This window comes from Ziziphus jujuba, chromosome 4 (assembly GCF_031755915.1).
Source record: "Ziziphus jujuba cultivar Dongzao chromosome 4, ASM3175591v1".
NCBI classification, from domain to species: Eukaryota; Viridiplantae; Streptophyta; class Magnoliopsida; order Rosales; family Rhamnaceae; genus Ziziphus; species Ziziphus jujuba.
In genome coordinates this window covers 8,557,285-8,618,232 of record NC_083382.1, presented here as the reverse complement: position 1 = coordinate 8,618,232, position 60,948 = coordinate 8,557,285, and the positions used below count along the sequence as shown (strand labels likewise).

At 33.6% G+C, this 60,948-nt stretch overlaps 3 protein-coding genes across 3 annotated transcripts; all 3 read left to right on the top strand.

The window, feature by feature from the left end:
* The first annotated feature begins 550 nt into the window (after positions 1-550).
* Positions 551-4,208, top strand: LOC107416655 (wall-associated receptor kinase-like 10). Its single transcript, XM_060816168.1, has 3 exons — positions 551-1,625; positions 1,895-2,026; positions 2,897-4,208. Exons 1-3 carry the CDS (start codon positions 734-736, stop codon positions 4,105-4,107), a joined length of 2,235 nt encoding a protein of 744 aa, XP_060672151.1. The 5' UTR covers positions 551-733; the 3' UTR covers positions 4,108-4,208.
* A 3,751-nt stretch (positions 4,209-7,959) lies between these two features.
* Positions 7,960-12,661, top strand: LOC107416656 (wall-associated receptor kinase-like 1). The gene is made up of 3 exons (XM_060816575.1): positions 7,960-8,936; positions 10,270-10,392; positions 11,340-12,661. The coding sequence occupies exons 1-3, from the start codon at positions 8,003-8,005 to the stop codon at positions 12,554-12,556; spliced, it is 2,274 nt and encodes a 757-aa protein (XP_060672558.1). The 5' UTR covers positions 7,960-8,002; the 3' UTR covers positions 12,557-12,661.
* An 8,275-nt stretch (positions 12,662-20,936) lies between these two features.
* Positions 20,937-24,158, top strand: LOC107416661 (wall-associated receptor kinase-like 3). Its single transcript, XM_016025185.3, has 3 exons — positions 20,937-21,879; positions 22,337-22,462; positions 22,766-24,158. Exons 1-3 carry the CDS (start codon positions 20,967-20,969, stop codon positions 23,980-23,982), a joined length of 2,256 nt encoding a protein of 751 aa, XP_015880671.4. The 5' UTR covers positions 20,937-20,966; the 3' UTR covers positions 23,983-24,158.
* The last annotated feature ends 36,790 nt before the right edge of the window (positions 24,159-60,948 follow it).

The following is a 60,948-nucleotide window of genomic DNA, read 5'->3' as shown; positions in this document are numbered from 1 at the left end:
TAGTTAATTACATTTTGGTATTCTCAACTTTTAGGATTTTAGAATTTAGGTCATTCATTTTTAAAAATAATGATTTAGTTTTCTAATTTTTGCATTAATTTATTGCAAATTGGTGCAGTTTCCAATTTGGCCGGCCAAACAAACTGTAATAGTTTCCTTCATGTAACTGCTTTGGTTTCTTCTTATTGATTAACACCATAATATTTTTCCTCACAAAACTCTGCTGCAAGTTTGGAGATGGAATTTTTACCAACTTATTTGGTTAAACTGGGGATTGAGCTAATCTACAGCAAATTGAAACTAAAGATGTAAATTATTACTTTTAAAAGTTAATGATTTAAATTACAAAATTTGTTATTCAAGAGTAACAAAGTGCAATTAATCTTCTTCTTTTTCCTTTTTTTTTTTTTTTTTTTTTTTTGGGTAAAGAAATTGATGGACACTATGAAAAAGTCAACAACCAGCCAAGGATTAGGTTTCTCTCACCTTTTTGCCTCTTTCTATGGGCATGAATATTCTTGCTCTTTTAAACTCGGACAAGTACATACATGGAAGCCAGCTATGTTATTATATATCTTTTTCATTTAAAGACAAAATTTCCTTGAATGCAGAGTAATAATTGAACACCGTGACAATGATGTTATTCATAGAAATTAAAGAAACAAGTTACTTTCGACGGAGGTAAAGGGTACGAAAAAGAGGAGGAGGAGGAAGAGGAGAAGAAGAAGAAGAAATGTTGCCGGTGTCATTGCTGCCATTGCCGGTGCTTCATATCATCATCACTATGTTATTGTTAACCACTACGGTTCTTGCAAGATCAGAGTCACAGAGTACGATTGGAAAGCCTGGTTGTAAAACTCATTGCGGAGAAGTGAGAATCCCGTACCCTTTTGGAATAGGACCGGGATGTTACTTCGACGAATGGTATCAAATTGACTGCCTAAATTTAACAAGGAACTTAGAAATACCACATCTGAGAAAGACAGATTTGAAGTTGGTAGAAAATATTTCTATAGAGGATCGCACTCTCAAGGTTATACAGCCTATTACGTTTATGAATTGCCCAACAAAGCAGAGTGAAACGGCAAACTTGACAGGAAGCCCTTTCGTATTTTCACAAAAAAGGAACAAATTTACAGCAGTGAATTGCGGTATGCTCTCGTTCATGAGGTCGGCTACTGAATCGCAGAAAACCGACCTTACTGCTTGCATGTCGATTTGTGATAAAAATACTTCAGATAGTAGCTGCAATGGTATGAATTGTTGCCAGATCACCATACCATCAAATCTCAAAATCTTTGTTATAGAATTTGGTACCTTTAACAGAAGAGCTAGCTGCGAGTACTATGCTTTTTTGGTAGACCAGCAATGGTTCGAGTCCCGTTCGAAGAGATATGATCATATCATCGCTCGTGACAAGACGGACTCTGTTCCTGTTGTGCTTGAATGGAACTTATTGTATAATCATTCGACAGTAAAAGAATTTCAAATGGGTATTTCCGATAAAGTTCATTCCTACTGCCAATTGGATAATACTACCCCTTCAATATTCAATCAGTCGATGATTCAGTGCTTCTGCAAAAAGGGTTTTGAAGGGAATCCTTATCTTCATGATGGATGCAAAGGTAAGTCGCTTGAATTAGGATCCTCTGCTTTCGGTTTTGTTTTGTTTTGTTTTTTTTTCTAATCATTATTTGTGCTTATTTTTCAATCCTAACTGTGATTATGAATCCAAGGGATTTAATCTAACCCATTTATCAACAATCAAATTTAAAAATAATAGTTTATCAAATTGCAATTTAGGTAGATAATGGCTTTAGTTTGGTCAAATTGCAATTTAGTGTTGGCTTCTATTTTGAACATAATTTCACATCCTCCAGTCCGGTAATGGCAGATATTAATGAATGTGAGAAATTTCCTCCCGTTTGCAAGGATGACATTTGTAACAACTATCTTGGGGGATATTCATGCAGCAAGAAAGCGTGGAAAAAGCCAACCACCAAGAGTGCGCTTCAGGCTGTTCAGGGTATGCATCTATCTTCCTCCTACATTTGGGAGAAAGACTATTCTTTTTGCCAATGTGCGATAAACAAAAAAAAAATTAATGAGTACTAAAGCAGCAAATTACGTAGAGGTAAAATATATTTTTCACAAGTCAACTAAGTCAAGAAAAATAATTCTTTTAGTAACTATGGTTAATTTCAGGTTCCAAAGCGATAAGTTTTCAAACATGCTAGCTCTAAGACTAAGTAGTGAATTTTTATTTTTTTTTCAAATTTTTGAGGATTTATTATTATTATTACTATATATATATATATATAAATATATTTTCAAAAATCTAGGGAGGTCAGTGATATTTTTCTAATTGCATATTCTAAATTTATTATGTGTATATGTATATATATATATATATATATATATATTTATCTTTTACTATAATTTTCTTTTACCACAATGATTTTACATAAAAGATCAAGTTATGTTTAATTTTTTAGTTTTTTTTTTTAAAAGAAATTTATGTTTTAACATAATAATAAACACTGTATGTAATAATAGTAATAATAATAATAAACGTAAATGACTTTTCAATATTTGTTAATAAATTTTTGTTTATCTTTTTACATTTATTGAATAGTTAGATTGGGCCCAAATATCAATTTCAGTTTCGGTTCAGGCAGGTTATGGGTTTAATGGCCCAAATTTATCAATGTATGAGATTGCATTTTATGTCCTCTTGTGGTGTTGATAAATTATTGGCCTTTTGTTTGTTACAGATTATTAATATTATTACTATGGTTGTTGGTAGAATTAAATAATAACATTGTTCTGTAGACAACAATTTGGTTAATCCACTAAGAACATCCAAAGATCCGTTAATGTTTGGTTTGACATGTAGGTACCAGTATCAGTTCAGGACTTCTACTATTATTCTTCTGTTTATGGTTTTTATACAAAATCATAAAGAAAAGAAGGAAAATCAAACGCAAGCAAAAGCTCTTCAGAAGAAACGGTGGTTTATTATTACAACAACAATTATGTTCAAGTGAAGTCAACGTTGAGACAATCAAGGTGTTCAATTCGAAAGAGCTAGAGAAAGCTACCGATCGTTTTCACAAAGATAGAATTCTTGGTCATGGAGGTCAAGGTACAGTTTACAAAGGAATGTTAACTGATGGAAGAGTTGTCGCCGTTAAAAAATCCAAAATAGTCGATGAAAGCAAACTAGCACAATTCATCAATGAGGTTATCATTCTTTCACAAGTTAACCACAGAAATGTTGTTAAATTGCTAGGGTGTTGTTTAGAGACCGAAGTTCCTCTTCTAGTTTACGAATTCATACCCAATGGTACACTTTCCAAATATATCCATGACCAAAACGAGGAGCTTCCTCTCACTTGGGAAATGCGGCTACGAATTGCCACAGAAATTGCAGGAGCTCTTTCTTACTTGCATTATGCTGCTTCCTTCCCCATTTACCACCGCGACATAAAGTCTTCCAACATCCTCTTAGATGAAAAATACAGAGCGAAAATTGCAGATTTTGGGACTTCAAGGTCAGTTTCCATTGACCAAACTCATCTCACAACATTAGTACATGGCACATTAGGTTACTTGGATCCGGAATACTTCCAATCTAGCCAGTTTACGGAGAAGAGTGATGTTTATAGCTTCGGAGTGGTTCTTGTTGAGCTATTGACCGGACAAAGAGCAATTTCTATAAGGAGGTCGGAAGAAGCAGGAAAAAGTCTGGCAACTTATTTCATTCTCTCGATGCAGCAAAACCGTCTCTTTGATGTTCTTGATCCTCATGTTTTGAAGGGTAAGAAAGCAGATATCATGGTATTTGCTAACCTTGCCATGAGATGTTTGAACCTGAATGGAAGGAAACGACCTACCATGAAAGAAGTCACAGCGGAGTTGGAGAGAATTCAAATGTCAGAGAAAAAAAATTTTAATGTTCCACAAGATTCTGAAGAGGTTGAAGACTTGAGAACACAAGATTTTGAGCCTTGGGAAGTTGTTTCCTTGTCAACTGGTCCAGCTTCGCATACTGGTCTGGCTTCATCCTCGCATGAACTGCCGCTGTTATCTTTCACATCATTATGAATTTTTTAACTGTGATAATAATATACTAAGTATATGTATTATTTTTTATTATGTACCTTTTTTTCTTTTATTACAATGGTTAATTTCAGGAGATTCACTTATATATCATAGATATGAGTTCACATCATGTCGACCTTTTTCCATTAATAAGATATGAGTTCACATCATGTCGACCTTTTTCCATTAATTACTAGTATACTAAAAAATAATGACACTTGTTGGCACACTTTTGTGGATTTCATTTCTAAAAATAATAAAAGGAGAATAAATTAATATTGCAGGCTTATCAAGTCAGGTAGAATAATTAGCAGGGTCATTAATGATAAAATACACAAATATATTAATCTTTTACCTCAAAAAATCAAAACTCTTAAACTTTAGATATTTGTAAAATTATTTTATATTTTATAAGTTATAAAAAAATTGATAATTTATCAAAGTTAAAATAATTAAACTAATAAAAGGAATAATTTATATTCTTTAATGGTTTATATTTGTAAAATACACCTTTATCTTACATATTTCTCAAAAAAGAAAATAAAAAAAAAACTATAGAAAAGTTGCAAATAATGACTTAAAACAGTTAGTTTTTGGACATCCAAATAGATTTTATATCAGGATCTCATGTATTAGCTATTGATTATTTTTAAAGGTTGAAATTTAAAGATATATCTAAAAGTTTATATAAATTAAGTAAAATTTTGAAATTCTAGAAAGACAAATAAAATAATATCATGACTCTTAGAAATTCCAAATTCAAAGGATTGTAAAGGAGATTTTGATGGAAAATCCATTATGGTGTCTTGATGATAGATTGATTAATGACTTAAATATTTATATTATGCTTACAAAATAAAATATCATTAATATATTTGGAAAGTAGAATATATATATATATAATGTACAATAATTTTTAGTAAAAAAAAAATTGAAAATTAAATAATTCCCATTTAAAAGAAATATATAAAATTTATGCTCAGTGTTCATAATCTTTTTAATTTTTTAAAAATTATTTGGGTAACATAATACTGGCCAAAATTTTATAAAATTTATTTATATCATCATTATAATTTTATATTATTTTAGTGAGTTATCTTATTATTTATCACTTTAATATAAAACGTTGACCAAAAAAAAAAAAAGTTTATGTAGTGTAACATAATGAATATATAAACACAACAGGGGCATTTTTGTCTTAAAAAACTATTGTACTCTTTTTTTTATTATAAAATTAACATTAAGGTTTTATTGTTTTAATTATATAATTTTACTAACCATATGTTAATAAAGTAAAAATCAATCAGACTTAATCAAATCTATAATTATGGAATTCGTCACCACTCAATTAACAATAAATAAAAAACAATTAATATAGAAAATTTTACTATACAGCCATGTCTATCAGTGAAAGAAATTCCACTGGTAAATGCAAAGAAGACTATTATTTAATTGACTAATTAATTGACTTCCTCTTAATAAAAAATTGTGAATTAATTGATAAGTTCTTATTTGAAATTTTATATCCTTTTTTGGTAGGTCTTGGAAAAAAGTAATATCACATCATTAATATTTTATATCCTTTTTTTAAACAATTTTCGACTTGACAAGTGACAACTCTATATGTTTTGCTTAGTTTTTAATGTAATATCACACCATTAATATTTTAAATTTTATCTTCAATCTTTTCCACTCTTGAAGTGACCTTTACAGAAAAAGAACAAAAAGTCTGAATAAAATAAACTATTTTAGTTGATTGAGGAGGATAAAGATTTTTCTGCTCACTTGGTCTCTTCCAATTTTTGGACATAAAGGGGAAAATAAAGTTTTTGCCAATAGAAAAAAAAAACAAAATAATTGAGCAAGTACTAAAAATAAAAAAGTGGGTTTATTATGTTGAATATTATTTATTATTATTTGTTTAGTTTATATGCTTTTAATGGAATTTTTTAAAAAATTTGTTGGACGGTCAGATTGGAACCAATTATCAAGTCGAAACTTGGTTCGGGACACGGTATGGGTCTGCGATTTTAACGTGGACTCAATCTATTTTCTTCTCTGAATCTATTGGGCCCCGTCCCTTTGAATAATAACAATTTTCCAAACTTGACAAGTGGCAACTTTATTTGTTTTACTTGGTTTTTAATGTAATATACAGTATAAACATCACATCATTATTATTTTTTTTTAAAAGGAAAATAGATTGATTTTTATGTTTTACTTTTCAAATTTATAATATCACACCATTATTATATGTTTTACTTTTCAAAAAAAAAAAAAAAAAAAGGGGAATAAAATAAACCATTTTATTTAATTGAGAGGATGGAGATTTTTCTACTTTAGGAGGACATTTTCTTGTCACTGTTTATTACAGTACTTTTAACATTCCCTTGGAAATTTTTTCTCTGGCTTAGATCAAAGGTATTAAGTCTTGAATTACTTGCAAACTCAACAAGAGTGATCCACTTATTAATTTTTTTTCCCTGTTTATTATAGCACAACTCGATTTGTGAGTTGAAAAATTGGAATAAAATTTTTTTGTAGGTATCAGTGTCGGATCAGTACTGCTATTTCTTGTCTTGGTTTTATGGTTCTTATACAAAGTCATAAAGAAAAGAAAAAAAAAAAAATTAAACACAAGGAAAAGCTTTTCAAACGAAATGGTGGAGTATTGTCAAAAGAACAACTATGTTCAAGTGAAGTTTATATTAAGAGAATCAAGTTATTCAATTCAAAAGAACTAGAGAAAGTCACCGATCATGTGGGTAGAATTCTTGGCCAAAGTGGTCAACGTACAGTTTACAAAGGTAGGCTGACTGATGGAAGAATTGTTGCTGTTAAAAGATCGAAAATAATCGATGAAAGCAAAATTGTCGAATTCATCAATGAGGTTGTCATTCTTTCACAAGTTAACAACAGAAATGTGGTCAAGTTATTGGAATGCTGTTTGCAAAAATGAAGTTCTTCTTCTAGTTTACGAATTCATATCCATGGAACTCTGTCACAATATATTCATGACCATAATGATGAATTTCCATTTACATGGGAAATGCGGCTACGAATTGCTACAGAAATTGCAGGAGCTCTTTCTTACATGCATTATTATATACACAGATTTTCAGATAGGTGGCCATCTAGTTCTACATAAGTAACCGAACGCATATTATATATGTATTTCTACTTTTTACAAAAATAAAATAAAAAATTATTTCCGCCTGCCCATTGTTTAACAAAAATATAATCAGTCCAACGGTTCGCAGACAGTATTAATTAAGTCGGTAGCAAATTTAATTTTGATTTTTAGTTTTTAAGTTTTAGTTTTTTTATTTTTTTAATCTTTTTATGCCTTTACTTAGATTTATGTAGGATTGACATTACTTTTCAATATGATAGTTAGACATTTTCATACAGGAATTAAAAAAAAAAAGATTAAATTACGGGAGGTAGATAATATATACATATATATATTTATTAAACCTTCGTTCATGGAGCTAGGTTGTAAGTATTGTTAATTTTTTTTTTTTTTTTTTAAATTGAGGGATGTTAATATATAAAATACTATCCTCTGTTAATACATTTCATATCATCCAACTCCAAATTGTAATAAGTAAAAGTAGCGACGTGATCTAATAGATATGAGTAAAGGGTTAAAAAGTATCTATTTAATAATTAGTTAGGAAAAAAAGAAAATAAGGACTTGGTCTAAGTGTCAAATGTGAAATACATTTTCTATTTGAAAAATAAAATATAAGCTGAAATGAAGACTTGGTCCAAGTGTCAAATGTCAAGTACATTTTCTATTTGAAAAATAAAGTATAAGCTGCAGATAGTTTAGCCTCCTCTCTACTGAATAACTCAGACTTAATCCAAAGTAGAGGAATTGAGAGAAAAAGAACTAATGTCAAAGCCAGTTATACTAAATTTAGTTTCTATGATTTTGTTATTGATGGTTAATACACTAGTATTACAGCCACAAGCAGCAGTATCAGATTCACCAAAGCCTAATTGCAAAACAAGCTGTGGAAAAGTGAGCATCCCATATCCTTTTGGAATGGGAAACTCAAGCTGTTACTTCGATGAGTGGTATCAAATTGACTGCTTAAATTTGTCAGGGAATTACACACCTTTCTTGAGACTCACCAACGTAGAAGTGCTTGAAATTTCTATTTCGGAAGGTACGCTTACGGTGAAAAACCCAATTACGTTTTCGAGTTGTGACGATAAGGTATACCGTGAAGCTGCAAACTTGACAGGAAGCTCTTTCGTCTACTCTCAGAAGAGAAACAGGTTTACTGCAGTGAGTTGCAACAAGCTTGCGTATATGAATTCCGCTGGTGATCAATCAAGTTCCTATTCCCGGAATTCGGCGAGCCAAACCAATGTTATTCTTGCCGCATGCATGTCCATTTGTGATAAAAATACTACAGATGGTAGCTGCAACGGCATGAACTGCTGCCAAACCACCATACCTTCCAATCTGATGGTTTTTTCTACGGACCTCAACCCGGATACTTATAACAGACATGAGCGTTGTAGGTATGCCTTCCTGGTGGACCAAAAATGGTTTGAACTTCGGTCGAAATCGTATCTTGATATCCCTAGTAAGATGGACTCTGTTCCCGTGGTGCTGGAATGGAACTTATTGTACAACAATTTGGGTGAGCAAGTATTTGGAAAGTTTCCTGATCAAATGGATAAACCTAAAAGGTTTAATTCAACCTCCTATTGCCAAAGAGACAATACCACTACTTCAATATTCAATTATACAAGGATTCAGTGCTACTGCGACAGGGGTTTTGAAGGGAATCCTTATCTTCTCCATGGATGTCAAGGTAAACCCTCTCTCTTTCTTACAATTACTATTATTATTATTAATATTTTAAAATTCTTTTCAAGCAACTTTGAAAACTTTAGAAAAGTAAATTGGGTTCATAATTCTATAACAAAGTGTATTATGAGATTAACTTGATAATACTAATCATAATATATGGTCCTTGATTTCAAATAATAAATAAATAAATACTAAGGTTTTTAATTAAAATCACTAACTGTTAAAGAAGTTTGTGTTTGCATTCTTCTATCAGGATTGTCCTGATGGAAATGAAATCATGACTTTTATTATAACGTTTAAAATACTTCAAAAATTGATATTTAAAAAATATTTAGTTGAAATTTATATGATGACTTAAATGAAGCATTAAAATCTTGAGGTGATGTTTAGTTAGGAATGAGTCAATGACAATAGAACAGGACAGTGTCGGGTTGGCCTCTTCGGATCCCCACTCTGCAGGGAATCCCATCCTCATCCCAGCAAATTCCTCTTTGAAGTAGGAAACGACGGGGAAATCCCCATATTGGGGTAGAGAATGGGTTTCTTCGCCGCATTTCCCCAATTATTTTTTTTAAAAAAAATAAATTTTAAAAAATTATATATTAGAAACTTTGTTAACATTATCCTTTTCTTGTTTTTTAGCAAAGAAACAAAAAGACAAAAAAAGTAAAAGTAAAAAATAAATATAAAATAATTAAGATAATAATATTTTTATTATATATATATATATGTATACCGAATGGGATAAAGGCCAATCCCTTCCTACCGCCTTGATCAACAAAGGCATGGGGCGGGACATTATTGGGATGAGGTATACCTAGGCAAAAACCCGGCCTTATACTTGGTTTCAAGAATTGATGAGGAAATGGAATCACTATTCCATGAAAAATCTTTATTCCTTTGTGTTTGTTAAATTTTTTTTTTTTTTGACAACATTAAACTTATTACAACTAAGTCAAAGTCTAGATAGAAATTTTATTTCCCCATTAATTCCACCAAAATGACGGAACAGGAACCTTCCACAAATAGGAGGAATTGCCTAATTCGTTATCTAAATCATATAAAAATACAAGTACATAAAGAGATTAGTGAGTTACTATCATAACCTTTATTATTAGTTTTAAAATTATTTTAATAGTTAAAATTGAAAAATATATTTATAACATATATTAATTTAGTAAAATAATAAAATTTTGAAAGAGTAAATTAAAATTTTAAATTTTAATCTCCAAACAATTTAAAATCTGATAAGGACAAACTTGATGGCCATCGGAGACGATTGTAACGATTTCTATAAATATTTATAAAACTATATATTGATTGCAAAATGGCAGATATAAATGAATGTGAGAATCCTCCTGACGATTGCAAGGACCACACTTGTGTGAACACGCATGGGGGGTATACGTGCCAAAAGAAGGAGAGAATAGACCCAACAACACAGAGGATGCTTCAGGGTATGCTTCTATTTGCTCTCTTTATTTTAGAACCAAAAAAAAAAAAAAAAAAAAAATTGTTTCATTGATCATGGAGCACTAGCAGCAAATTATGCATTGATGCCAAATTTATTAATATTTTAAAAATTGGGTTTAAATTAACAGTAAAATATATCATTTATTTATACATTATTTGTTATTTATGTTTATCATTATTTATTTTCAGTTTATATAATTTTAATGGAAATTTCTTTTTAAATTTATTGATGGTCAGTTTGGGCCCAAGTGACACCGCGTAGGTTTGACGGTTTCAACGTGGACTCGATCTATTTTCTTCTCTAAGCCCATTATGGCCATCCATCCTCAAATTCATTTTGTATTTTACAACTAACATTTTTTGGCTATTAACAAAAATAAAATCATATAAAATAAAATAACAATTTTTGGCTTGTCACCTTCTACTTGGTTTTGATTCGAATATGCAATATTAATATAATAATATTAATATAATATCTTTTTGTATTTAATTTAAAATTTACTAATCTACTAATAAATAAATGTCATTTAATAAAAAGAAAATTGATCACTTCCTAGTTTTGCTTCCTTTTTTTTTTTTATTTTATCCTCATTATTTTTTACTCTTAAATTATTTGCTTGGCAGGAAAAGAAAAGAATCGAATAAATTATAAATTTTAGAATTTTTAATATAATTACCTCTCAAAACAAAAACGACAAAAAAATTATTACATATATAGTTAGGTGTGGTAAGCATATTGTAGATATGTTTGAAATGAAAAATCAAACAAGAAGAATTAGGATCTAAATTTCTGACAATAGCTATCTTTACTTATTTGTTGTTTTTCCTTTCTTGCTAAAAGTTGCTTGATGCAATAATTATTCAATTCAAAAAAAAAAAAAAAAAAAAGTAATCAAAGAATCCTTTATTGTTTGATTTGACAAAATTGCAGGCATCGGTATCGGATCAGGATTGCTATTTCTGCTCTTAGTTTTATGGTTTTTATACAAAATCATGAAGAAAAGAAGAAAAATTAAACGCAAGAAGAAATTCTTCAAGCGAAACGGTGGTTTGTTGTTACAACAACAATTATGTTCAAGTGAAGTCAATGTTGAAACGATCAAGTTATTCAATTCAAAAGAGCTAGAGAAAGCCACCGATCGGTTTCATGTGGATAGAATTCTTGGCCAAGGAGGTCAAGGTACAGTTTACAAAGGTATGCTGACCGATGGAAGAATTGTTGCTGTTAAAAGATCTAAAATAGTCGATGAGAGCAAAATTGTTGAATTCATCAATGAGGTTGTCATTCTTTCACAAGTTAACCACAGAAATGTGGTCAAGTTGTTAGGATGTTGTTTAGAGACTGAAGTTCCTCTTCTAGTTTACGAATTCATACCCAATGGAACTCTTTCCCAATATATTCATGACCATAATGATGAATTTCCATTTACATGGGAAATACGGCTACGAATTGCCATAGAAATTGCAGGAGCTCTTTCTTACTTGCATTCTTCTGCTTCCTTCCCTATTTACCACCGTGACATAAAGTCCACAAACATCCTCTTAGATGAGAAGTACAGGGCAAAAATAGCAGATTTTGGGACTTCGAGATCAGTTTCCATTGACCAAACTCATCTCACAACTCTAGTGCATGGCACATTGGGTTACTTGGATCCTGAATACTTCCAATCAAGCCAGTTTACAGAGAAAAGTGATGTTTATAGCTTCGGTGTAGTTCTTGTTGAGCTCTTGACTGGACAAAAAGCAATTTCTATAAACAGGTCAGAAGAAGCTGGCAAAAGTCTCGCCACCTATTTTATTCTCTCAATGCAGGAAAATCGCCTGTTCGACATTCTTGGGGGTCATGTTTTGAAAGGTCCCAGAGAAGATATCATGGTGGTTGCTAATCTTGCCAAGCGATGTCTGAATTTGAATGGAAGGAAGCGACCTACGATGAAAGAAATCACAGTGGAGTTGGAGGGAATTCAAATGTTAGCGAAAACGGTCACCACTTCTTCGAGTGTTCCACAAAATTATGAAGAGGTTGAATGCTTGAGAACTCATGTTACTGAGCCTTGGGATGTTGTTTCCTTGTCAACTGGACCTGCTTTCGATACTGGTCCTCATTCATCTTTGCAAGAATTACCACTTTTACATTATACAGCATGATTTTTTTTTTTTTTAATTGTAACATGAAATACGTTAATTTCATACTGCAGATTGTAGCTTCATAATTTTGGACAATTTTGGCTTAAATAATGTGATTCATGAGGTTCTTTTGCCGGAAATATATATTGTTGACATTATGTTAATTTACCTTGTCCACAAGTTGTCAATTTAAATAAAATAACAGGAGGAATAATAATGGTTCTGCCTAGCTTTGAACAAATTTTATTTCCACCAACATATGGATTGCATTCTGGTGATTTTGACTCTTACTCTTTAACACTAGATTGTAAAATTTATATGGAACGGCAGAAGAAGCAGAGGTGAAAAACAGAGGAAAAGCAGGAAGATTCTCATGTACAGAGGGAGAAGCAAAATTAGAGCTTGATTACCTATATATAACTTAGTTAATAAGTCTGTATATCCCAAAAATGACATAGTTAAAATTTAAATGAAAAATTAGTAATAAATCTGTATATCTCAAAAGTGACATAGTTAAAATTTAAATGAAAAATTAGTATTTTATATTAGAAACGATTATTACTATAATTCATTGTTACATCAACAATGTATCCTAATTTCTATTGAGAATATTTGTCTGCAAATAAAATTGGTGTTCATCACTTTGATCAATCAAATTCTTTGTATTTACTAGAGCTTAACTGTACCGGCTTATTCCTTGGTTTTTTCTTTCTAAAAAATCACTTGCAGATGGATGACAGAAGCAGAAGACCAGAGATCAGGATCAAAGATGGTGAGGGACTTGCTAATAATTACTATGCTCCTAAGTTGCTTGCAATGGACCAGATCAACAATATTGACCATGACATCGGAAGCACCCATTGCCAAGCCCGGTTGTCCAACTCATTGCGGAAATGTGAGCAATCCCGTTCCCTTTTGGGATTGGATCGTCCCATCGTTACCTCAACAAATGGTTCAAAATAGTCTGCTTTCCCAACTACTTCAACACTCCTAGACCTCTGCTGAAAGAAAACAGACTGGAAGTGCTTAGAATCACAACCTAATCACATCTTTTTGCGAGAGACAGCCCCTTTGTCTTCTCCGCCACAGACAACAGATTCTTCGCAATGAGTTTGGGATTCCATGCCTTTCTGTCTTCGAACACATCTTATGAATCGACCAGTGTTGTTGCTGGTTGCAGCTTCAAATGTTTCAATTCCACAGATGAGAAGATGCTCAACACCATGATGAATCTTGGACGCTACGGAATGAATTGCTGCCACACAGCCATTCCATCCCACATCAGTTCGTTTACGATCACTTTCCAGAAGTTGTTTGACAATTGACGAGAGAGAAAATGTTTGCAACTATGATTTCTTGGCTGACAAAAACTACTTCTTGTCCAATTACTCAAGGTTTGTAGTATTTTACCAAATGGACTATGCTCCTCTGATCATGAAATGGTACTTCAATCGTACGCAATGGGAAATCTTTGGAACACATTTAATGCAAAACTCAACAAACTATTGCCTACGTACAAATCTTGATAAGTACTATGAAGAAGATCAGGGAATGTTAAAATGTTTATGCAAAAGTGGATATGAAGGAAATCCTTGTATTCTTGAAGGTTGTCAAGGTATGTATACTCCAAACTTCAACATCATATATTTTCATTTACAATACATAAGAAAATATTGAATCCAGATATTCTATCCCATTTTTATATCTTTCTTTAGGGGTCCGACCAGTGATATAATGCCCCGCATATAAAAAACAAAAAATCACATTGTTAAATATTCCTAGCGGTTAAATAATGTTGGAGAGTCCAACGACAAATATGGGTGCTTCATGATAATCCAAATCTTTGTGGTCATAAATTTCTTTGTTTTGACATGTCAGATGCTAATGAATGTGAGCAAGTTAACAAAGATTATTGTCCTGGCACCAAATGTGTGAATACAATTGGATGGTATGAATGCCAACATCCGAAGTCTAAATTGTTCTTTATAGGTACGTTTCTGTTCTCCTTATTGTAGTAAGATCACATATTTACATTTTTCTTTTTCTTTTTTTCGTTTTTTTTAATTTCCTCATAATATCGGCTTGAAATAGTCTCCTTGAGGTCACTAGTGATAAACTCCAGGTCGGATTCCATCAAACATGGTGCAAAAATCTTCCTCCTTAATTTATTTATATATATATATATATATATATATATATATATATATATATATATATATAAAATAGGTCCCTTTGGAACAGATCCCATGGCAAAAGCAGTGTTTTATCAGACGATGATAGTCTTATATACCACTAATTAAGTAGGACTTCAAGAACCAAAAATATATATTTTTAATTTAAAGTTATTCAATTATCACTTGCTTGAAGTTAAAGTTTTCATTAATATTTTGGAACTCTGATTGAGTTTTATAGGTATAAAGTGATTGAATTTATACAAAGCTATTAAGGAAAGAAAAGAAACCAAATGCAAAGTGAAGCTCTTCAAACGAAACGGCATATTGTTGTTACAGCAGTACATATCTTCGAGTGAAGAGAACGTGAAGAACACGAGGTTGTCCAATTCAAAGGAGTTAGGGAAAGCCACAGACCATTTTTGTGAAGTCCCACATCGGTTGAAAATGGGAACAAAGTATGGCTTATAAGCTCGTGGATACCGTTCTCTTAAAGATGCGTTCCTATGAGGGAAAGTAAAACCGTGAGGGGTAGGATTGGGCTTACCACCTAGCATCCAAAGTGGACAATATCTCGGTTGGGCCTGGAAGGCCCGAGCCAGTGGGACTGGCATATAGGGGTTGGAAGAGGATTCCCCCTAACCACTGAGATGCTTTTTAAACTTTTGAGGGCTGGGTTGGAAGAGGATTCCCTAGGCCCAAAGAGGACAATATTTGCATGCGGATGGTCTGAGCTTTTTAAACCCTTGAGGGCTGGGTTGAAAGAGGATTCCCCAGGCCCAAAGAGGACAATATCTGCATGCAGATGGTCTGGGCTGGGCTGTTACAGATGGTATCAGAGCGGGACCTAGATTAGTGTGCCAGCGAGGACACTAGGCTCCAAGGGGGGAGGATTGTGAAATCCCACATCGGTTGGAAAGGGGAATGAGGCCCAAAGAGGACAATATCTGCATGCGGGTGGTCTGGGCTGGGCTGTTACAGATGGTATCAGAGTGAGACCCGGATTGGTGTGCCAGCGAGGACACTGGGCTCCAAGGGGCAGGATTGTGAAGTCCCACATCAGTTGGAAAGGAGAACGAAGCATAGCTTATAAGCATGTGGATACCTTTTCCTTGAAGACATGTTCCCATGGCTTATAAGCGTGTAGATACTTTTTCCTTGAAGACGCGTTCCCATGAGGGAATATAAAACCATGAGGGATAGGATTGGGCTCACCACCTAGCTTCCAAAGCGGACAATATCTTGGTTGGGCCTGGGAGGCCCGGGCCAGTGGAACTGGCAGGTGTAGGGGTTGGAAGAGGATTCCCCCTAACCACTTAGATGCGTTTTAAACCCTTGAGGGCTGGATTGTAAGAGGATTTCCCAGACCCAAAGAGCCTCCCCAAACCCAAAGAAGACAACATCTACTGACAACATCTGCATGCGGGTGATTTGGGCTGGGCTGTTACAATTTTAGCATAAATAGAATTCTTGGACAAGGGAGGCTAAGGCACAATTTATAAAGGAATGTTAAAATTACTGCTGTAAAGAAATTTTAAATAGTCACGGAAATCATCAATGAGGTTGTCATTCTTTGCAAATCAACCATCGAAATTTGACACTGTTCCATTTGACTTTTGCTTTCTTGTGAATCATACATTTTTTATTCACCAATGAATTTAATGAAATTTATCATACACAAATTCAACTTCAAATATATTTAGAAAATGTTTTATTTTAATTTTAATGTCCATGTATTTTTAACTTAAAGACCGTGTTATTTATTCTCTAATTAATTTTTTCTTGCTGATTTAATTGTTTTTCTTTTTTGGTGAAACACTTCAGAAAAATTATGAATAGGTGATACTTTACCTTGTAGGAAATCTAGCTTTTTTTTTTTTTTTTCTCCTTAAAAATTGAAAATGTGAGTTGAGTTCTAATATGCATAATTTTGCTATTATGGGCATAATATCCTACAATATAGTGGGGTGTCAACGGTGAATTATATATGTAATTTTAGATATATATTTTAAAAATTATATGCAATTAAAATAATATATTTCATAAATTATGTGTAATAATATGCTTTGATGTCCACCCTGATATTGGTGATTATGCCTATAACAACAGAATATCTAACGTGCAGGTAGTATTGGTTTAACAAGTGATCACTAGATATGAAACACATTATTTGATATTTTCCGTGCTCTTAATCATTTTACCCATAGTATTTAAGTAAATATAGTTAATATAACAAACTCATAATTACTATATATTTTTTACTTAATTAATGAGTATTGTAACCTTAATTTTGTTTGACTGCTATTTCAAAAAGAATATCTCCAATAATATGACCAATAATTAATTATATGCAACAGATTCTTCTTTGGTTTATGATGATGAGTTGACATCGAGGTGCCAAACGACTCCGTCCACAAGAGCTCTTGGTAGTCATCAGCTTGTTATCTCCGGCGTACCTTTGATCCGTTGAGTGAGGCCACTTCCACACAGGACTCTCGGATCACTATGGCCGACTTTCGTCTCTGTTCGACCTGTCGGTCTCACAGTCAGTTGCATTGTTAATTATATTTCGTCCTTTTGGGCAGCCTAGTTGGTAATATCTATTGGTAACAGCCTCCAAATTTTGGGTTAAATGGTCACCAAATCCACCTCACCAATTAAAAAGAAAAAAAAGTATATTTCAAATAAAGAATATTGATTTTCAGATCAACCAGAAGAAATATTTGGGCTAAAACCCATGGCCGATACTTGCACATCTGTTTTCAAGATCAAAAAGATAAATCTGCATCCCTTATATTTTATAATTTTCTACCTAATTATTTTTGTAAATATAAATTCCCCTCCCTAGTCACATAGATACGGTAAATAGTTAAGCACTAAATTGGTCAGGTAAAACCGTTTTACTTTTGATGATCAAAATAGCACCGACATTCGTACACATCGTCGAACAGTTTTCGAGACCTTGTAAGACGAATGAATGCGAGATCGAAGCTGGGGTATACCGAGCCAAGGAAGCTCCATGAGGTATAAACAATTTTCTACCTAATTATTTTTTATTTATTTATTTATTTTAAATAATGGACCATTTAAGTTTTCCAAAGAAAATGAAGAAAGTCCTATAAATATATTCTTTTAACTTTTACTTCATGATCACTTCAAAAAAAAAAAAAAAAAAAATTACTTCATGAGAAAGTACTTGAGCAATATTGACTAATTAAAGTCACAATCACAATCCAAGGTCATCAATCCATCTTTTTACGCTGCCAATATAATTATAGGGGAAGGTTCCATGTATGATTTCTTATAATCCATTTACAATAAAATAGTTATTAATAGTTGGATCAACTAGGATTATAATTAGTCAAAAACCTTTTTGTCAACTATCCCTTTGTAGAAGAAACCGCCCGGAGCCAATAATTTATAATAATAATTTTTATTTTTTTTGGGAGAACAATAATTTATAATAGTTAAATGTAAAGCTAGCATTATATAAAATTACACATGGGTTTAAACCATGTCCTGTATATTTATTTTATTGTGTACTCCACAGTCCTATATATCTTAGCTTTTCTTGACTATTTCCTCTGTCTTCTTTTCATCGTGCTTCTCTTTTTGACTGAATCTGTCTCAACTAAGTAATAAAAACTGCTTGTTTTTTAACATATTGTAGAACTGCTCCAAAAAAGCAAAGAGTTTCATTAGTTTTTCGACTATCAACATAAAAATTGGTCATCCATTTGCGGTAGCAATTTATTAGCGTAGGTGGCAAATAAGAGTTTTAATGTGATGTGTGTAAAATGCAGTAACTAGTAAGTTTTGTACTATAAATAAATCTGCTTATTTCATATTTTATTTTTATTTTTATAAAATTATATAAGTATCCTTATTAACATGTCAAATGGGTTCTCGCATTAAGGATCTGTTGACTTCCTCATCGGATGTGATGCCATTTGTCTCATTAGCAAACGAAAAACAGGTTTTAATTAATTTAAAGTAATAATGGATGTGATACCACTTTTACCTATAAAGGAAGCTTCTGTACACTCTTAGTATATTTTGATTAATATGCTATAATCATTCTAATTGATTCTTTGGTGACTTATTACCTTGTACACATTGTTGTACTTGTATAAATTGTTGTATTTCTGTCAAAGACTAAAGTAGAAAACTAAACCAATCAAGAAAGCAATCAACAAACACAGATTTTACAAGGTTCGGTTCTAGTTGAACCTACGTCCTTGTTGAGTTTCACAAAAGTGAAAACTCCTTCACTATGACGAATCAGATTGTTCAACATCTTCGTCTTCTCTCTCTTTGGTTACTAGAAGTCTATACCTTAACCAACCCAAATTTTCTTACCAAGAAAGAACGTCATAAGCCAATAGCTTATCTAGAGAAAGAGAATGACAGAGTAAAACTCACAAAAGAAAGAAGAGAAAGTTTGAAATTTTATTCTGCAGAGTCAAACACTTAGGGAAAAATAATTGAATACCTTCTATGTTTTGAGACTGTCTTTGGATCAAGCTAGATCGCTAAGTGAATAATAACCTTGCAACAATATCCCCAACACGCGCAACACAACTTAAAAAAGTGCTGATATTACTTAAACTAGTTAAACGCTGCATTTTGAATGGTTGGAAATAATTCTGCAGCTTTTTGGGCTAAATATTCTTCTTCGAAACCAAACTTCAACAATTTCTACTTGATCCAAAGAGGATACATGTGCAGGATCGCTTTTGCTACCTAACTCACTTTTTTTCCAGAATCTTTCAACCTGTGTTAATTCTGAGTAAGCTTTTTGCAAGATTCAAACTTACCCACTGGCGAAACCTTAGTTCCGATATCAGCAGGCTTCAGTTTAGTTGAAATTCTCTCCAAATTCACAACTCGTAGCTCAGCTACATCCCTGAAGAAATTGGAGAACCCCAGGTTTGGAGGTGCCACCAAGGTGGAAGTTTCATATTAGACATAGACTACGAGTGTTGGCTTAAGATCACAAAAAAAATTTAGCTAGCATTTTTGGAAAAGGCCAATAGATCAGTTGGTGGGCAATTGCAAAATGGCATCCAAGCAAGGTAGGCATCCTTCTGGATAGGCTAACCTCAAACATGTATATGGGTAAGAAGTCCACATTAAAAAATACAGTAACTTACAAAACCAAATTTACTTTTTTTAAATCCTACTACTGTACAAAGCTCTCAAAACCTCCTTGTACGCTTCAAACCATAAAGAGACCTATTGTTTGTAGAAGGCAAACAAGTTTTCTTCTCTTGAATTTTTCACTTCAAAACCTTCTAGTTGTCTCATAAAAAATGCTTTAATCCAGTTTACTATGTAGAAATGTAGTTTTCGCATACAAATGCTGGGCACTGGGAAATAAAAGATGTTTTATACGTCAGAAATAAAAAAAATAAAATAAAAAGAAGATAGCATTGGTTGGGCACTTTAAAATAAAAAAATTCAAATAACATTCCACGTTTGATTAATTTATATTCCAAAAAATTAAAACTTACTTTAAAAATTTAAAAAGTGTATTCAATTTCGTGTTTAATGGATTTAAAACAAATTAATAGATTTTAAAACATTTGATGAATTGTTATAGAATTTTATAGATTATATAAAAAAATTATAAAAATCTAATCAAATTTTTAAGATTAAGGTTGGATTTTGTATTGATAATTTTTTTTATAATTTTACTTTTAAAATCTTTTTCAAATTCATTCAAATTTATTATTTTTTAAAAATATTTTAAAATTAATGACTTTTTAAATACTTGTAGATTTTAAAAAAATTTTATAAAATTTTAATTGAATACAACTAGATATTGATGGAATTTTATAAAATTTATTAAAATCTAAATTAAATATCATTGAATTTATATATTTTTTTTAAAAATCTAAATCAAATATTTTTAAATTTATAAATAATTTTAAAATTCTTTAACTTCTAAATTGAATAAACCAATTAGAAAATCATACAATTAAATGAAATAAAATATATGTGTCGACTGGTGCGCCTGATCCAAAAAATAGACTTATGAAGTCTAGACGAAGAATTATCGGTTAGAGAATTACCCAAAAAATATATATATATATATATATATTATCGGTCAGATAATATACGACATAGTCTAAGCACGATGCTGCAGAGAAATTTCAATACTTTTCTTTTTCTGTTTAGACCGAATTAGATATATAATAAGAACTAGAACGAGGAAAACAGCCAAAAACGAAGAAAACCCAAAAAAAAAAAAAGAAAAGATGGTGGGAAAACAATTTCCATCTTATCTTCTTCTGCTGTTTTCATGGCTTATGATGAATCAAGTAACATCAGAAATACCAACATCCAAGAATGGCTGTCCTTCACACTGTGGAAATGTTAGCATCCCATTCCCTTTTGGGATCAAACCGGGCTGTTTCCTCGACGAATGGTTCGAAATCATTTGCCAAAACGACAACTCATCAAACACCATTCCGAAACCCATCTTGAACAGAACAAAGCTAGAAGTGATTGAAATCTCTGTCGAAGGCACTTTTCAGGTGAGGAACCCAATCACCTTCTTGAATTGCAGCGATAAGCAAATCCGAGAAAGCACCAACTTAGAAGGAAGCCCTTTTAAGTACTCTCAAAACAACAAGTTCGCAGCGGTTGGTTGCGGAGCCATTGCTTTGATGAATTCCGGAGAAGCATCCGTTGGTGGATGCTCCTCCATTTGTAATGACACAGCTTATGGTAATAGCTGCAATGGTATAAATTGCTGCCAGACAAGCATACCATCAAATCTCAAGTCATCCAACACCAGTTTTCTCAACCTTCCGGCTGAGGGTAGCGGAAATCAATGTAAGTTTGCATTCATGGCAGACCAACGGTGGTTGGAGTCCGGTTCGACAAATATTTCTGCAATCCATGAGATGGTTGATGTTCCTGTGGAGCTTATTTGGGAACTGTATCATTATTCAACCTATGATATATTTGGAACTTTTGTGGAGACCAATAGCTCTGGCTTTTTAGAATACAATTGCTATACGGACATTGCAACCTCCGAATATGGTTGTTATCAAAATTCGTCTTGCGATGTTTATATTGCAAATGTAAATCAGCCAAGGCTTCAGTGCTCATGCGGGTCGTCGTGGACCTTTGAAGGAAACCCGTATCTTCTTGAAGGATGCAAAGGTAAAATTTTAAAAAGACTCTTTCACTTGCCTAAACACAGAATTCGATTTGGAAAATTTCCATACATGAAAAATGTATCCTTTTTTTATGAGTTTCAATTTCAATTGTACGACACAATCAAACGACTACACTTTAGGTTAAACCGAATTTATTATTTCTGTGCAAAGGCATTATTTTTTCAAACATATAAAATATATATAAATTAAAATTATTTAATTATTATTATGTGAACTCTATATTGATTTTGTGACTATCAATATCATGCGTAATGATAAACTCTCTATTTTAAGCCTTCGTAATAGTTTTACAAGATGTTTCAACCACTTTGTTTTGCAAAGTGATGTGACAAAACAACAAATCATGATTATATTTTGTTTCACAATGCCTATTTTTCTTTTCTTTTTTTCGGGGGGGAGTTTTTTGGTTTTTCACATGTTTATTTGTTAATGCATTTCAGATATTGATCTTTGCAAGAAAGATCCTAATTATTGTGGTGAAGGCTATATTTGTACTGACTATCGTGGAGCCGTCGGCTGCAGCCCTCCAGAACACAAAAAGTCTCCACTGGAAGCGATTTTAATTGGTATGTCTAATTAGAATTAATAATTAATTCGACTAGTATATATATTTATATATATATATATATATATATAAAACAAAAAAGCTATTGGTGTCTGGATTTGAGTACAAAATATTATATATTGAGCAAATTAACAATTTCCTTTATTGCATTGTCTTTTCTCAATGTACCACAAAGCATGGACATTTTTTGTTGAATTCATAAGGGTTGTTAATCCAACACATATGGCACAAATTGTCTTTTATGTGGTCAACTTCATGCAATTGACGATGGAAGTTATTTTTCCTTTCTGATTGATGAATGCAGGTGTTGGCAGTGGCGTCCTTGTATTGTTGTTTCTATCAGCTTCAGCATGGTTGCTAACCAAGTATATTAAAAAAAGACGCAGAGAAAAGTTTTTCAAACAAAATGGTGGATTGTTGTTACAACAACAATTATCTTCAGGGGAAGCCAATATTGAGAAAACCAAGTTGTTTAAATCAGATGAGTTAGAGAAGGCAACAGACCAGTTCAACATGAACAGAGTTCTTGGCCAGGGAGGTCAAGGTACTGTTTACAAAGGAATGTTGGCAGATGGAAAAATTATTGCTGTCAAGAAGTCTAAAAAAGTTGATGGATTCAAAGTGACAGAGTTCATTAATGAAGTTGTCATTCTTTCACAAATTAATCACAGGAATGTGGTTAAACTGCTGGGATGTTGTTTAGAGACTGAAGTTCCTCTACTTGTTTATGAGTTTATATCAAATGGAACATTGTTCCGGTACATCCATGATCAAAATGAGGACTTTCAACTAACATGGGAAACCCGCTTACGAATTGCGAAGGAAATTGCAGGAGCTCTTTCCTACTTGCATTCTGCGGCTTCCTTTCCCATTTATCACCGTGATATAAAGTCTTCAAACATTCTCCTAGACGAAAAGCACAGAGCAAAAATAGCAGATTTTGGAACTTCAAGATCGGTTACCATTGAGCAAACACACCTCACCACATTAGTATGTGGCACATTTGGATACTTGGACCCTGAATACTTCCAGTCAAGCCAGTTTACAGATAAAAGTGACGTATATAGCTTTGGGGTGGTTCTTGCTGAGCTGTTGACAGGACGAAAACCAGTTTTTATGGAGGCAGAGGAAGGAGGAAGTCTAGCAGCTTCTTTCATTCTTTCCATGGAAGAGAATAGTTTGTTTGACATTGTTGATGCTCGAGTCTTGAAGGAAGAAACTGGCGAGAAAGAAGCAATAATGGCAGTTGCTAAACTTGCGAAAAGATGCTTGGATTTGAGTGGAAGGAAAAGGCCTTCGATGAAAGAAGTGGCAATGGAGCTGGAAAGAATTCAAAAATCAGTTAAAGCTTCTGATTATGTTGAGCAAAATGTTGAAGTGGTTGAATATAATCGAAATGAAATGACTGCACCTCGGAATGATGTTTCTATATCGACATGGTCAGCTTCCTATGGTGGTATTGCTTCCTTATCAGATATGGAAGCACCTCTAAATGAGAAACATATGGTTACTTATAAGTAATTTCCTTTTCCATTTTTTTGGTAATCATCAGTAAAGATAGTAATATATGGAGCATATTAGCAGATTGAAAAATGTGCATTTGCTTTGATGAATTTCTTCAACATCACATAGAAAAGTTACCATGTAATGAGTGTCTAATGCTAGCAGACTCGTTCCATGACCAAATCCTCCTTAATTTAATTACTGAAGTGACCTATAGATGAATTTCTTTTTTCTTGCTCTTTCTATTTTTACCCAATATCTAATTATTTATACAGAAATATGTATATATGTATATATATATATATATATATATAACACAATGACCATTAATTAAAAGTTGAAATTCGGTTTGAATTGATTTCCCTACCAAACCTTAGCATTAATTGCGAAAGCTTTCATTTCGGGTTTTCGACATCTCGACATTTCGTAGAAATTACCCTTTGTTTGTTTTATGTGGAAGAATTCGATAATTGGCGTAATAGAATATTCGAAACTGTACGAATATTCGTTATGATGTAGTCTAATGTACCAATTGAGTCATAATATTCAAATAATCAATTAATGATAGTGAGCAACAGCTTAGACTGTTTATATTTTCTTTCTTTTTTTCTGTCTCATTCTCTTTTCCCTGCCTAGTCACGCTGACTCGGTAATGCATAAAATTAAACAGTCAAACAGAGCAGCTGGTAGAACATTCTGTATTCTGACTAACAATCCACCTTCAACTTTCCTTAATCAAGATCCAATATAATAAAAAATAAATAAAAATAAAAAACAAACAAACAAGCAAACACATTCAAACAAATATGTACATATAATTGTTCTTTTTTTTTTTTTCTTTTTTTTTTTTTTTTGGTTATTATCGTAGATAACCGAAGTCTATTTTATTGTTTTGTTATAGATAACAGAGTCAATGCAGACAAGAGAACAAAGAAAACAGAGGATCAAGAAAACAGAGGACCATGGTCGGCAAAATGATAACCCATGTTCTTCTATTCTGTTTTTTTATCATTGTAGCAACAGGAGCACCCATTGCCAAGTCAGGCTGTCAAAAGCAATGCGGAAACGTGAGCATCCCATACCCTTTTGGAATCGGATCCGGCTGTTTCCTAAATGAATGGTTTGACGTACTTCACATCAAAGACAACACCATACCACTTTTAAGACACATCAAGCAGGAAGTGATGGAGATTTCCATCGAAGCTAGCACGATTCAGGTTAGAAACCCCATTACCTTTTGGAACTGCAACAGGGAAACCCAGCAGAGCCCCAACTTGGAAGGTAGCCCCTTTGTGTTCTCATCGAAGCACAGGTTCACTGCCGTGGCTTGTCGAGCATTTGGGTTGTTGATTTCGTTGAAAATGTCAACGACTATTGCCGGTTGCATGTTCACTTGCGGTGAGATTGGAATGTTAGAATTTGTGGATCTAAACATACATAATAAATTTTATAAATCATAAATTACTAACCTTCAAATGCAGCCATTGATAAATTAAATATTTAATCCTGCAAAATAGAAAACAATGTAAAGTAGTGCCTATGGACACATTACTTTCAAACCACTCTCAGATCTCTGAAAACTCTAATATCAAAATACCGTATGGCATATTTTTGTTTGCTTACCCTAGACCTTTTTATAGTCTTTGCAAGTCACACTTACTCATTAATTTTAACACACACAAAATACTAATAATTTAATAATATAATAATACTAGAAAAAATATGGGTAAGTCAATGGGCTTATAAAGAGAGTTGGTCCTCCAGTCCAATGGGCCAAAGGCCCTACTACAAAATATTAAAATAAACCAATCCCATTAATGGCATAAATAGACCCTGTAAGTGAGCAATTGATTATGCTAAGTCTACAATTATTAATTTATTTAATATTCTCCCATTTGGACTGCATAATCATCATCATATATATAATCTAAACTCACTTACTACAGAATCTCCCGAACCATAATGCCATTTCATCTAAATATATAGCATACCGACAGGGCATAACAATATACTAGACTAGGCAGTAGAGATTCTCTCAGTAAATCTCCCAAAACATGATATCATTTCAACCGAGCACTTTGCATGCCATAAACTTAGTCTAGGTAGTAGAGATTTACCTAACCACGTGCAATCCCCCATCATACAAATACCATTTCATCCGAGCATATTGTGTATCGACAGGATACAGCAATATACCTAAACTAGGTAGTAGGGACTCACCATGGCATCTGTGGATCAACATACACATATACATAGACTAATAGTCTTAACATGCCTGTAAATATAAGGAGCAATAATATGTGTAATAAAATATCTCATAAATATATAATGATCCACATACATCAATGTATCAAAATAATAAATAATACTTAACATGGATATTACTGTAGAAAATATAACAAACTCCCACTGACCCACAGCAGTCTCAGCTGCCTAACAATTCCATACGGGACACATGCTTCTCAAATATGCCTACAGGTAAGGCCTTGGTCAGTGGATCTGCCAACATGCTGTAAGTAGGCATGTGAACTACAGTAATAAGGCATTCTTCAACTTTCTCCTTAACCACAAAATACTTAACATCAATGTACCTCGCACTAGGGGTACCTTTTAAATTATTGGAGAAAGATACTGCTGCAGTATTGTCACAATATATCATAATAGGCCTCTCAATGGAGTCAACCACTCCTAAGTCACGAATAAAATTCTGAAGCCAAACTGCATGACGAGTAGCCCCATAACATGCCACATACTCTGCCTTCATAGTCGAGGATGTTGTCACTGACTGTTTAGCACTGTGCTAAGATACAGCACCTGCTACCATGATAAAAATATATCCAGTGGTAGATTTCTTATCATCCACACAGCCTTTATAATTTGCATCATTATAACCAATAACATCTAGGGAGTTGGTATGTCGATATGTCAACATATGATCTTTAGTACTCTAAAGATACCTAAAGACCATCTTAACTGCTTGGTAATGAATAGGACCAGGATTGCTCATAAATTTACCAAGCACCCCACAGCAAAAGCTATATCAGACCGTGTACATACTTGAGTATACATCAAACTACCCACTGCTAAAGAATAGAGAACATTTCTCATCGCCATCCTCTCTTTATCATTCTTGGGACATTGATCCTTAGAAAATCTTTCACCCTTTGTGACCAGTACACTTCCAGAAGAACAATTATGCATATCAAATCTCTTAAGGATTCTATCAATATAGGCTCTTTGAGACAATTGCAACACATAATTAGTCCTATCTTGAACAATCTTGATGCCCAAAACAAAAGAAGCCTCTCCAGGATCTTTCATATCAAAATGGTTGCATAACATCTGCTTTGTCTCAGCCAATAGATTAATGTCATTAGTAGCCAGAAGTATGTCATCAACATACAACACCAGAAATATAAAACTGCTCCCACTGACCTTTATATATATATGCATCTATCAACAACATTCTCCTTAAAGCCATTTTGGATGACAACCTCATCAAACTTAAGATATCATTGCCTCGAAGCCTGCTTAAGACCATAAATTGACTTCTTAAGCTTACAAATCATATTACCATTCCCTATTTGCTGAAAGCCAACTGGTTGAACCATATATACATCCTCATAAAAGTCACCATTCAGAAAAGCAATTCTGACATCCATCTGATGCAACTCCATGTCATAATGTGTCACAATCGCCATAATGATTCTAAAATAATCCTTTATGGATACAGGAGAGAATGTCTCTGTGTAATCAATTCCTTCCTTTGGCTAAACCTTTTGGCTACAAGTTAGCCTTATACCTCTCCACTTGACCATTAGAGTCTCTTTTAGTCTTCAAGACCATTTGCACTCTATAGGCTTGCTACCCAATGGAAACTCAACCAAATCCTAAACACCATTTGATGCCATAGATTTCATTTCATCTTCCATTGCATCTAACCAAAAATTTGAGTGCGAACTGCTTATGGCTTCCTCATAAGTGACTGGATCTGAATCATCATTTATGTCAAAATCATGCTCTTACAAGTAAACCTCATAATCACCAAGAATAGCTGACCTCCTAGTCCTTTGTGACCTTTTCAAAGGCACATTAATATCTAGAATAGCTAGTATATCTTGTTCCTCAATAATGGATTCATCCTGATCAACTACTGGTTCATTAATTACTGGATTAATAATATCTCTATCAGAAACTAAAACACTGGGAATGAATACATTTTCTTCTCTAAATTAAGGCTCCCTTGGACCATTACTATCATCAAACCCAAAGTCATCTTCAAAATAAATAGCCCTGTCTGACTTTACAATTATGGTGGTGTGAGATGTACAAAAGAATCTTGAACCCCTAGATTCTATACAATAGTCAACAAAATACCTATTTATAGTTTTAGGATCCAACTTCTTAATTTGGGGATTATAAATTCTTACTTCAGCTTTGCAACCCCATACTCGAAAATGATGCAAATTAGATTTTTTTTTTCTTGACCAACTCAAAAGGAGTCTTAGGAACAGATTTACTTGAAACTTGATACAAAATATGAGCTACCGTCCTTAAAGTCTCTCCCCATAAATAATTTGGCAAACTATAATTTGAAACATAGATCGAACCATATCCAACAAAGTACGATTTCTCCTCCCATCAATGCCATTCTGCTAAGGTGTACCAGGCATTGTATATTGCGCATCAATGCCACATTCATGTAAATATATTGCAAAAGGCCCTGGGTTCCGTCCAGTCACATCATATCTGTCATAAAATTCACCACCTCTATCAAACCTCACAACCTTTATCTTCTTATTCTTTTAAAGCTCCATCTTTACCTTAAACTCCTTAAAAGAACCTAAAGAATCTGACTTCTCACATATAAGCTCAAAATGTCCAAAACGAGAAAAATCATCAATGAAGGTAATAAAATACCTATAACAACCCAAAGCAGTTGGAATGAAAGATCCACATATATCAGTATGGATTAATTTCAAAACATCTCTACACCTTACTATCTTATCCTAACCTTGGAAGTTAGCTTCCCTTTCACACATTTTACATAAGTTGACAGATCGGAAAAATCAAGATTAGGAAGTATTACATCCTTCACTAACCTTTCCATCCTGTGCCTAGAAATAAGTCCCAAACGTTTATGCCACAACATTGAAGAATTATCATTAACTTTTGGACATTTAGAAGCAATAATAGGGGCAACAACAGAATTAATAGAAGAATTGAGACCATTACTAAATAAATCAAGTCTATATAAATTGCCACATAAAGTTTCCAAACCAACAACTTTGCCATCCTTATACACTTCAACTTTGTTATGTCCAAACAAGAAACTATAACCTTGACTATCCAAAAGAGAAATAGATAATAAATTCCTCCTCATTGAGGGTACATATGAAACTTCTTGTAATTCTAAAACATATCTAGTAACAAGCTTCAACTTGATTGTTTCTATGATATTTTCTTTCACTCTTGAGCTATCTCCCGTATAAACATGCTGCTCAAGAATGGTTGGCCTCCTTTGCCTTATCATCCTTTGCAATGAATTAGTAACATGAATTGTTGCTCCAGTATCTAATCTCTAAGAATTCAAAGGCACATCAACAATATTGGTCTCAATCATTAGAATATTATCTTTCTTCTCTTGCTTTCCCTTTAAATTCCAACACTCTATCTCCTTTTGTCCAACTTTATTGCAGTAACCACACTGTCCATTGAAGTACTCTTTCTGATAAGCATCATCATACTTAGTATTATTCAAAAGGTCCAAATAATGATGTTTCTCATTCATATCAAACTTGATAAAGTTATTTCCTATCTCCTCAAGAAGTTCCTTTGCAGTATCAACCTTAGGAATACTAGCATACATCGATTCATCCATATAATGCTCCATCATCATCATGCAGCACTTATTAGATTGCCTCCAATCTTAATAAAGTTTCCTATCTGCTACACTACTCTCATCAGTTTTTATCTCTAGTGGATCTATCTCCAAAGCCAAATCCAATTTCATAAAGGTCAAATTCATAACTAAAATCTTCTTCCACTTCTGATAATTTGTCCTATCCAATTTCATCATGGCAGTCATGGGCAGAATATTCGGGGTACTACTAACTGTGAAAATAGTAAACACAACAAAGCATTTAATATATATAAAACAATAACTATTTTCCAACCCCTTATCACAAAATATAAAATCAATATCGCTAAGGTCTTTGAAGCACTAAAGATACCCTCTCGCGGGCCAGGGACAGCCAACAAAAAAAAATCACAATCAAATGCATTGAACTGAATCACCGATAGGGTAACTCAGAACTTGCGATTCATGGCATTCAATCAACTTCCACTGCCATTCCAAGCGTCATAGAAAGTAACTAAAACCACCGAGAGGATAGCCTAGTTACCCGTATAGACCCTGATTAATAAGTGGGAGATAACAACATATTGGCAATTTCATGAAATAGGTAAATATAAAATATCCCATTCACTATGCCAACATACATTACATTGGTACATATAATGCAGACAAAATAAGTCTCACGACAGGTGAGTACTTAAAATTCTACACTACTATACCAACTAGGCACAAAGCCTCTTTAGGGAAAGCTAACACAATCTAATTCTCCAAATATAGATATTTAATTTAATTCAATAAATTTGGAATAAAATAATTAAACAAATAAACAAATGAACTAATTACCAATAAACAAATAAATAACAAATTTTTATATTTTTATTTTCATTTTATAATAATAAAATAAAAACAATAGATAAATAAATAATTAATCAACAATAAATTAAATAAATGAGAATAAATATAAGTAAGAAAACAGGTTTTTTTTTTTTTTTTTTTTCCGGCAGCTGATGACAGCAAACGACACGTCGTGCTGACATCAGCAGGCCAGCCAAAACTACATGTCGTATGTTTCATCTTCTTCAGCTAACCAGGTCATGGGAAACCCAATTCCATTCCAAATGGGTCACGCGACTTGCTTATTCGACCCACCTGGAAATTTCTTTTCCGGCAATCTTTTTCTACAATTTTGGTGCCGTTTGATTCCTTTTTTCTTGGGCAATGTTTTCCACAAATCAATTTCAATGTTTTAGCAACCAAAATCAATGCCCAAGAAAACTTATTCGTTCGGCCAAAACGGGGTTTCTCAAAATTTTTTTTTTATTCAAAAAACAAAAGGGTTTCTAGTCCAATTAAAGATGTTAAAGAATACAATTCATAATAACAACCTATTTTTCCACCGTGCCCAGATCTTAATTCGAACTAAAACAAAAAATTCACATAATTTGCACAAACTTAATATAAACCCGATATTGCGCAAGAGAAAAGAAATTAATCAATAAAATTCAAAATTAAAATTTGGATCTCCAGACAATCAATAGTCACCAACACAAATGAATATCACATATTGGATTTCAGGAAACAAGCATGTAATAATAGAATCACGAGGACAAGAGAATAATTATAAAATAGATATCATGTCATCAATATACACGATCAAAGTTCAACGGCCGCATATCAATATAACAACAAATTTCAAAATAATTTATTATGTATATTAACCATGTGCTCTGATACCAATTGTTAGAATCTGTGGATTTAAACATACATAGTAAATTTTATAAATCATAAATTACTAACCTTCAAACGCAGCTATTGATAAATTAAATATTTAATCCTGCAAAATAGAAAACAATGTAAAGTAGTGCCTAGGGACAAACTACTTTCAAACCACTCTCAGATCTCTGAAAACCCTAATATCAAAATACCGTATGGCATATTTTTGTTTGCTTACCCTAGACCTTTTATAGTCTCTGCAAGTCACAATTACCCATTAATTTTAACACACACAAAATACTAATAATTTAATAATATAATAATACTAGAAAAATATGGGTAAGTCAATGGGCTTATAAAGAGAGTTGGTCCTCCAGTCCAATGGGCCAACTGGAGTCTTATAAAGAGTGTGTGACCAAGGGCCCTACTACAAAATATTAAAATAAGCCAGTCCCATTAATGGCATAAATAGGCCCCGTAAGTGAGTAATTGATTATGCTAAGTCCACAATTATTAATTTATTTAACATGGAAACCACAGCTGTAGTGGGATAAATTGCTGCTAGACAAACATCCCCTTGAATCTAAATTCCTTCAAGAACAGTTTTCATACCGTTGACGGCAAAAAAGAGAAGGTTTGCAAGTATGCTTTCCTTGTGGATCAAGATTGGTTTATGTCCAATTTTACTGATATTTCTTCGTTTAAAGAGATGGTTGATGTGCCAGTGTTGCTTGAATGGGACTTATATTATACAGCTTTTGATGTATTTGGAACTTCATTTGAGACTAATGAATCAACTTGGTCAAATCCCAAATGCTATTGGGGTACTTCGCTACAGAAATGCCACTTGCTATACATATTATAATGATATTGCCACTTCTTCTTCAGTAATATTCAATCAGTCCAGGGTTGAATGTAGCTGTGGATGGGGATTCAAAGGAAACTATTATCTTATTGAAGGATGTAAAGGTATGTTAAAGTAGAGCTCTACACCATTTGTATATTTAAACTGCAATATTAATGAAAATTTAAATTTGTGAGGTGTCTGAAAATAATTTATTTGTTTCGGCAGATATTAATGAATGCAAGGAAGATAGCAATAGCTGTACACAGTACGGTGGAATTTGTCAAAACAATTTTGGGGGTTATGGATGCTACTATCCATCTCACAATGAACAGTCTTTGCTTAAACTCATCTGTATAGGTACTCATCTCACAATGAACAGTTCTTTTGGGGCGGTGTTGTTGTTCAGGTATTGGCAGCATCATTGGATTGTTGTTTGTACTTGCTGGCGCATTGTGGTTATATAAGAAAATGAAGGAGGGTGGAAAAGTAGCTCATTTGGATGGGAATAGAGAAATTGAGTTAGAGGGGACTCAAAACTCAAATGAAGCTTCTAACATTCTAATACCACTAGTAGTATCCCAACCTCAATGACAATGATCAACAATTTTTATACATATCTAGTGTTGATGTTTAGTTGATTTACAATAGAAATCTCATGTGTAATGGATATTATTGAGTATAAGTTATGTAAATTAATGAGAGAATCTTCTACCAAAGACAATGTAATAGCAGAGAATAGATAGATATGGAGCTTAAAAATGTTCATATACATGACTGTGAGCCAGAATGCTGTCGTGGCTAACACAGAATATATACTTTTGAGATAATGCAAACCAAATCCCACATAGTAAAAAATTCAAAAAGCATGCACTATAACCCAAGTAGGCTATTCCACCTATAATCGATTTTGGTTTGGAACCTCACTTGGATCTAAGCAGATGGGTTTGGGCAGAAAGTGGGCTGGAAATATGGGGAAGAAAAGTGGTGGAAGTCAAGTTTGAGGGGGTGCAGATGGAGATATCTCCCGGGTGAGCAAAAAAGCTCGAGGGGATGCTGCGGTGGAGATATGCCCCGATGCTCAAAAAAGGCCCAAAAAAGCATTAAGGGGTGTGCCAAATTGGGGTGCTGCAGTAGAAATATGTACATATCTCTCGGATGTACCAAAAAGCATTGGGAGGTGCTAAATGGAAGGTCATGAGGTCCTAGGTTTGAGGGGGTAATTTTTGGAAAAATACAAACCAAATCGTCTCACATCAGTAAGAAACTCAAAGAGCATGCACCATATAACCCAAAAAGCTACTCCACCTATAACCAATTGGTTTTAGATTGGAACTTACTTGAGCTTGGGCAGATAAGGAATGTCAGGATGCCAAATGGAACATCACTTGGGCTTTGGACAGATGGACTTGGGCAAAGAGTGGCCGGTTACACTCTCTTGCATATGCTATATACATAACAGACTAAATCCAACGTTTGATATATATTATGTATTGCGTTTTCTAATTCTAATATCTAATTTCCAATCATCCCACTAAACATTTTAGATATGTCAACATTTCACTCCATACAACATTTTTAATTTTCTTTCCTTTTCACTGGGAGCCAATAAAAGAAAGTGAAGAAGAACCACTATGGAAGCAAAAATCAAGAGGTGAAGTTGAAAAATGTAAACTAGGCACTGACTTATTGTAAAAGGATACGGGTAAAAATATGGCATCAATTATGAGAAATTTTTTCTCCATTAAACCGAGTTGAAACAATGCATTTAATTTGGGTATTTAAAATCAAAAGGATTGTAAAATTTATTGAATGGATGTTGAATTAATTTTTTTTTTTTTGGATGGTCTTCTTAAAGAAAAAGTATATGTCGAACAACCAAACAACTATGAGAAGAAAGGTGAAGAACAAAAAGTTTTGTCGACTAAACAAAGCGCTATATAGACTGAAACAAGCCTTGAGAACTTGGTACAGTCATACGCGCATATGATCATGCTCTTTACACCATAGAAGAGAAAGGTGGTAATCTCTTAATTGTCTCATAATATATATATATATATATATTTAGATGACAGATATGGGTTTACTTCATAAAATTTCTTGGTATTGAGGTTGAATAAAGTGAAAGAGGAATAGTGATTTATATGAAGAACATTTCTCAAAGGAAATAGGAAGAACATCTTATTCAAAAATTCAATATGAATGAAGCAAAACCATTGACGCCCCATATAGGTTGGATTGAAATTGAGCAAAGATGACGAAGGAAAAGCAACGGGTAAAACTGCATACAAAAGTCTTATTGGAAGTTCTATGTATTTGATTACAATTAGGCCAGATCTTATGTTTGCTGTTAATTTGTTAAGCAGGTTTAGGTCAACACTGAAAAGAAAGGCACTGGGAAGCTGGAAAGAGAGTTTTGGGATATGTGAAGGGATCTACTAATCATGAAATTCATTACAAGAAAAATGAATCAGCAAATTTGATTGATTACAGTGTGTGGTTGGGACGATAGTAAAAGGACTTCAGGTTATGTTGTTGCACTCTCCTCAAATGAAGCATAACACATATAATTCTCTATTGCTGGATGTCAAGCTCAATGGCTTAGGTGGATAATGAATGAACTCATGCATTCTCATAAGGAAGGAACTGTGTTATTTTGTGACTATAAGTAAGCAATTGCATTGTCAAAAAATCCACTCTTCCATAGGACAAGCAAAAATATTAGGATTGAAAATCACTTAATACAAGATTTTGTCAAGGAAGGAGAAATCAATGTCAAGAATTGCAAGACCCAAGATCAACTTGCAGAGATTTTTACAAAGGTGTTGAAATCTATAAGTTTCATCAAGATGAAAGAGAATCTTGGAGTTCTACAAAGTCATTCTGCAAGGGAAATGTTGAATTAATAAGCGAGAATAATATCTTTTAGGACAGAATTAATTATTGGGTTGATAAGCATGCATTAATGAGATAGATAGGATTTGGATAAATAAGATTTAGATAAAGATTTGGATTTGGTGATAAATCTTGCATTAATTAGATGCTTATCATGATTAATGTATTTATTAGCAATGCATTGTGGATGGCTACATAAGCATCCCAAGTTCTTCATTTGTAATATAGAGAAATGAAATAAAAAAACGATGAAGTGAAGAAATAAAGATTGAGCAACATTAGAGTGAAAACAACAAAAAGTATTCTCTCAAGAGAACAATTTTCTTCTCTTGAGTTCTTATTTCTCTATCAAGGTCCATGCACAATTTCAACTATTGTTTGCATAGGGATACTGCTGAGTGCCAAGTTTTCTAAATGTTAATGATATTTTTCCATAAATTATTTTGAAACAGAAAACTAGCTAGATGATTTTAACATATTTGAGTCCTATATAGGTTCTGGTAGTGGTCTTGGAGCATTGATTCTACTTATTGGAACATGGGTTTCATACAATTTCATCCAAAAAAAGGAAAACAAAAGAAAAAAAAAAGAAATAGAGAGAGAAGAAGCAAAGAAACGTAGAAAACATTTCTTGAAACGAAATGGTGATTTATTGTTGCAGGAACTATTATCTTTAGGGATTTACAATTAGATACTAAAACCAAGATGTTCAATTCAAAGAAATTACAGAAATCCACTGACAATTTTAATGGAGATAGAATTCAATTTCAGGGGTGGCCAAGGTATTGTTTACAAAGAAATGTTGGGAGATGGAAAAATTCTTATGGTGAAGAAGTCTAAAATAGTTGATGAAGAGAAACTCACAGAATTCATTATTATTATCCAAAATATGGTTTTCATTGCTAAATACATTAACATCAAATACATGTCCATGAGAAAAAGATGATAGAAAAACCTATTAAATTTTAGTCGAGGCAAGAATTTGATTATTTAGCCTTAAGACAATTTTCGCCCCGCACTGGTGCTCAATGGTTTAATAGATGGCGAATGTCTCTCAGGATACAACGACTACGGTTTGAGAATAGTAGAACTCCATATTCCCAAAAACAATGAAGAATTTTTATATTTCATTCTCTCTTTATTTTTTATATGAATGAATGATGAAAATAAAATAACAAAAATTTCTTTCTGTTTTTCTGTTTCAGTCGTAGAAAAAATAGTTATTATAGGAAAGATTACACCTATATGAAGAAACTCAATGCTTCAGAATATACGAAGCATTAAAAGTTGTTTCGTTTCTAGTAACAGGTACCTTTCCACTATGAAGTCCTATTCTTTCACTAGAACACTGTTTCTTATTACTTTATTTATTTATTTTAAAATAAAATTCTAGTATTTTAAGTATTATGGCAACTAAATAAATAAATAATATTTATAATTTCTATTCACAAAATTCCTATTATCCCCACATGGATAGCAATTAACATAAGATGATTATGTAGACACTAGAGAGAGTTTAACAAAAAGAAACTGCCTCAGGATAGATAGCTTTTGGCCTTGAATCTTCCCTAGTGAATAGTTATCAAGTTTACTAGTCGATTAATATGCCTAATGCTTTGAATTGTCAACTTTTGATGTAAACTGACACAATAACCAACACACAATTCCTTTTCTGCACAAAATTTGTTCGCATTGCTGTGTTCATTTTGGCACTGAACAACCTAGTTTTCATAAGTGCTTTAGAGAATTACGCCTTTTATAATTCTCATAGAAGTGGCCTCACTTCTACACTTATATACATGACTATCTATAAGAAATATCTGCCCCATTTCACTTGTATTTCCAAGATATAAACATCATTAAAAGCATAGCTTATCCTAATAACACGCTGCAGGCAATACTGTTTCACCTTAGAAATGGGAAGAAATATTTTCTCTTTTAATACTTCACAATATTTCTTGTGAATCATACATTATTACATTGTCCCACTGAACCAAGACATTGGGATCTCCATTCAGCTAGGTTGCGTTTCCGTTTATGATGATTCATTAGATTTAGGGTTTAATCTCATTCCCTTTGATGACTTATAAACTTGCTCTCTAGAAAAACCTTTAGTAAGTGGATCAGCTAGGTTGTCTTTTGATTTTACATATTCAATATTTATAATTCCATTAGAGAGAAGTTGTTTAGTGGTATTATGTATTCGACGTATATGTCAAGATTTACCATTATACATATTATTTTGTACCCTATCAATTGCTGATTAACTAGCATAGTGAATACATATAGCAGGCACAGACTTTGACCAATTTGGAATATCTTCTAAAAAATTTCTAAGCCATTCGGCTTCTTTTCCAGCTTTATCTAAAGCTATAAATTCAGATTCCATAGTTGATCTTGCAATACAAGTATGTTTTGAAGACTTCCATGACACAGCAGCACCTCCAAGTGTAAACACATATCCATTTGTAGACTTTGAGTGTTTTGTGTCTGATATCCAGTTAGCATCATAATATCTTTCTATCACATCAGGATATCTTGTATAGTGTAACCCGTATGTCATTGTATATCTTAAATATTTCAAAACTCTAATTAACGCTTTCCAATGATCTTTATTTGGGATACTAGTAAATCTACTTAATTTATTAACAACGTAAGCTATATCTGATCGTTTTCAATTTGAGATATACATTAGGCATTCTATAATTCTAGTGTAACACCCCATCTCGAAGTATATCGAAAATTTCTCAAATTGACCGTCATTGATCGAGAATGGTCAAATTTTGACTTTTTAACTCAGTAAGAATTCTAGGTTGACCAAGGCACCATTACGAAGTACACATCGACCCGAATCCATAGACTCATAGCATGTCAAAAATGGAGCTACGCTTTGAAAGTTATGAGTAAAAAAATTTGTGGTCTGAACTGTCCGAAGGTGCTAGAGTTGACTTTTTATTCTTGTAAAATTAAGCTTTGACTTATGTATGGTTGTGAAGTACTCATCGATATGAGTTTGTAGACTAGCGGCACGCCCGATTTGGACATGTGGTTGGAAAGTTACGAACCTGTGACGTTTTTCCAAGATAGTTGTTACTATTCATCGATCTGTGAGTGTGCGTGAACAGCGATGCCACGTGTAATATTATAAAGGGTGCCATATGTCACAACAAGAAAATGCCACATTTGAGACAATTAAATATTACATTATTTTATTTTTATTATTTTATTATTTTATTATTTTATTATTTTATTATTTTATATTATATTATTATTTTATATATTTATTTATTTATTTATTTTCTTTTTCTTTTCTTCTTCCCCACGTGGGAAAATACCCATGGTTCCTTTCTCCTTCTTCTTTCTTCTTCTCTCTTCCTCCCTCCCTCCCGTTTGTCTCTCTTTCTCTCTCCTTGCTGCATCTCTTCCGACCGTTGCACGGCCACATGCACCGGATGGCGTGGTGGCCAATAGCTGGGTGAGCCCGAGCACGGAGTCACCTGCCGGTTGGCCAGCATACGCATCGGGATTGGCACCCAAAGCCGACCGCCGTGAGGTGGTGGTTGATTGATTTTTCGGCAGCCACCGATTCCATAGTTGGTCCTCCCCCCTAGATTTTGACCCCCTGGTTCCAAAAATGATCTCCATTTGCTCAAATTCTAAGCCTTTATGAGGAATGTGGAGAGGAAGCTCCGCCAGGACTTCCCGTTCAAATTCCGACCGCCACCGGATATGTTGTGGCCAATGGAGATTAGAAATGTGTTCCTTGTCTCATTACCTTTCTATAGGTATCTTATTTGCAAATTATGGTGGAGTATTTTGAACGATGCATTTTTGAATAAAATATTATTATTTTAATATGGTAGTTTGAAAAATATGTTTGTTTAATATTTAAATAATTATTATTTATATTGGAGGTGTCAAATTGTGTTGAATTGAATAAATTGTATGTTTATGTATTTGATTAATTGTGGAATGGTATATGGTTCTAATGATATTTGGTATGAAATGATTGGGAGGTTTGAGGAAATAATTATATTAAATTACTATGATAAAGAAATATGTTTATGTGTTAATTATTTATTTATTTATGGAATTGAATTATTATGGAAGAGATTAATTTTATGAAATTATGGTTTAATTTTTATTAAAATTATTGTTGATTTAAATGTCAAAATTTTGATGCATAAATAATGCATTTATGTGATTTTGATTATGTATGAATTTTTTTTATATTCTTTTGGTGAAAATTAATTTCATGGATTTGAAGAAAAATATTTATTTAAAATTTAGTATTTCCAAAAAATATATTTATACATTAATTAATGAATTTATTTATTTATTCATTAACTTGATTTTATTTTATTTGGTTGAGACTCTTTATTTTAATAATACTATAAAAATTTAGAGTTTTAGATGCTCCATACACGTACCGGTGTTCTGTAGTTGTGGATGTGATTAGCATGCAGGTGGATGTGGACGTGATTAGCGTGCAGGTTGATTATAGGATTGTCCTGTGGTTGCCATCGGACCGAGGGTAAGTATGGTATAATGCACAATAAGCATCAGCTACCCTCCTCCATAGCCAGGACGCCTGTTAGCGGCGGCACGGCGGGATGCAACGCGACTGTATGCCAGTTTCTCTCTTTATCCTCCTCGTCAGACGGTGCTTTAGTACGCTGGACACCATAGAACATCACTAGTATATAGTATGTACATCAAGTATCTTTTGTATATATATATATATTATATTTGTATGCATCACACCGTACAGGGGCGACGATCCGATGTGGTCCATGAAGAGCTAGCCTCGTAACTATGTTGCATATGAGTCCAGGGGATTGGACGGCCAATTTAGGCAACCATCTTGGACTATATTGGTAGCAGGTGCCGGTGACAGCTGGAATCATGGATTGCATAGCATGTTGGAGGGTATCATTTGTACCTCTGATACGAGTGTATATTTCATAATATATTTTGAATTTTAAAATATTATTTGACATCGTACTATTCTATCTTTCATAACCTGATTTTCTAACATTATACTTGATTTCTTTTATTGTCATTACTATTGTTAATATTATTTTTGTTATTAATATTACAATTGTTATTTATCAGAATTATGTTTACAATTATTTTCATTATTACTAATATTATCATCATCATTATGATTATTATTATTATTTTTATTAGTGCCATTATTTATTTTTATTTTTATTATTAGTATTATTTCTATTATTATTATTATTATCATATGGTATATCTAGACAAGTATTACAGTCTACGGGCAAGAAAGATAGCAATTGGGCAAGTATAATAGTCCTTGGACAAGTGGTAGCATTTGGGCAGGTGAGATAGTCCTTGAGACAGCTGTGATTATGTGATAGCCCTCGGATAAGTGTTACCTTCGAGTAAATATAACAAATGATATTAATACTATTTTTATCATAAAAACGACTGTTATTATTATTATTATCGTTGTTGATGTGATGATTGTTTTACTTTTCTTCCTATATTACGCATCAGTATATTTTATAAAACGATATTTGAAATGTACAACAATAAATGGGTGGTGTGGACGAATGTGAATGATTAAAGGTATATTTGGTTGTTTATTTAGTTGATTATTCCTATTGCATATATATATGTATGTGTTTTATACAAATTGTTATCAAAGTGCTGCAATTGTGGAAATTATTGTAGTAAGGTGGGAAGGATAAAGTGGTACCATATAGGAATGCATTTTTATGCAAGTAAATCTTGTGATAAGTCCTTCCCTTGGGGGAGATTGTCAGGACACATCCAGAATCCCTTCCCAGAATCCTAGACAAATCCTGATCCCAGGGAGATCTTATCTGACCGTCATATGGAAAATCCGGCAGCATCTCCTTTAAGGGTAGAACATGCCTAAAAATTTACCTACACAAAATGCACTCCTATATCATGCCACCTTATCCCTCCTTCCTTACTACAAAGATTCCCACAAACCATCATTGATTTTCGTCCGCCCAAACCACCCACTTAGTGCTGCAAATATCAAATACATTTCAAATGTCATTTTACAAATATGCCAATGCATAATATAGAAAAAGGTGTACAAGCCAATCACCACACCAACAATAATAATAGTAAACATTTTCATGATAATAATAACTATATTAGTACAATTCGTTTGAGGGCTACGTATAACCATACATATTCAAAGGTTATCGAATAACCTCACCTGCACAATGGCTATCACATAACCACACCTGCTAAGGGCTATCACATAATCACACCTACCCTATGGCTATCACATAATCACACCTGCCAAGGGCTATCACATAACAACACCTGCCTAATGGCTATCAAACAACCACACATGTCCAATGGCTATCTTTCTCACCCGTAGGTTGTAATACTTGTTCAAAGTTACCGTATGATAATAACGACACACTCCTGGGAAAGGACAAACCCTTAAGGTATGCTTCCACTGCCCAAGAGGATAATATCGGTGGTTGGTGGAGGGGGTGGGACCCCTCAACCATAGTGATGCGTTCCCATTAGGGAAAGTAAAACCGTGAGGGGTAGAATTGGGCTCATCACCTAGCTTCTAAAGTGGACAATATCGTGATTAGGCCTGGGAGGCCCGTGCCAGTGGGACTGGTAGGTAGGGGTTGTAAGAGGATTCCCCCTAACCATTGCAATGCGTTTTGACAAAACTGTATGGGCTGGGCCCAAAGCGGACAATATGGCATGCGGGTGGTCTGGGTTGTTACAGAGATGCTGTCGGATTTTCCATTGGAAGGTTCGGTGGTGTTTCCCTAGGATCAGAGCTTGTCCAGGGTTCTGGTGAGGGGTCTTGGATGGGTCCTGACATTTAGAGTATTCCAATTGAGATACACTTTGACCATGATTTTTAGCTAGGTGTAAAGTTATGTCAACAGGAGTCTTTGCTGGACCTCCATCATACTTATCAAATTTCTCAAGTACATTTTTAATGTAATGAGATTGTGACAGATCTATTCCATCTGATGTATTGGTAATTTTAATACCTAAAATCACATAAGCTTCACCTAGATCTTTCATATCAAACTTTTATTAGTCAACATCTTTTTAGTAGCTTTAATAATTTTCATATTGCTACCCATTATTATCATGTCTTCTACATATACATAAATCATGACATACCTTTTTTAAGTGCTTTTATAATATTCACATTCATCACACTCATTAATTTTGAAGCCATTTGTCATCATTACATTATCAAATTTCTCATGCCATAGTTTTGGTGCTTGTTTTAATTCATACAATGACTTAACTAGCTTGCACACTTTCTCTCTTGTCCTACAACTATAAACCCTTCTGGTTGTTCCATATAGATCTCCATTTAAAAAGACATTTTTTACATCAATTTGATGTATTTCAAGATTATACAAAGCTGCTATTGCTATAAAAATTCGAATTGATGTAATTATAGTTACTGGTGAATAAGTATCAAAATAGTCCAAGCCTTTCTTTTGCTTGTAACCTTTAGCTAATAGTCTAGCTTTATATTTATCAATGGTACCATCTGCTTTTAATTTCCTTTTAAAAATCTATTTATAACCTAACAGTTTAGTGCCAGGTGGAAGATCTACCAACTCCCATGTATGATGTTGCATTATGGAATCAATCTCATTTTTAATTACTTCCTTCCAAAATGGAGCTTCAAGAGTTGACATTGCTTCTTTGAAGGTTCAAGGTCCATATCCTTATGAGACCTTTTTAGTGAACTATCTATTTTTCCTATTTTGTAGGGAAAAATATCTTCAAAGAAAGACGCAGTTCTTGATTCTATAATGGTGTTGACATGTATGTTAGGAATATCATATTTGTACACCAAAAAACAATATGCACTATTGTTTTCTATGTGACAGCCCAGACCACCCGCGTCTGATATTGTCCTCTTTGGGCCTGAAAAATCCTCTTACAACCCAGCCCCCAAGGTTTTATCAAAATGCGTCGTACGGGAAAGGCATCCACACTACCTTATAAGGCATGCTTCGTTCCCCTTTCCAACCGATGTGGGACTTCACAATCCTCCCCCTTTGGGGCCCAGCGTCCTCGCTAGCACATCGATCTAGATCCGATTCTGATACCATCTGTGACAGCCCAAACCACCCACATCCGATATTGTCCTCTTTGGGCCCGAGAAATTCTCTTACAACCCAACCCTCAAGGTTTTGTCAAAACGCATCATACGGGAAAGGGGGGGAGGATTGTTCGTCCCACATCCGTTGGAAAGGAAAACGAAGCACGCCTTATAAGGTGGTGTGGATACCTTTCCCGTACGACGCATTCCTACGAGGGAAAGTAAAATCGTGAGGGGTAGGATTGGGCTCACCACCTAGCTTCCAAAGCGGACAATATCGTAATTGGGCCTGGCAGGCCTGGGCCAGTGGGATTGGCAGGTGAATGGGTGGGACCCCTAACCATTACGATGCATTTTGACAAAACCTTGAGGGCTGGGTTGTAAGAGGATTCTCCAGGCCCAAAGAGGACAATATCAGACGTGGTTGATCTGGGCTGTCATGATGTGATTCCGCCCGAGCCCGCTCAACCGATAACCCGTTGGGGTGCTGACTCGACACGGATGAAGACTAGGCCAATCATAAGAGCTCAAATTAAGAGATTTAAGGACAACCTGGGAGCATTTATACAGGGGGTAATCAATCTCAACAGAGCTTGTCCATACTTGAAGATACAATGCCTATTCTAAGCATCCAAGTGGTGGAAGCTAATACGGACCCGGGTAGCAATTTTGGTGCAAATATGGACAACGGGCAGCATGAAATGGTTCCAACTCTTTATGAATTCAATACATATGTCTAAAAGGATATGGAATCAATTCAATGCAACTTCAAAGGCATTCAAAAAGGGGTTGGACAGACAGCTTCAAATTTGGCCTATTTTTTACTGTATTTTGTGTTGGTTTTACTGTATTTTGCTGAGTTTGTTTTTTCTTCCTCTTCCAAGCATGGCCAATGTGTGGGACTTCATATTCAGCTTATTTGGCATCCTACAAAGCATATTGAAGCTGGTTTTGGAGCTCAATTTGGTCAAAGATTGGTCAAAGTCAACTTAGTCAAAAAGCTAGTATTATAGTTTCCTAATTTGATTCTACTTTTTGTTTTAGGAAATTACCATTACTTTTTAGTTTTTATTTATTTATTTTCTGGAACAATAAGTTTAGGAAATTTATTATTTTATTATTTTCATTGTAAATTAATTAATTCCTAATTCAAAATAAAGAAATTAATTAATCCAAATTAGATTAGGAAAGGAGTGAAAATTTCGGCCACCATAGGAAACGACTTTGTATAGCCGGTTTTCCCTTTGTTTTTAGGGTTTTATTTCGTGGCTTTGTAGCCTATTTAAAGGCTTATTTTTCAATAAGAATGAAGCTTGAATTTTATACAGAAATTTATTTGTGAGATTGAATTCTCTTTGTTCTTTTGAACACCTAAAACACCATTAGTGAATGAGTGTTTTAGTTTTGACTTATCAATAGGCCTTCCATCACCTATTGTGGCGTCTTCATTATATACGAAGGTTTCTAATCACAGGTTGGTTAGGGGTCAAGGTGACCATTAGAACTTGAATATAATTAGATCCGAGCTAATATAATAGGGGTTTAGGAACAGGTCATCCTAGGTTCGTATCATTTGGTATCAGAGCTAAATTTTGTTCAGGTTTGATCTATCTTTATTTGCTTTATTTGTTTTTGTGTTATTCTACAATTTTAGCATTAGGTTAAGGTTGCATCCATCCCATACATGTTCTGCATCTTTAAAAAAAAAAAAAAATTCATTCCTAGTTGAATTAGGATTTCCTAGTTTTACCGTATTTTTTTGTTTCCTAGTTTGTTGGTTGTCTTTCATCATTGTTCTTTTAATTTGGTTATTGTTGATTTTTCTTTGCTGTTTTAGTCTTAAATATTTGCATTCATCTATTCAAAATAAAAAAAAATAAAAAAATAAAAAGAGTTTGCGGCAACATTTGAAAAAAAAAAAAAAACTGCACATTTGTGTTTATTTGGAGGTCACGGGTTTGATGAATTTTTGGAGTTGGAATTGAAAATTTGTTGTTTATTCTTGCTACTGCAGTTGTGTCTGATATTCAGTGAGTGAAAAAAAAAATTATACATATATATATATATATCGGTTTGTGAAAATTGGTGTTGAAGTTTGGTGCTGGAAATTTCTTGTAACTGCTGCTGTGTTGATTATTTATTCCATATTTGGAGTTTCTGGAGAGTTATTTTTGCTGCTGGATAATTGATTTTGAGCGCTAAATTATTTGGATTAAAATTAGTTAAAGGAATTGATACAAAACTTGAATTACAAGAACAACAGCCAACACTTTTCTATATTTTTGTTCTCTTTGATTCTTATTTGTATTTGAATTTCTTTTTCTAGAATTTTATTCTTGAACTCATAATATATTACCATCTGGTCCAGTTCTTCAAAATTCCAAAGTTCTCTCATTAATTTGCTTTATTTTGTCTAGAAAAACTGAAAATAGGTATTTTCATTCCGTTCGGTATTTGTTTATTTTTGCTTATTGTTTTGTTGATAAGTTGAATTAAAACATACTAGTGATCTAATTGCTGTTTTGTGGGTGTTTTAATTAGAACTTTGAGACAATTCATTGAGTGGAAAAAGGCAAGAGTGTGTGAGCTTAAAAGAGGGTAAAAGCCGAAACTAGTGTGCAAACACGAGTGTCGAGACCTTGTTTGAGTGAAACACATGAGGGAGTGAATATTGTGAGGATTTATTTTATTTTTGCAGTATTTTACTAACATGGCAGATTCTAGAATAAAAAGAGGAGACACACCACTGAGAATTAATGAAGAGGAGTCCGTAGGATTTCATGGTGATCCACGAGCTACCGGGAGTGGTGAGCAAACGGAATTGAAAGCTGTTTTGGAACAATTACAGCAGGTGAGTGCTCAAGTTGAGCACAGGAATCAAAGGATGGGAAGGCTAGAAGTTTTCCAAGGAATTCCAAACACAAGAAATAGGCAAGAATTCCATGAAGGTCGAGGTCGAGGACGAGGAAGCCGTGAGAGACCAAGAGAGGAATTTGAAGAGGAGAATTTCGGTGGAGACTTTGAGGAAGGCATGGACGAAACCTTTGCTGTCCAAGAGAGAGCTGATTGAGGAAGGTATAGGAAGGAAGAAATAGATGACAATCTTAGCAATATCAAGATCAACATCCCACCATTCATGGGAAAAAGTGATCCCGAGGCATATTTGGAGTGGGAAGAAAAGATGGAGATGATATTCGATTGCCATAATTATTCAGAGGGTAAGAAGGTGAAGTTGGCAGCAATGGAGTTTGGTCATTATGCACTCCAATGGTGGACAAATGAGCAAGGCACCCGAAGGAGAGTTGGTGATGACTTGATCACTACATGGCACCAAATGAAAGGAGCCATGAGGAAGCGATTCGTACCATCACATTATCATAGGTTACTACATCAAAGGCTTCAATCCCTATCTCAAGGAAGTAGGTCCGTGGAGGATTATTACAAGGAGATGGAGATGCTCATGATAAGGTTAAACATGAATGAGGATAGAGAAGCAACCATGGCAAGATTTCTTGGTGGTTTGAATCATGAGATAGCCAACCGACTAGAATTGCAACAATATGTGGAATTGGAGGAGATGTTGCAGGTGGCTATTAAGCTTGAGCATCAATTCAGGAGGAAGGGTGTCAACTCATGGTTTGGAGGTGTTTCCATCAGCAAAATATCAATTCCAAGTGGCTGGAGAAGCAATTCGACCTATGAAAGCAAGCCAAAGCCGAAGGTGGGGGAAGAAAGCTTCAATCGGCCAAAGTATGAGCATAAAATCGAATCTGTCCAAGTCCATAAAAATGAGGTAAAATCTGATCCTAAACCTTCAAGATCAAGAGAAATAATTTGTTTTAAGTGTCGGGGATGAGGACACATCGCAGGCTAATGCCCGAATAGAAGGATCATGGTGTTGAAAGGCAATGGTGAGCTAGAATCGGAAAGCAAGGAAAGTGAGGATGAAGCCGAGCAAGAGGAGGAGTACTTAGAGGATGAGACCGAAACTTTAAATGTGACCAATGCCAAATTAAACTTGCTTTATAGGAGAGTCCTTGATGTATACAAAGATGAGGAAAAAATCCAAAGAGAGAACATCTTCCACACCCGATGTGAAATTCAAGGTAAGATTTGTAGTATGATTATTGATAATGGAAGTTGTACAAATGTAATTAGTAACATTGTAGTTGATAAATTAGGCTTAACAATTATTAAACATCCAGAACCTTATAAATTACAATGGCTTAATGATAGTGGTAAAATAAAAGTGAATAAACAAGCCAAGGTAAAATTTAGTATAGATAAATATGTGGATGTTGTATTGTGTGATGTTGTACCTATGCATGCTAGTCATATTTTATTGGGGAGGCCATGGGGATTTGATAAGAATGCCATACACTATGGGAGAGAGAATTCCATTATATTTAAATTTAATGGGAAGAAGGTCAAGCTAGAGCCATTAACTCCAAAGGAGGTATTTAGAGACCAACTTCAAATGCAACAAAGGAGGGAAGCCGAGAAGCTCAAAGAGAAGGCTAGTACGGCACCAATGGTTACACCACCCACCCATGAGGTCAAGTCCGAGCTTGCTGTCCAAGGTAAGCATTTTAAAACACAAATTGAGTGGAAAAACCATGAGAAGGCCGAAAGTGGGGTGAGAAGAATGGAGAAACCCGAGAGAAATGATGAGAAAATCGAGAGGGAGGAAAAATGTGTGGTGGCCAAGAGAGAAAAAGGAAAAGAAAGGAAAGAAAAAAAAAGTAAAAAAATTTATTTGAGTTTTGGGGATGTTAATAAGGCTATCTTGGGTAAGATACCATTGCTGGTTATGAATTATAAAGATGCTAATTTAAAAATGCTTTTGTTGTATAGAACTTTATCTACATTATTAAAAGCTTTACTTAGTGGAAATTTGAGAATTTGGGAGATATTATTTGCTAATATTAAAAAGTGTGATGAACTTGTATTTCTAGTATTTGTTGTGATAGTGTTTGACCTAGGAGATTGGTTTTGGTTTCAACCAAGGAAGAATAGGATTCTCAAACAAAGAAAGTCCAAGCTTATGCCGCGAGGAGATGGATATTTTCAAGTTTTGGAAAGGATCAATGAGAATACCTACAAACTTGATTTAATAGGTGAGTATAGTGTTAGTGCCACATTTAATGTTGCTAATTTAAATCTTTTTGCTGCAGGTTATGATCTTGATTTGAGGACAAATCCTTTTCAAGAGGAGGGGAATGATGCGATTCTGCCCGAGCCTGCTCAACCAATAACCCGCTGGGGTGCTAACCCGACACGAATGAAGACTAGGCCAATCACAAGAGCTCAAATTAAGAGATTTAAGGACAACCTCGGAGCATTTATACAGGGGGTAATCAATCTCAACAGAGCTTGTCCATACTTGAAGATACAAAGCCTATTCTAAGCATCCAAGTGGTGGAAGCCGATACGGACCCGGGTAGCAGTTTTGGTGCAAATATGGACAACGGGCAGCATGAAATGGTTCCAGCTCTTTATGGATTCAATAAATATGTCTAAGAGGATATGGAATCAATTCAAGTCAGCTTCAAAGGCATTCAAAAAGGGGTTGTGCAGACGGCTTAAAATTTGGCATGTTTTTTACTGTATTTTGTGCTGGCTTTACTGTATTTTACTGAGTTGGTTTTTTCTTCCTCTTCCAAGCATGGGAAACGTGTGGGACTTCATATTCAGCTTATTTGGCATCCTACAAAGCATATTGAATCTGATTTGGAGCTCAATTTGGTCAAAGATTGGTCAAAGTCAACTTAGTCAAAAAGCTAGTTTTGTAGTTTCCTAATTTGATTCTACTTTTTGTTTTAGGAAATTACCATTACTTTTTAGTTTTTATTTATTTATTTTCTAGAACAATAAGTTTAGGAAATTTATTATTTTATCATTTTCATTGTAAATTAATTAATTTCTAATTCAAAATAAAGGAATTAATTAATCCAAATTAGATTAGGAAAGGAGTGAGAATTTCGGCCACCATAGGAAACTACTTTGTATGGCCGGTTTTCCCTTTGTTTTAGGGTTTTATTTCATGGCTTTGTAGCCTATTTAAAGGCTTATTTTTCAATAAGAATGAAGCTTGATTTTTATACAGAAATTTATTTGTGAGATTGAATTCTCTTTGTTCTTTTGAACACCTAAAACACCATTAGTGAATGAGTGTTTTAGTTTTGACTTATCAATAGGCCTTCCATCACCTATTGTGGCTTCTTCATTATATACCAAGGTTTCCAATCACAGGTTGGTTAGGGGTCAAAGTGACCATTAGAACTTGAACATAATTAAATCCGAGCTAATATAATACGGGTTTAGGAGCAGGTCGTCCTAGGTTCGTATCATGTCATTACATTCTACATACCCAATCAATACACAATCAATAGTTTTAGGTCCTATTTTGACCTTTTTAGGAAAATGTATTGCAACTTTAGCAAGACATCCCTACATTTTCATGTTCTTATATGTAGGTTTTCGACCTTTCCATAACTTATATAGTGTTTTATCTAATTTCTTATGAGCTAACTTATTTAGAATTTGATTAGAAGTCAATAAAGCTTCTCTCCATAAATTTTGTGGTAAACCAGACATAAGCAATAAGGAATTCAACATTTCTTTTAAAGTACGATTTTTGCATTCAGGTACACCATTTTGTTGTGGTGAATAAGGAGCAGTTGTTTGGTGTATAATACCATGTTCTAAATAGAATTCGAAATAGAATTCCTCAAAAGGTGATTCATACTCACCTCTTATATCACTCCTCAAAGTTTTTATTTGCTTGCTTAGTTGGTTTTCTACCTCATTTAAATAATGTTTAAACATTTCAATTGCTTTATCTTTGCTTCGCAATAAATAAACATAACAATATCTTGTACAATCATCTATAAAAGTAATAAAATACTTTTTTCCACCTCTTTCACCTCTAATTTGTATATATTTTAAATCACATGTATTAGTATAGATTAATTCTAGAGAATCTGTACTCCTTTGCACATTTTGAAACGGGGTTCTAGTTAATTTAGCTTCTATACATGTTTCACATTTATGATTAGAGTCAATCTCTAATTTAGGTAATAAGTCCATGTTCATTAATTTGCGTAGTTCATTATAATTTACATGTCCCAACCTATCATGCCATAGATTAAATGACTCCACAATATAAGTAGAAGATTTAACTTTATTATTATTAATAGGAGGTACAATAGTCATTACATTCATTTTAAATAGACTATCAGTCAAATACCCCTTTTCCACATACATCCCATTTTTAATGAGTACAAATTTATCAGCCACAAAGACCAACTTAAATCCACAGTAAAGATCCAGAACATTGTTAAGAGTTAAGAGCAAGTTCCTTGCCTGATGTCATTTTCAGGTACATGAAGAACATTAAGAGTTAAGAGTAAAAACATCTTTCTTATATCATGTATATGAAGAACATTGTTAAGAGTAAGTTCCTTGCCTAATGTCATTTTCAAAACTATTTTTCCTTGGCCTTCAACCTTAGATGTTGAGGAATTTCCCATATAAAGATGTTCTCTTGTGTCCACTCCATGATAAATAGTAAACATGTTCCTATTAGAACATATGTGTCTAGTAGCACCTATGTCTGCCACCACTCTTTGTTATTACAAACCAAATTTACTTTAGAAATCATAGCGGTAAGGTTCCTTTCTCTATGTCAATTGACAATTTATCTTCCTCTGTCATGTGTGCTTGAGATTTGTTTTTTTTTTTTTTTGTAGTTACTTTGTGCTTTTTGATTTCTACATCATTTGCGTGATGTCTTTGCTTGTTGCACACAAAGCATTTCCCTTTGATATTCTTTGCATTCCCTTAGCTATTATTTTGCCCAGAATACTTTCTCTTTTTCCCATTTTTCTGTCCATTTTCAATCACATTGGCTTTGGCTTCTAGATAATGAGTTTTAATCTTCTTTTTAGAGCTTCAATTGTCTTCATCGATTCTAAGACGAACAATTAGATCTTCAAGACTCATTTCCTTATGTTTATGCTTCAAATAGTTCTTGAAATCTTTCCAAGAAGGTGGCAACTTTTCTATAACAACAGCAACTTGAAAAGATTCACTCAAAGTCATCTTTTCAGCATGTACTTCATGAAGAATCAATTGGAGTTCTTGTGCTTAGTTCATAACAATTTTAGAATCCACCATTTTGAAATCTAAAAACCTTCTAACCACACATTTCTTCATGCCAGCATTCTTAATTTTATAATTCTTATCCAAGCATTCCCAAAGTTCTTTGGAAGTCTCAGTTGGACTATACACATTATATAGTGTGTTGTCCAAACCATTGTGGATGTAGTTCTCGCATAGAAAATCTCCATATTTCCATGCATCCATGGCTGCTACAGTTATCCTATCTGTTTCATTCTCATTAAGGATAGAAGCCTTCTCATTCAAAAATTTTGCCAAATTCCAAGTTGTGAGATAAAAGAGCATTTTTTGTTTCCATCTTTTAAAATCTCCATCATTGAATTTTTCGAGCTTCTCTACATGATTCACATGAGCAGGAATCAAATTTTGACTTGTATTTGCCATTTGTCTGTTAACAAAAGTTACAGACCAAGTTACTTTCAAAAGTATACTTTAAGAATTTTGCTAAAATAAAGTAACCAAAATTATATTAAGCAAACTAAAGATTCAGTAATCAAAATATAAAAATGAATCGGAAGAAAAAACCAGCATATTCTAAGTCATAACAATTGAAAATAAAAGACAATTTATACAAATGTAATCACCAAGAGACAAATATCTAACGTCAATGTGTATTAACCAATAATAAAGCATATAGAGAATAAAATTGAATGTAAATAAATTTTCCAGATCTATGAATATATATATATATATATATATTTATATATATATATATATATATTTATATATATATATATATATATATATATATATATATATATATATATTTATATATATAATTTAATCAAGGAAAATCAATTAAAACATAAAACTGAAATTAACAAGAAACCATTGAAGACATTAAATTCACGACACTACCTGATGTCAAGCAATGATGATATGTATGTATATATATATATATATATATGCGTATAATTGTTTATGAAAGTGAATTGGATTGCATGCACATTGCCAATTGATTAATAAACACTATACATATTTATGATAAAAGAATCGGAGAAGATAAACAGAAACTAGATATTTAAGTATGTATATATATGTGCCAATTAAAAGAAAAATATAGAGCACTTTATTTAATCAATTTTATAAGTGTATACGTGAAGGCGAACAGTAAGAAAGAATTGAATAAATTGTATGACTAAATGTATGAATAAATTAATAAAGAAAGAAGACTGTATGAATAAATTAAACAATTTAAAAAGAAACAGTATATGTAGATCTATATATATAAACACTGATGCTTTGAAAAGTTAAGAAAGCAATAGCCGAACTTAGCAACATAAATTAATCAATTTAAAGATGAACAGTATATGTAAATCTCTATATAAATAAACACTGATGCTTTGCAAAGTAAAGAATGCAATAGCCGAACTTATCAAGCAATATAAATTAATCAATATATGTGAAAAGGTGCTTGTGTATGCGAATACAGAGTACAAGAAGCAAGAAAACATCAATGGCCAATTCAATTATTCTATATATACCATGTATAATCGAATAAATTGTATGAATAAATTAATACACAAAGGCAACCAGTAAAGAAAGAAACTGTATGAATAAATTTAAAGAGCCAACAGTATATGAATAGCAGTACGAAAAAAAACTGGGAACAATATATGACGTATGGCACTATTGAAAATATTATGCAATCAAATTTTGGAAGGTGACTCACCCAGGATCACAAAGGTATTAGAGAATCCGAACCAGTTAGTAAAAGTTTCAAAAGCAACTCTACGGTGCTAAGTAAAAACTACTAGTTTGTGAAATTAAGAAACAAGTTTATTTAGTGTGCATAAACACGATTAGAAAATTGCGCAAGAAAAACAAGAAAATTTTCCAACGGGATGAACTTATAGAACAAAGAAAAATTTATAGTAGAAACACCAAAAATTGTCTTAAGATTGTTATCCAAAATATGGTTTCTACTGCTAAATATATTAACATCAAATGCACACACATGAGAAAAATATGATAGAAAAACCTATTGTGTTAGGACCCATCCAGAATTCCTCCCCGGAACCCTAGACAAGCTCTGATCCCAGGGAAACCCTACCGGACCCTCCAATGGAAAATCCGGCAGAACCTCCCCTAAGGGATGGACTTACCACAAATTACCTACACTGAAAACACACTTCTATACTCATCCCCTTATTCCTCCCGCAAACTACAAATTGTTCCACAAATTTCAGCACTTCTCAACAATAACAACAGTCCAGTGCATAAATAAAACATAAGTGTCCCAATAGTATACAGAGCTTTAAGAAGTGCTAATCAATAGAAATACAACAAGGATGAAAGAAATAATACACTGAAATGAAAGAGTACAAAGGTACTTCTCGAAACATGATAGCAGCGGAAAAATTGGTTCGCTCCGGAAGAATGTCTACCACCACTTGCACCTAAGGGAACGGAACTTAAAAACGTGAGATGCTAATCATCTCAATGAGTGACCCTAACTACTAGACACTTTTAATGATAATAATAATAATAATAACAATTAAGGGAATTGAATAAATACCAACAATAAGTAAATAATTAATAATAACTATTGGAAATAATAATTTCCCTCAAAACTCTCACCAATCACTCCGTTTGAAATGTTCCCTTTTTAAATCAATTTCACAAAACCCAATGTACATACTTCCCGAAAACCAAGGGATTAAACCATTTGATAAACAATAAATAAATAAATACATACCCCAATATAATTAAAATGTAATAAATTATAATAAATAATTTTTGAACACCTTTGGGGTTTGAAACTTTATTTGAAAACTACACTTGACAATTACACTTGACGCACCACACCATATACCAGTGATGCCCTCCGATACCCAGCATCCTGAGCACCGACTGGCGGGGAGATTAAAGAGAGAAACTTGCAAACGGCACTTCGACGTCCCGACAGTACCGCTGCTGAAACCATCATCCCGGCCAAGGAGGGGGGCGGCTGTGGCCAAAAACAAACTTGCCTGCCCACGGTCCAATGGCAACTCACGAGTGAAATAATAATACTTACGCGCTGAACCACATAAACTTATACCAGAACACCAATACTGTATGAATGCAACTGTACCGTTTTCCAAAATTTACCATGGAAAATATACCAAATTTTCACAAACAACCATCTCACATATTTTTACTTAACAAACGGTAAGGAAATATCGATAACAATAAACCATAATTTTCTCGTAACACGAGGTTCAACAATAAAAATACCGTGGGCATAATTTATAAAATTTAAACAAATATTTTCATAAAATATTTAACCTAATTATGCCCGAAAATAATACTTAAACCACGTACGAATATTACCGAAATACACTTTGCTCATGCATAATAAATAAATTAAACCACAATAAAATTCATAATTAAATCGCACCACATGAGCATAATTTAAATACCAATTAAACATAATTAATTGCCCAAAATATTTTTTGAAGGTGGGTCACTCACCTTAAGCGCGTAAATCAGCTAAAATCCTCTGCAGGATCAACTCCACTACTCGTACGCGCACCTAAAACAACCACAGTGTACCAACCAAATATATTAATATTTTATTCGGGTAATTCCCAAACGGGTACCCGTGGAGCGAACACCAAATGATATCTAAAAGTTACGAGTTATATACCGAATCGAAGCTCGAGTGATGAGGATCACTGATTCGGTCTTACTTTCCGGTGATCGGACCCGACGGGGTCGGAATCTCGCCGGAAAGCTTTCAGGTTTCGACTCCGTAATTCTCCCAAACCGCCGTGAATTGGCGGAAACGAATGCCGGATTCGAGTTCAGGAGATCGAACACAGTGGACAGGAGCCAGCCGGGAGACTGGGTACTCGCCGGAACAGTAACTTCCGGCGAGCCGCCGCGGTCACCGGCAACCGTCGCCGGCGGCTGCGCGTGTGGTGGCCGTTGACTGAGATTTTTTGCAGATTTGTAGATCGAGGGGAGAGGAATCCAATGGGACCGGCGGTGAGGCAAACGGAGGCTGGCCGGCGGAGAAATCGCGGTTTGAAGATTTCCGGCCCCTCGCCGGAAAACGCTCCGGGAGGTCCGGTGGCCGTGAAATTTGGTGGGTCGGCCGGACTTGAGGAGGTGGTGAGGGCTGGCTGGCGCGTGTGGCCGGAAATGGGTCAATCGGCAGTGGAGGGAAAAATCGCCGACGATCTTCGCCGCCTCGATCCGGGCGCGTTCGGCGGCCAATGGTCGTGAAATTTTGGGGTTTTGCCGGAAATGGGGAGGGGCTTCTTTCTGGCCGATGCGTGTACAGTGAATCGGCCGGAAAGTTTGAAAAACTCCGGTGGCCGGTCGGACTCTCTCTCTCTTTCTCTCTCCTCCCCGAGATTTTTGTCAAATAAAAGCCACCGTGTGACACTGTTCATTCCACGTGGACCAATCAGGTGCTGACACGTGGCACCACTGTGCACTTAAGCCAGATATAATAAAATATTACGGTATCCGGTGAATTTCAAACGTCCATAACTTTTTAACCAAACGTCCGATTCAAGCGTGCCGCTAGTCTATGAACTCGTATCGACGAGTACTTTACAACCATACAAGAGTCAAAACAAAATTACACCACAAGAAAAAGTCAACTCCCGGCACCTTTTGGACTGTTTGCACTTCAACTTGTTTTGCCCATAACTTTCAAACCGTAGCTCCGTTTTCGACGTGCTACTAGTCTACGAACTCGAGACATCACGCACTTCGCCACGGTACCCTGGTCAACTCGAAATTCCAACTGGAACAAAAAATCAACTTTTGACCCGCTCGGTTAACGGTCAACCTCGATCGTGCACGGATTCCGGTGCGATTTGGGACGGGGTGTTACATATTAAATTTTAGTGAAGGCAAGAATTTGATTCTTTGGCCTTAAGACAATTTTCGTCCTGTACTGGTGCTCAATGGGTTAATAGATGGCGAATATCTTCCAGGATACAATGGTTACTTTCTGAGAATAATAACATTCCAAATTCCTAGAACCAACGAACAATTTTTGTGTTTCACTCTCTCTCTATTTTTAATATGAATGAATGATGAAACTAAAATAACAGAAATTTCTTTCTGTTCTTCTGTTTCAGTGGTAGAAAAAATTGTTACTATAGGAAAGATTGCACCTATATGAAGAAACTCAATGCTTCAGAATATACAAGCTTTAAAGTTGTTTGGTTTCCAATAACAGATACATTTCCATTCTAAAGTCGTATTCTTTCACTAGAACACTGTTTTTTATTATTTTATTTATTTATTTTAAAGTAAAATTCTAGTATTTTAAGTATTATGGAAACTAAATAAATAATTTTTATAATTCTATTCACAAAATTCCTATATTAATAAGGTTATCATTCTTTCCCGAATTAACCACAGGAATATCGTTAAACTGCTAGGATGCTATTTATACCCAATAGTACACTTTCCTGTGCATATTCACAACCAAAATGAGGAATTTTATTTACATGGAAAATGCACTTACGCATTGCACCAAAAATTGCAGGAGCGAAATATGTCCTACTTACAGTCAGCAGCTTCCTTTGCTATTTACCACCGAGATATTAAATCATCAAACATATTCTCAGACGAGAAGTTGTGAGCAAAAGTAGCAGATTTTGGAACTTCAAAATTAGTAGTCATTGACCAAACACATGGTACTACAATGGTTGCATGGTACATTTGGATACTTGGACCCTAAGTATTTCTAGGGTGCCAATTTACAGCGAAAAGTGACGTTTACCGCTTTGGTATGGCCACTGTTGAGCTCTTGACTGTACAGAAGCCAATCTGTTTAAAAAGCTAGGTTAGAAGGAAGAAGTCTAGCAACTTATTTTATAATGTGCATGGATGATAACCATTTTTTTAATACAGTCAGTTTGATAAATATAGTCGATTTCTTGCAAAACTATTCTTGAATTTGAATGGAAGTTATCGACCTACAGTGAAACAAGTTGGAACAGAATTGGAGGCCATTGAAAAATATTAATCAAAACTTGTTCCAATGAACAGAGAATCGAAGTTGAATATGTGAGGACTGAAATAACATAGCCCTGGATTAATGTTTCCACATCGATTGGTTCAAACCCAAATAGTGATAGTACTTCTTCATCCATTGATGCATTACCCAAAACTATTATTAGGAGCAAAATATTTCCCAAAATTAGGATAAATCTTCATTTCATTCTCTTTTGTATCATTTTTAATATGGTTGCTTTAGTATAGAGTTACAAAAGGGTAACTAGTGTTTGGCATCTATTTCTAGCACAAGGCATAAGCCTATCAATAGACATGCATGTATTATTAAGGTATTAAAAAATAAACTTGATATATGCTGTTGGACGGTTTCCTATCATCTATAGTTTTTGAAATAAAAAGTGATTTAACATAGTTATCAAAGCCTTGGTAATTTTGTGTTCAATCCTTGGTGTCGGCAATTTCATTTACATGTGTGTTGGATTGTTGTTTGGGTTGTTTGACACGTCTATTTAATTCTTTCCTCTTTGTTAAATTTAGCACCAATTCAAACTCTTAAAGAGATCCCTAGTTGTCAATTCAATTGACAGCAATCAACAAGGCAACTGATATATGTTCTTGAATAAATTGAAATCGGCGAAGAGCTTAGCTCTTAGCTTATATGGAAGAGGAAAGAATCACTGATTTACAAAAAAGAGAATCTGAGAGTTACGTAACTTACAACCATTTTAACAAAGCTGAAACCAAAGAAACTGACAATGATAGGGGAAGTTTAACTGAATGCTGACAAGGCAAGCTAAAAAGCCAAAAGGTTTTTAGCTGACATGGACCAGCAGTTCATTGTCTCTAACATCACTAGTGAATTAGAGTAGTAACACACACACGCACACACAAAAAACAAACAAAAAAAAACAAAAAAACAAAAACAAAAAAAAGGAAGAAGTTTTTAGTTGACGTGGACCAACAGTTCATTATCTCTAACATTACTAATGAATTAGTGTATTAACAAAACAAAAACAAAAACCAAAAAAAAAAAAAAAAGAATTAGAGTGCTATTTCCTCACTTGATCAGAATAAATCATAAAATTTGTTATTGATATATATATATATATATATGGTCCTATAGGCATGCAAATTTTTTTTATTTACAATTTTGAAATTAATTTGCAGCCAACACGAATAGAGATTCGGGTGGAATTGAATTTCAAAGAAATTACAAAAGGGTTTTACCTTCAAGGACTCTGTTTTCAGATGTGCTTCCGTTGTAATATTTGACTAGATTATATTACTCTTTTACATGAGCATATTTACAAAAATAAATAGTTCTAGGAAATCACTTGGTATTACTGTTTTATAAGAAACCCAAGATAAAGACCTGGTCTCAATCCAATAGTAATAATAATAATAATAATAATAATAATAAATAAATAAAAACTAGGTTTAAAGTTGGTGAATCATGCCTTTTTCACAAAACTTCGTGAAGACAAAGTTTCCTACTTGCACAGGGGAAATCATTATACCCACTCTTTTCAATGGCTAACAGACCGAATTTGTTTCATGCCTGCTCTTTTCAATGGAGCACTCTTTTCAATGGCTAATAGATTGGTCATGTCCTTATCGTCTATCTCAGAACCGTCCTTGCTAAATTATTAAAACGACTTTCTTCCTTCAAGAGAGAACGGCTGATGTGTTTGATTTGGTGTATTTTGTTTTTTGGTCACTTTTTTTTTTTTTTTAATCCTTTAAATTTGTAGCTTTTATAGATATCTAGCTAACATTTATAGTAAAAAAATAAAATAAAATAACAAATAACAAATAAAAAACCAATATGTGTAGCCTTAATAATTTCAAAATCTCTAAAAAATTTAACTAATTGCATTGATAAATGCAACAAAAATAGCAAAGGTCACTTTCTTCTTCTTCTTCTTCTTTCGTTTTGTTTCGTTTTGTTTCGTTTTTTTTTTTTCTTTGTTTTAAAGATTTTCTTTTTTTGGCCAAATGCAACTTTACTTTCTCTTAATTGTCCCTTTTTTTTGCCCTTTTCATTTGAAAGGGTAACATAGGAAATTTTGAAACGCGATCGTTGGAAAATCAATTCATTTCCTCATCCTTTTTCCTTTACTTTGAATACTTATTTTAACCATCCAAATAAAGAATCAAATCCTCTAGTTAATTTCCTTTCCTTTCCTTCCTATATTCCATATGAGTATTCCAAACATATTGTAATTTTTCTGGTTTGGTCTATAGAAGTAGAATATACTACATATAAACAAAAACGCCAATCCAATTTAATCGATCAGAAGGAGACAGAGAAAGCCAACAAAGAAAATAAATGGCCGGGATCAAAAGGCTTGTACTGGTGCTTGTTCAAGTGATTGGATTGTCATGGCTGATCATTGATATTGTTACGGTATCATCAGTAGTAGCAGTAAGCATAGGCAAGCCTGGTTGCGAAACGGAATGCGGAAACGTAAGAATACCATTTCCGTTCAGAATTGGATCCAGAGACTGTTATGTTGATGAATGGTTCGAAATAGTGTGCAACACCTCTACCTTCCCTCGCACACCTTACCTTAAAAGCACCAATCTCCAAGTCCTTAAAATTTCATTGGAAGACTACTAAGGCTGGTCATATGACGTTGTGAGTAATTAATACAAATATTACAGATGAAATAAACACCATTTCGTTATGTAAATATTGTACCTTGCAATTATTATTATTTCTTATTTTATTAAGAATCAAGTACAAATCTTATATATATTTTAGTCGATTCTAAATCACAATTATCAGCAAGTTTAATATCTACTAGCATTAATCTCCGTACGATACACGGTACGTGTGATTATAATAGATGATTTGAAAAATAATCTATAATAATTAATAATTAATAATTAATTATATTCAAATCTAATGATGACGTGAAAATTTTTTTTATTAACTATGTTACTTTTATATATAACATAAATAATATATATAATATCTTAAATAATAATTAAATAATAATATTTAAGTTTTGATGTTATTATACATTACATGTGCGTTTGCATACAAAACTTTAAATTATATTATATGTATTATTTGCTATAAAAAATAATTTAAAATAATCTAAAACAACAAATTAAGAATAAATAGAAATTAAATATACTAAAATAAATAATAATATGTAACCAAAAAAAAAAAAACTATTCTTCTATTAAAACCATTTTAACATTATTGATTTCTTATTTATCATCAAAGCTTGAGATCTTCCAAAGTCTTAGGACTCGAACTTTGATCATTCACTACATCTTGTTAGCATTGATTTGGTTAATAAAATCAATCCGTTCAGCCATATTTGAAAACTTATTTAAAAGTTTTACTGTTATTAAGTACCTTTCGATATTAATTTTTTTTCGATGTATATCATAAAAGTTTGTCAA

Bases quoted from the DNA above. Each gene is read 5' to 3' on its own strand.
- LOC107416655 (XM_060816168.1), top strand. From the start codon at position 734: ATGTTGCCGGTGTCATTGCTGCCATTGCCGGTGCTTCATATCATCATC. The intron at 1,626-1,894 runs GTAAGTCGCTTG...CGGTAATGGCAG, and splicing joins TCTTCATGATGGATGCAAAG to ATATTAATGAATGTGAGAAA. The intron at 2,027-2,896 runs GTATGCATCTAT...TTTGACATGTAG, and splicing joins TGCGCTTCAGGCTGTTCAGG to GTACCAGTATCAGTTCAGGA.
- LOC107416656 (XM_060816575.1), top strand. From the start codon at position 8,003: ATGTCAAAGCCAGTTATACTAAATTTAGTTTCTATGATTTTGTTATTG. The intron at 8,937-10,269 runs GTAAACCCTCTC...GCAAAATGGCAG, and splicing joins TCTTCTCCATGGATGTCAAG to ATATAAATGAATGTGAGAAT. The intron at 10,393-11,339 runs GTATGCTTCTAT...ACAAAATTGCAG, and splicing joins AACACAGAGGATGCTTCAGG to GCATCGGTATCGGATCAGGA.
- LOC107416661 (XM_016025185.3), top strand. From the start codon at position 20,967: ATGGTGGGAAAACAATTTCCATCTTATCTTCTTCTGCTGTTTTCATGG. The intron at 21,880-22,336 runs GTAAAATTTTAA...AATGCATTTCAG, and splicing joins TCTTCTTGAAGGATGCAAAG to ATATTGATCTTTGCAAGAAA. The intron at 22,463-22,765 runs GTATGTCTAATT...TGATGAATGCAG, and splicing joins ACTGGAAGCGATTTTAATTG to GTGTTGGCAGTGGCGTCCTT.